The sequence below is a fragment of the Phacochoerus africanus genome, chromosome 6 (genome assembly GCF_016906955.1).
Source record: "Phacochoerus africanus isolate WHEZ1 chromosome 6, ROS_Pafr_v1, whole genome shotgun sequence".
NCBI classification, from domain to species: Eukaryota; Metazoa; Chordata; class Mammalia; order Artiodactyla; family Suidae; genus Phacochoerus; species Phacochoerus africanus.
The window spans coordinates 55012770-55084858 of record NC_062549.1 but is presented as its reverse complement, the minus strand read 5'-3'; the positions used below and the strand labels follow the sequence as shown (position 1 = coordinate 55084858).

At 38.2% G+C, this 72089-nt stretch overlaps 1 protein-coding gene across 1 annotated transcript; it reads right to left on the bottom strand.

Moving 5' to 3' along the window:
- Positions 1-15020: 15020 nt before the first annotated feature.
- SNX16 (sorting nexin 16) lies at positions 15021-49944 on the bottom strand. The gene is made up of 8 exons (XM_047783668.1): positions 49742-49944; positions 47533-48013; positions 42845-42931; positions 34418-34566; positions 27078-27147; positions 17849-17985; positions 16854-16973; positions 15021-16139 (listed from the first exon to the last, which is right to left on the bottom strand). The coding sequence occupies exons 2-8, from the start codon at positions 47911-47913 to the stop codon at positions 16046-16048; spliced, it is 1038 nt and encodes a 345-aa protein (XP_047639624.1). The 5' UTR covers positions 47914-48013; positions 49742-49944; the 3' UTR covers positions 15021-16045.
- Positions 49945-72089: the final 22145 nt, after the last annotated feature.

The following is a 72089-nucleotide window of genomic DNA, read 5'->3' as shown; positions in this document are numbered from 1 at the left end:
TGGAGCTCCAATTTGACCCCTAGCCTGGGAACTTCCATATGCTGCAGGTGTGGCCCTAAAAAGAAAAACAAAACAAAACAAAAAGGTAAAATGTGACTCATGACCCTTCTTCACCAACCTCTTTTGTCAACATAAACCTAAAAGGTAGAACTGGAATCTGGAACCTGGGACAGAATTGAGAACTCCCCCTCCAGTGACTGTGGACAAGTTAACACATATATAAAGGCTATGATCCATCATGGATGGATGGATGGATGGATGGATGGATGGATGGATGGATGGATCGCTGGCTGGCTGGCAGGATGGCTGGCTGGCTAACCAGGTTATACCCTGGTTTGGATATAGCGAAACCAATGAGGGGTTTGTGTGAAATGAAGCAGCACTGGATTGGGAGCCAGAGAGACTGCTTCCCATGATGTTCTTCCCCTCATTCACTGTGTTTGTGTAAACTTTCTAGCCTGAGGTTTCATCTGTAAGATGAGGGGTTTGGAGCAGAAGATTCAAAAGTCTCCTTCAGGTGCAAACCTTCTAGGATTCAAGTCTAGAAAAGTAAGATCTGTCTGCAAACTTCCAGCCTACAACTGCTGCAGGAGAGCTTTCCAAATTGCAGTTGCTTCTGGGGAAATGGCAGATTTGTTACCTACAGGATTTGTGCCTGAGATCAGTTTAAACCAGCTAATTTCTAAATTATTTCTAGTTATAATAGACCCTCTAAGTCCATATTACTTGAGAAGAGTTTATAGAGTATTAATTAACCAGGGGCTTAGAGGTCCAAACATCTTTTTATTTTTTTATGTATGTATGTATGTAGTTTTTCTTTTTAGGGCCATACCTGCAGCATAAAGTTCCCAGGCTAGGGGTCAAATTGGGGCTGCAGCTGCTGGCCTACACCACAACCACAGTAACGCCAAATTTGAGCTGTATTTGCGATCTATGCCACAACGCTGGATCCTTGACCCACTGAGTGAGGTAAGGGAGAGAACCCACATCCTCATGGGCACTAGTTGTGTTCTTAACTCACTGAGCCACAATGGGAACTCCAAATACCTTATTTTTAAGTGTTATTTCCAAGATTGGTCACAATCCATTCATATGCAACCAATACCTAGAGAGCCCCTGGTGTGCATATGCCAGCACTAAGACACAAGGAGAGACAGGCTGCTTAGAGTCTGTGTGGTGAGTGAGTACAGCCCAAAGCCCAGCATACTCTACCAGAGGAATGTGCAAGGTGCTATGGGTCCAATTTGCTGGGTATCTCTTGAGCTGCACTCCACAGGCTTGCAAGGTCTGCCCTTGCCCAGGTTCGAGACCACCAAAGAAAGAACCTGGAGTCAGCAACAGAGACATCAGTGGTTTAATGGGTGGGAAGACCTGTACATCTGAAGTTAGGTCCTGGAGTGACACCCCACCGTGTGAAGTGGAGAGCAGACAGGACAGGGTGGCAGTTTTCCCTGAAGTGGGGTAGGGGAAGGGGAGATCGCACCTTAGAGGGGAACCGATGTCAGGTTGGCTCATTGGTTGCCAGGGACACTAGCAGAGGGCACCCTCCTCCCCAACACTGCCCCTTTGATAAGCACCATTACTACCTGGGGCCTTGGGGCAAGTATGTAGGAAGGTCTGTCAAGTGAGTAGGGTATAGGTGAAGTAGGCACTGGTTAAGCAGGGGATGTACAAAGAGCAAGAGAACAGCCACCTTGAGTGGCCTGACCATATAGCATCCCAGTGGGAACGTGCCATGAAAGATGGCATGTCTGGGGTTGGGGCCTGGAGGAGTAGCTGGGTCTGGAAGAGCCTTGTTCTTTGCAGCAAATGTTAAGCACAGGCCCATCAGGCAGGTGGCCCATACTGTTTGCTGGTTGAATGCCCGGATGCATATAGATTACAAAGTGTTGGGTAACTGAGAGCCATGTCTACAGTGTTTTTGCGATATTTCTGTAAACAGAATTCATGGCCAGTATGGATTGTGTTTTTGTTGCCATCATTTTTGTCAGAAACTCTGTGGACATATGGGCAGGGATCTCAAATTTGTTTGAATTTAAGGAAATGCATTTATTTTTTTTTTACCCCTGAACTCAAGGCATGAGGACGATCCCAGGCTAGGGATCAAATCAGCGCCACAGCAGCAACATGAGCCATGGTAGTGGCAATACCAGATCCTTAACCTGCTGAGCCACCAGGGATCTCCAGAAAATTCTTATTTCCATACCTCAAAAGACAATTTTTTAAGAGTATGTCTCCTTCCACGTTAGCAGAAGCTTGTGGAAAAAAGAATGGAATAAAGTTACTCAAATAATATTTACTTTAGTACATTTTGAAGTTAAAATTCTCTATGGTAGTTCGGGCTGTGGTGCAATGGGATCAGTTGCATCTTGGGAGCGCTGGGACGCAGGTTCGATCCCGAGACTGGCACAGTGCATTCCTGCAGCTGCAGCTTCTGTAGCAAATGAGGCTCAGATTTGATCCCTGGCCTGGGAACTCCATATACTATGGAGCAGCCAAAAAATAAAACAAAAACAAAAAAACTCCCTATGTAATTGAATGAGGAACCAACGAAGGCATGAGGCATATTGTCTGTTAAGTCAATATGACCATTCTGTACCTTGAAACTAAATTTAGGAAGTGATTACCATACCAGTTTCTTATGCCTTGACAGCACACTAGATCAATATTATTCCTTGGACATATCTGAAAGGTGAGACTAGGCCAAGAAAAAAAATGTTTCTAAGAATAAGTTTGAGGGAATTTGATATCTGACCAAGAAATAGATGAACTTCTTTAACTTCCCTATTTCTTTCTCTTTTTTTTTCCTTTCAGGGCCACACCTGAGGCACATGGAAGTTCCCAGGGTAGGAGCTGAATCAGAGCCACAGCTGCCAGCCTACACTACAGCTCACAGCAACGCCAGATCCCTGACCCACTGAGCCAGGCCATGGATCGAACCTGAATCCTCACGGATACTAGCCAGATTCATTGCTGCTGTGCCACAATGGGAACTCCAATTTCCCTATTTCTTTTTGTCCTTAAGTAATAGGCCTATTTGCTTTATGCATTTACACTGGACTTTTCATTTCAACTTGCAGTGTTTATAGAGCAGTTTATAAGCATCACTAACGAAACAGGACTTAGTGGAAAGACTGCAGAAACAGGAAGTTGTGATTTCCCTAAGCTTTGGCTTTATTCTTCTATTGAAAGAAAAGGCAGAGGTAATGTGTGGGAAAGTTTTAGGGTATAAGTAGCACATTCAAGGAACTGGAAAAGACTAGGATGACTAGTAAATGAGAAGCAGCGAGATGGATAAACTGGAAGAGGTGAGCTCCAAGTGATTGTCAGCTCGGGTGCATTAAACATGTTTTTCCATGAAAATATCTATTCCAACAGAGACCCGACCATCACCAAATAAAACTAGGAAAGGCAGGAATATGGATGATTCAGCATTGCAGGTAGCTTTCTCTTCTCCTCTCAAGTCCGCAGACTGTGAATGAGTTGTGCCCTTGTTATAGCACAGCTTGGTGGGCAGTGGGTGAGCAGAAGTGTGCCTGGCACACAGCTTTACACGTACACAGAGAACAACACTCGCACCTGTGCAACCCCGAACCCCACCCCACCCAGTGCTGCCAGGGGCTACCGTGTTCTTTCCAGACCACAGGAGATGGGGGTCCATAGCTGTGCACTTGACACACCCTTTCACATGTACTCCTTTCATCAAACCAGATGGGGAACACTATCATTATCTCCATTTTATTTTAAAACATTTTTATATATTTTTTTGTCTTTTTAGGGCTGTACCCACGGCATATGGAGGTCCGCAGGCTAGGGGTCTAATTGGAGCTGTAGCTGCCAGCCTATGCCACAGCCACAGCAATGCAGGGATCCGAGCTGCATCTGCAGCCTACACCACAGCTCATGGTAACTCCGGATCCCTAACCCACTGAGCAAGGCCAGGGATTGAACCTGCAACCTCATGGTTCCTAGTCAGATTCGCACTGAGCCACGACGGGAACTCCTAAAGTATATTCTTAACTAGCATTGGATTAAGAGGTAAGTGGACTTGGTTAAGGTTCTGGGGCTCCAAGCACTTGGGAGAATTAGGAAGTATTTTGTAGCTATCAGATGTTCAGAAGAGTAAACCCAATAGGTTTTGACAAAATGTTTTTGAGGAAGGCATTGTAAATATATCCATGTAGGCTTGTTCAATCTTTATCGAGGAATTAATGCATGACCTAGTTAGAAAATGAATGACATTTAAAATAATTTTCTTAGAGTATAGTTGATTGACAATGTGGTATTAGTTTCCGGTCTACAGCAAAGTGAAGTAGTTGTACATATACATATATCCATTCTTTTTTCCATATAGGTTATTACAGAACATTGAGTAGATGTCCCTGTGCTATACAGTAGGTTCTTGTTAATTATGTGTGTTATATATAGTAGCGCGTATGTGTTAAACCCATTCTCCCAATTTATCCCCCCCCACGGTTTCCCCTTTGTTAACCATAAGTTTGATTTCAAAATCTATGAGTTCGTTTTTGTTTTATAAATGAGTTCTTTGGTATCATTTTTAAATTAAATTCCAGGTATAAGTGGTATCATAGGATATTTGTCCTTCTCTAATTTACTTCACTTAGTAGGATAATCTCTAAGTCCATCCTTGTTGCTGCAATAGCATTATTTCATTTTTTTAATGGCTGAGTAATATTCTATTGTATATATGTACTACATCTTCTTTTTTTTTTTTTTTTAATTTTCTAGGGCCGCACCCGTGGCATATGGAGGTTTCCAGGCTAGGAGTCGAATTGGAGCTGCAGCTGCCGGCCTATGCCAGAGCCACAGCAACACGGGATCTGAGCTGCATCTGCGACCTACACCACAGCTCATGGCAATGCCAGATCCTTAACCCACTGAGCAAGGCCAGGGATCAAACCTGCAACCTCATGGTTCCTAGTCGGATTCGTTAACCACTGAGCCACGATGGGAACTCCTGTACTACATTTTCTTTATTTATTCCTCTGTTGATGGACATTTAGGTTGCTTCTATGTCTTGGCTATTGTAAATAGAGATGCAATGAATACTGGGGTGCCTGTATCACATTTTCAACTTATTTATGACTTTCAGCACATTCAATAAAATCTTATTTTGAACATAAAGTTGTTCACATATTATAAAGCCAGTTTCTCTAAGACCCTACCAAATAAACTGTTGACTGAGTATCTGAAGACTAGAGGTCAGATACAGTGAATTTTCAGCCTCCCACAAGGAATGCCCTCCCTGCTTTTTTCTATCTCAGCTTTATCCACTGTGTTTGTCTGGTCGTCTTTCCTTCATTTCCAAGGCGTGAGCCCAAATGTTGTTGTAACTTTTCCTCTTTTATCAGGCATACTTTATTTTGTTCAACTGTGGGCAACCTCTTGCTTCTTCCTCTGTCTTCCAATTCCTGTCCATTTATCACAGAAATATCATCAATCCACTTTAAGCAAAAACACAGCCTTTATTTTGATTAATGAGCGGACAATTAGACCTGGTGACTGACAGTCTTTTGCCAAACTTGAAGGCATGAAGACACTAAAAAATAGAACTGATTGTCAAGTAATTGTGGCACAGCAAGGAATTCCCTTATATGGCTACAGGTGGGGTTTTGAGCTGACATGGCTCCACTCCAGGTAATGTATGGAAGGCAGGGAGGGAGCCAGTGGTTTCTTTGCCTCCGTGACCTCGTGCACTTATGCTCTATGTGTGCTGCATAAGCTACCAAACTGGAGGCTGGCCTCCATGAGGAACCAGTGAGAAATTGGAGAGCTATCTTATATCCTATGGCAAATCTGTTGCTCATCGGCCTATCTAGTTGAGGGGGTCCAGAGTTGTCATTTTTTTTTGTCTTTTTTTGTTGTTGTTGTTGTTGTTGTTGCTATTTCTTGGGCCGCTCCCGCGGCATATGGAGGTTCCCAGGCTAGGGGTGGAATCGGAGCTGTAGCCACCGGCCTACGCCAGAGCCACAGCAACGCGGGATCCGAGCCGCGTCTGCAACCTACACCACAGCTCACGGCAACGCCGGATCCTTAACCCACTGAGCAAGGGCAGGGACCGAACCCGCAACCTCATGGTTCCTAGTCGGATTTGTTAACCACTGCGCCACGATGGGAACTCCTGTCTTTTTTTTTTTTTTTTTTTTAGCAGACTACAAATCTGTGTCATCTCTTGTGTTTGGCTTGGCTCAATTTGAAATCTCCCATTAGGATCTTCCTTTCCCCTCTGTATTTTTAAAAATTATAGTTGATTTATAATGCTGTGTCAATTTCTGCTGTACAGCAAAATACATTCCTTTTCTTATATTATCTTCCCTCAAGTTCTATCCCAAGAGATTGGATACAGTTCTCTGTGCTATATAATGCAGGGCCTCACTGCTTATCTATCCTAAATGTAAGTTTGCATCTACTAATCTCAAACTTCCAGTCCATCCCACTCCTCCCTCCCTCCCCCTTGACAACCACGAGTCTCTTCTCTATGTCTGTGAGTCTGTTTGATTTGTCTGATAGGTTCATTTGTGCCATATTTTAGATTTCACATATAATCCCATTAGATTCTTTACAAAAATATCTACTTACCTTTCATCTCTAATTAAATTGCTTCTCTCAAGCCCTGTATGTCCACATAAATAGTTGTTATTAAATTATTCTTTTAATTACCAGTTCAAAACTATTATTTCCCATTACAGACACTGTACAGATTTTCATTATCTTATAGATTAAAAAGGCACTTGGCGTTCCCATTGTGGTGCAGTGGTTAACGAATCTGACCAGGAACCATGAGACTGCGGGTTTGATCCCTGGCATCGCTCAGTGGGTTAAGGATCTGGCGTTGCCGTGAGCTGTGGTGTAGGTTGCAGACGTGGCTTGGATCCCGCGTTGCTGAGGCTGTGGTGTAGGCTGGCGGCTACAGCTCCGATTGGACCCCTAGCCTGGGAACCTCCATATGCCACAGGAGCGGCCCTAGAAAAGGCAAAAAAAAAAAAAAAAGACAAAACAAACAAACAAATAAAAAGACATTTTAGAGATTTTCCTTGTGCAAAGGGTTAAGGATCTGGCATTGTCACTGTAGTGGCTTGGGTCACTCTCGTGGAGAGGGTTCAATCTCTGGTCCAGGAAATTTCACATGCTGTGAGTGCAGCCAAAAAAAAAAAAAAAAGCATTTTAAATTATTTGATAAACCCTTGTTTACCAAATGTATCTCTTAGAAATGTGGTTAGACCAAAACCCACTTGTGAACTGGATAGAGCCTATTCAAGCTTTCAAAATTTAAATATAGGGTAAATGATGAAATGATATGGTCAATCAATGACATTTGGTTTGTCCACCAATATCAGCTGAACAAAGGCTTTCCACTGCATTTCGGGTTTACAGGTGACTTCCTGAATGGCTGGTGATGATGGTATTCAGTGCAGGGGGCTGAATGTCACAGTCTGTTTAGCCACAAGTGCCCATTATGTGATAGAAGGAGCTTAAGATTTTCGCACTGCATTTAGGCCACAACAATGCTGTACTTGGGAAGGCACTATCTTTTACAGGAGACAGGCAGGTTTGAGGAATATGCCATGAGTCAAACACACAGTAGATGGTGGGGTAACACACAGCAATTTTTTAACATTACAAAGCAATACATGCTTATTGTAGAAAGGTGAGAGAATACAGACTCAAGAAAAAGAAATAAAATTCCTTCAGAATTCCCTTAAGTAGATAATCGTGGCTCTGGTTTTACCATATTTATTCTTTCTGTATACCAGTTCACAAATGTATACCTTTTTACTTATAAAAGTGAGCTCATACTGTCTTGAAATTTGCTTTTTTTCAATTAGTGGTAGTCATGAACATCTTTAAGTCTTTTTCTGGAACATCAGTTTATATGGTACAAAAGAGTCCACTTTCTTTATCTACCATAAAATATTTAATAAATTTCCTTAACACTGGAAAGTTTTGAGTGAAGTGTCTGTGATAAATGTGATGCATATTCTTTGAGCAAAATCTTTCAACATTACATATATTTTCTTGGTTTAAGTTCCTAGAAGTGTAATTGCTAGGTTGAGGGCTATGAATATTTTAAATAGTTTTGCTGTATACAGGAATATTCCAGGAATATTATACTTAAGTCAATTCACACTCCCACCAGCAATGCACAGGCTTCATTTTTCCATAATCTATACTGTAGTGAAAGTACCATTAAATATATGTATAATATTAATATGTAGTAAATATATTGTATATACAATATACTATACTATTTTGCTATATTAATATATACTATATACCATGTAGGGTTACTAGATAACTAGTGAAGTCATTTTTCATTTTATTGTATATTTGGATTTCTCCTTTTTCTTAAACTTTGCTTTAATGCTAAGTATTAAAATAAGCCCCAAACAAGATAAAACCTTGGGATATTGTGCTGTTATTACATCTCCTATAAAGGAAGAAGAAAAATATGATCTTCTCTGATGACAAAGTATTTAAGGAATGAAAAACAAATTAACTGGATGAGACACCTGGGCCCATGATGCTTGTCACCAGAGGACACATGGAGTCACCTGTTTCTGGTCCTCATTTTAGTGCTGCTAACATATGAGTCCCTGATAGGATTTAGACTAACATCTGATGGGTAAGGAATACGAAAGACAATTAATCCTAATTAACTTAAGTTCTAGACAGCAGATCTCTTTCCTGAATTTTGAATGACTATACCCAAGGGTCTGCTCGAGAGCTCCTCTTGGACTGTCTACAGTGTTTCTTTCTTTTTTTTTTTTCCCTGCTTTTTGTCTTTTTAGGGCTGCACCCTCGGTATATGGGCATATGGAGGTTTCCAGGCTAGGGGCTGAATCTGACTTGAAAGCACCAGAGCTGAAGCCACTGGCTATGCCACAGCCACAGCAACACAGGATCTGAGCCTTGTTTTTGACCTACACCACAGCTCACGGCAACGCTGGATCCTTAACCCACTGAGTGAGGCCAGGGATCGAACCTGCGTCCTCAAGGATACTAGTAGGGTTCGTTAACTGCTGAGCCACAATGGGAACTCGGTCTATAGTGTTTCAAATCCAGCATGTTCCAAACTGAGCCAACCCCCTGCCCTCCTAAATGCCTCCTCCCTCCATCATTCTCATCTTCGGTTGGTAGCACAAAAAGCCACACAGCTTATCCATCGTCAAGATTAAAATTTTTTTTCCAAATACCTCTATTTTCTCTAATATTTCCCTCATTTAGGTCTTTACAATCTTACTCAATAAATATTTTTGAGCACATACTATAGGTCATATCTTCTTTCTAAGTTTGATAGTAGCCGCGGCAGGCAGGGATTAGAGGCAACTAGACAAAACTTTGATTTTGGGGGAAAACACTGGGGAGGTGGGCATGTGAAACGGACAATAAGAGAGTAAGAAATCTGAAGGAGGAGTTCCTGTCGTGGTGCAGTGGTTAACGAATCTGACTAGGAGCCATGAGGTTGCGGGTTTGATCCCTGGCCTTGCTCAGTGGGTTAGGGATCCAGCGTTGCTGTGAGCTGTGGTGTAGGTTGCAGACACAGCTCGGATCCCGCGTTGCTGTGGCTCTGGTGTACGTTAGAGGCTACAGCTCCGATTCCACCCCTAGCCTGGGAACCTCCATATGCCGTGGGAGCGGCCCAAGAAATAGCAAAAAGCCAAAAAAAATAAATAAATAAAAGAAAAGAAATCTGAAGGAGTTCCGTGGTGGGCTTAGTGGTAACGAACCCGACTAGTATCTGTGAGGATGCGGGTTCAATCCCTGGCCTCGTTCAGTGGGTTGAGGATCTGGCATTGCCATGAACTGTAGTGTACATCACAGACACAGCTCAGATCCCACCTTGCTGTGGCTGTGGCTGTGGCCGGCAGCTTCTTCTCTGATTCGACCCCTAGCCTGGGAACTTCAGCATGCCATGGGTGAGGCACTAAAAAGACAAAAAAAAAAAAAAAAGTGAGATGATTGTTTTGAGGACATTTTCAGTTGCCTGCAGAGCTAACATTTAATCTAAAACTTGGAGAAGAGCCAGGCAGTTAGGATTCTGGATATAGCTTTCTAGACTGGGGATATGGAAAGGTTAGGTGGCAGGAGACTTCAACAGACTCAAAGCACATTAAGGTGGCCATGTGGGCTGGCATTGGGGAAAGGCACTGACAGAGTGAAATCAGGTCTGGAGGCCATAATAAAAAAGTTTGAATCTTATAATCCTAACCATGATGAGGAGAGGTCCCTGATGGCTTAGCCGTTAAGGATCCAGCATTTGTCGCTGCTGTGGCCCTGAAAATTTTGCATGCTATGAGTGCAGCAAAAAAAAAAAAAAAAAAAAAAAAAAAGATAAAGTTAGCAATACAGAATTGAAAAAAAAAAAAACCTAAAAATTGTGCTTCCTGCCAGATTCCTTCATGCATCTCTCATGTGTTCATTTTATAGAAACCAAGTCTAAGATTCAGAAAAATGCCTTAGCAAGAGAAAAATACAGAAACTCTCATTAGTGGACCATACCAAAGCCTTGAACTTGAACCTCTATTAGAACATTGGTAAATGAATATACACCTAATTATATCCAGTTAAAATAGTAACACGTTTAAGGTGTATGTTTAAGGTGTGGTGTGTGCACTGGATGACGGGAAAAAATTAGGGATAATGCTTGTTACTTGCATAGTCTGGAGCCGACTCTTCTGCTTGGGGTGCCTTCCCTTCCACTTTAAGCAGCAGCCATAACACGAAACTTCTACTACTTGTCAGTTTTTGTTCCCCTTTCTGGTCCCCTCATTTTCATAATTCATCTCGAATACCTCTATTACCACATTTCCTTCAAGGCCACACTACGTACAGATCATAAAAAAAGCATATTCACACTGAGCTCCTTGAAGGGATCATGTGCATTTTTATAACCCAGAGCTGATACACAGTAGATACTCAGTGTTTGTTGAATGAACGAATGAAAGAAGCAGCCATCTACTTTCACCTTTTGAACTTCGCAAAATCTTTGTAAACATTTAATGATGCCACATTCATTCTATAGTGTTATGAACTGAATGTTCCTGTCCCCTCTCCTCCCAATTCACAAGTTGAAGCCCTAAACTCCTGAGTGTGGCTAAATTTGGAAACAGAGCCTCTAGGGAAGTAATTAGATTAGATGAGGTCACAAGTGTGGCACCATAAGCCAGTAGGACTACTGTCCTTACGAGAGACACCAGAGAGCTAGCCCTCCACATTCACATGCACTGAGGCAAGGCCATGTGAGCAAGAAGGTGGCTTTCTGCGACCCCACCAAGTATTCACCAAACACCAACCCTGCCGGTGCCTTGATCTTAGCATCCAGCCTCCAGAACTGTGATAAAGTAAATTTGTTTAAGCCATGCAGTCTGTGGTATTGTGTTAGAGCAGCCCAACCAGACTAATACTTACGTGTAGAACAATAGATTTTCTCTTTCATATCTGATTTCTCCAAAGGAGACTCAGATGTAAAGTGACCTTTGACATATCTCAGAGATGCTTCTTTCCCCTTTTAAGAGATTTTTTTTCTCCTTTAATTTTTTTTTCCTTGCTAGCAATATGTACAACATCATCCCAGGAAAAAAAGCCTTTTTTTCCTCCTTAAGCTTACAACCTAAAACCCAAATTTAAGATAGCTTGTATCTTGGTACAATGAAAAAAATTACAATTTAGAGTGGTTTAACAAGTGACTGGAGTCTCTGGGCTTCCCTTACTCTTCCCTTACTCTTGTCACATCGAATGTTTACAGGATGGTTTTCATAATACCTCTGGATACCACCTGAGCTTAAAACAAGAGATATTGGGAGAGGCTGGATCAGTAGTACCTTCTTATAGGAAAAAAGCAAGAGATTTGCCAGAAGCTACCAGCAGACTTTCAGCTGTCCCACTGGCCATGAGTCACAGCCTCAAACCCAGCAGCAAGGGAAGCTGAGAAAACATTGTTTCTCCAGTACCTACTTTGGAAGTGGCAAAGGAGAAGAGAAATGCAAATATCTGTCCAGTTAGCCAATGAAGGGTGTTTGCTGTATGGGGAGCTGAAGACTAGATGGGCAGATCAGTTCATTCTAGAAGAGTTTTCTGATTATGAGCTTAATCACCCTGAGGTGGGTTTTCCACTTCACGCTGTAGCAAAGGACTTTTTAGGCATCGCCTGACTAATATTAATACCTTTTTGATTAGAATTAGCTCCGCTGCAAACATTTCATGAGGGCATCTGAAGTCTCTACTTAGTCTTACCTGTAACTAAAACTCAACCTTTCATCTGTTGAACTATAATGGCTATATGTTTTTTATTGTTGTTTGTTATGTGTGGAGATGATAATAGTGTTCTACTTTCCTGCCAATGATAAATATTAGAAGTGGCAAGCGAGGTCTTTCTAATTTGAGGCGATGGTTAAAAGCATAATTTGAGTTTATTAATATTGTGCTCTGGCCAAGAACCTACCCATAACTTACCACTAGACATCATTTCTAAATCTGATTCTGATATCAAGGGCTCTCTCTTAATTTGTAGAATTACTGGCATCACTTAGTTGTGCAATAACTGTGTTAGTATGGGCTATGCACGTTCTTACCTAATGCAGTCTAAAATATCATTCAAGAGACTTTATCAGAACAAAAAAATACTTCTAGGTGAAGAACTTAAATAGGCAAGAAATTGGAATTAAGAGAAAATAAGATAGAAAAATAAAGAAATATTTACTACACAAAAACATAATTCATAAACTTCTACATAATAGCTAGAGGTGAACTACAATTTGCTTAGAGCATCCCAGAAAAACAAAACAAAAAAGAGAGACAGTAATACAGTCTTTAGGATAAAAACAAATCAAATGTTTAGGATTAGCACAGGTTTTACTGGAACTGAGACCTGAGGATTTCCTCCCATGAATTCTCATAAAGGGTACACAATGAGATAGAGAAGGCATCAGTGTTAAACACACACATATATGTCACTTGTGATGGAACATGATGGAGGATAATGTGAGAAAAAGACTGTCTATATATATATGACTGGGTCACTGTGCTGTAGAGCTGAAATTTACAGAACATTGTAAATCAACTATAATTTAAAAAATGTATTGAAAATACAAGTTTTGATGACTGTTTTTGCTAGTGGAAGCCAATAGCATAGAAGTGCAAGGCAGTAAAACTAATCCTATGAAGCATCAAAATGGGGATCAAATATGTAGCTCTCTGAAAATCTCTCGGAAGACAAATTTTAGTTTCCATTCTTTACCAGTTGGGAACACAAACTTTTTTTTTTTTTTAGGACTGCACACGTGGAAGTTCCCAGGCTAGGGGTCCAATCAGAGCTGTAGCTATGATTAATATCATCCAAAACCTCTATTCTATAAGTAATAAAAGTCCATTTCAAAGCCAGACTAATTATTCTTAGACTTCAGGCCACTGTTCCTTTCTAATCTCATAGACCAATGGACGAGACTACAAGATTCACCTGATGACCCTGGTTTTCCAAATGAATGTGCTTTAAATGGCTAATCCAAATATAATAGATAGAACCCATTTAAAAATGCTAAATTTTATGGTTGTACTGCTTATACATGGATTTTGTTTTCAAAAGCTTAAATTAAAAGATTATTCACAAAATACTTTCTGTTTATGTTCAAATTCTTTATTAACATTAGGTACATTTGAAGTGCACTGCACCTATTTACAAAGACTTAAAATGATCAGAAATATAAAGTGTAAACTTAAAGAGAAAATCACAGACTCATTCCGTTCTGTGAAATGCAGCAGTTAACTATAATTAAATTTACAATAATTTTAAGGGATAGGAAGAGGAACTTAGAAACTGAAGGGGAAAAATGGTATTCAAGATCTGAACAACACAGCTATTGTTGTATTGAAAAAGTAATTTATTAAATGAATATAACACTGGGAATAAAATGCATTATAAAAGTAAAAAAAAGTAAATTCTAAATATAAATAATAGTAGTTTCCCTAATTAATAAGTTGTTCTTCACACAAAGTTTTAAATATAATCTTTTGATTTTTTCGGCCACCCCCTTGGGCATATGAAATTCCCAGGCCAGGGATCGAATTTGAGCTAGAGCTGCAACCTAGGCCACAGCGGTGGCAATGCTAGATCTTTAACCCACTTCACTGGGCCATGGATCAAACCTGTGCCTCAGCAGCAACTACAGCCACCACAGAGACAATACCAGATCCCTAACCCACTGTGCCACAGCAGGAACTCCTGAAAGGCCAGATTTGGAAACTGTATGGTTCACTTTAAAACAGACATACATGCAGCCCTATAATATCTGGCATTTAACAAAGATGATCTTGTTTTATTAGACTGAAAATGATATTAATTTAAATGATTGTTCTTTTAAAAACTTATTAAAGTCTAGAATAATATTTTGAAATGAACAAGTAGATCATTTTATTATATTCTTTCTGTCTGCCAGGATAGTAAACATATTTCTAATACAGTTTGTGGAAAATATTTTGAGATGTTGCATACCTGTGCATTTTGATGAAGACTTTTAAAACTGTTGGTACTTTGGTAAAAAGTATCTCCTTTTTAGATCAAAGCTTAACAAAAGCCATAGTATCTATTAGTTTATGTCAGTAGAATTTTAACCACCATATCTTAATATGTATATCAAGATACTAAATTTTTAGATAGTGAAGAAAAAAATGGAGATTGTCATTTCACTTCTCTAATAAGTTCCCTTCAGTTTTTAGAAAGCACATGTAGTTCAGTATATCAACTGTGATTTCAAAATGCTAGCATGATTACAATGTTATTCATAGCAATATGCAAAACAGTAGAAACACAAATTAAATGAATAACTTCATACTATAAAAATGAAACAAGGCACTTTCAACAACTATATGCAAAGCTAAAATAAACATTTTTTTTTCATAAAGCAGACACACAGGCCCTAAAGAGACCTCTGTAAAAAGTGAAATAGTGAAGGCACTACATCTTTTTCCTAACTCCACTTACTAAAGAAATTCACCAATTAAAGTTGGCACAAAAGAGTTTAATTATCATAAAGTGCATCATTTGGTTAAATATATTATGAAAACCAGCATCAATACATTATAGCATCATATTCACATATACAGAAACAAAACTGCAATGCCAGGAACTGACATAGGAACTCTGCAGGATATATGGCTTTTTCTCTTTTATTTTTTTTCATATAACTGCCTATTTGCTTAGAATCTATATTTTCAAAAGAGTATGCCTTGATTAGCAAAAAGAGGTAGTGTTCTGAAAAAGGCAAACCCGCTGATTCTATAAATAGAGATTCAAGATAAAGGTTATGTGGAAATTAAACAAGTACAACATATAATACACTGGTATACTTATTATAGTATTTTGACATTAAATCAATTAGCTTTTAAAATCAAGGCTATTTTATCTCATTAGCTATGTTATTATAGCTCTTTCAAAGAGTTTTCTTTGGTACTAGAAAGTTTTCTTCTTTTAAATAGTAACATTCCAAATAAGCAGCTTTTATTTAGAGATGATAAACATGTAAGTATTTAACACTCAATTCATCTTTACCAGTGATTTAAACCATTAATGAAAATGTATCATGTCAGAGACACAAAAAGTATACATCCAGCCCAGATAACAACATGCAATTTGCAATTTATGTCCACTTAGTCAATATAACTGGTGATTTAAACAGACTTGCACACATACACATACACAAACAAGTGTGTACATCCACATTTGTCTGGGGCAATATATAGGCAAAACACCAAAATAATTTATGCACAGTATTTAAGGATGTGGGCCTTGAAGACAGAACTCCAGATTTTTTTTAAGTGTATTAAACACAAAGATTGGCTAAAAGACAATTTAAAGCAACAGTGAATATATTTTTTACTCCAATAACTTAAAAAAAACTTATGTAAACTTTATACATGTGCAATCTTGCCGTTTTCTGTAAATGCTTCAGTCTTTTTTCTTTTTAAATATTTGCCACTCTACTCTAAATTTACAGAAACATAAAAAATGGAAGGAACCGCTTAAGATGCATTAGTCTTCCGCATTATATGCTACTTCTGCTACTTCTATGTCTGATACAGAATTATCAGGTTCACTAAAGCTTGAGCATTGCTTATTATCAGCTCTGCAAAAAAAAAGAGAAACACAATGAAGAGACTGGATGCATATTATTTCACTTCACTATTACCTTTACAATTTTTCACCTCATGTAAAGAAGACTTAAATATTTAATGGAAAAACATTCAGTGAAAAAATATTTCAGTAGGAAGTTAATATTTTAAAGTTGTCACTGCCAAATAACACCTTTAGAGATGTATTTTTAACTCAGGTCCATTTTTCAACAAAAATCTAGTTTGTAATGACTTTTGCCAACATAAAATTTGTTTTCATAATTACAGCTTAACCATTATCACTAAAGTATTAATGGTGCCCTTGGATTTATAAGTAATAAAAATTCTATGTGCTTTCAAATATACTGTCTTTTTCTCATTCTTATTAGATAGGCAGGGTGGCTGATTTTAGTCTTCTACTTTTGCATGGAAAAGACTGACATTGAGAGTGATTAGAGAATTTGTCAAAGTTACAAAATTAATGAATTAACTGAGTCACAGCCTAGTTAATTCAGGCATACTTTCAAAAGAAGAAATAAAATTTACAGCCTGCCTGTGAAAGACTGATTTTTAGGGACATCCTAGAATAGCTATAGTCTCCCTCTGTTTGCTCAGCAGATTCATGATAAAATGACACCAAGTTGATAAAAACTTACTCTGTAGAGTATTACGACTATTTCCTCCAATTATTTGGATAATTATGCTATAAAAAGGCAAATATTATATACCTAGATTCTTTGTCCAAGACATCCTGATCAACCTCAAGTGCAGGGGACTCCACCTTTAGGATCTGTCCACCTTCTATTCCTGACACGAGTAGTGATCCTTCAGGTTCTAGAGATAATGTCCTAAAAGTAAGGTACAGCAAGAGGTTATTTTCTATGAACAAAACAGGTATATTTATTTATTTATTGTTGTCAGTGCATGTAGCTTGAGCGGCCTTCGGTTATTCCTTTTTTTTTTTCTCTTTTGGACTTTTTGCTTTTTCTAAGGCTGCTTCCACAGCATATGGAGGTTCCCAAGCTAGGGGTCCAATCAGAGCTGTAGTCATACTCTTAATAAGCTGCTGACTCTGGGAGTCAACAGTAAAATCAGTACTTATCGATTTTAAAGGACTTTTTTTTTTTTCCTTTGATGGCCACACATGTGACATACGGAAGTTTGCAGGCCATGGGTTGACCTGGAGCTGCAGCTGCTGGTCTACACCACAACCATAGCAACATAGGATCTAAGCTGTGTCTGCAATCCATACCACACCTCACAGCAAAGCTGGAACTTAACCCACTGAACAAGGCCAGGGACTGAACCCCATTCTCATGGATACCAGCTGGATTTATTACTGATGAGCCACAAATGGGAACTCCTAAAAGGATTTTCAACATTAATTCAATACATGCTGATGTGAAGGCAGACTAGAAACTTCATGTAGGAAAAGTTGGCATAAATGCCTAGAAACAAAGGTACTATTTAAATAGGTTAAAATAAATAAAAATTATCTTGTTGAGCAGCTATAGGTCTACTTTTCCAGATGCTTTCTGGCCTTCAAATGTTCAGCCTCCTAAATAAGTAATCCAAAAACAATTTTTCCAATCTACAAGGAAGTATACCAAGAGTCTAAGACTTTGGTAATTGGAAATTTCCTAAATTATATCAACCTTAGGGCATTTAGCCCAGAGTATCAGGCTGAATTAGTGAGACTAAAGATGCAGGCATCACAACATACCTGATTCTGTTTTCTAGAGAGTCTATATGAAGTTGTTTCTCATTGAGCAGTTTCTTCAATGATTCTAGCTCCTTTTGTTTTTCAAGTAGTTCTTTTTGAAAACGGTAGTTTGTTTCTTCTAAAGTTTCACAGAAAGCCTTAAAAACAAACAAACAACAAATAAAAAACACATACAGCAAAGGGATAAAATTATTTATGCAGTATCTTTCGCAAGAGTACAACCGAAGAGGAGTTCCTGTCGTGGCTCAGCAGTTAACGAGACTGACTAGTATCCGTGAGGACATGGGTTTGATCCCTGGCCTCGATTAATGGGTCAGGATCTGGTGATGCCGTGACCTGTGGTGTCGGTCACAGACGCAGCTCAGATTTCCTCTTGCTGTGGCAGTGGTGTAGGCTGGCAGCTGGATCTCTGATTCGACCCCTAGCCTGGGAACCTCCATGTGCCTTGGGTATGGCCCTAAAAAAAAATAAAGAGTGTATATAACAGAAGAGTCAAAGAACAAAATAACCAAACTAATATGTATACAACCCAGATAATTTGTTCTCTACCTTCATCTTTTTAAGTCTTTGCCATCTTAGTCCCTACCTCCCAGGGGACTTACAAATACAAGTCTCTTTTTAAAAAAATTTCATTGAGTTGTAAGCCAGGGCACCTGAAATGAATATGTGATATCCCTCTGGTGTACAACTGGGAAAAAATGACTAAGAACCACTGTTTTAGTTTCTATTCTCCTTAGTCTGTTTTTGCCCAGTCCTAGATGATTACACTTAAAAACAAAAAACCAAAACTGTGGCTATTGATTTCATTTGTATTAGTTCAGGAGACATACCCTTTAATAACAACTTCTTTATCTGCGATAATGTTTCCCCTTGCTTCTCCTTTTTGTCATTCAAGGACATTATTTATACCCAGGAAACTAAACACTGCTGAAATAAAGATTAAAACAAAACCAAAAAAAAAAAAACCCCAACAAAATCATACTGTCATGAAAAATGATGTCATGAAAAAATATGGATCGCTTACTGTGATGAGCCGATCAATGCTTTTAATTGTCCCTAGTTATCTATATCATTCTGTCTTCTCTGCAACTATTTTAAACCTTCACCCATGGCAAATCCAACATGTTACTGCTGGCGATCTCAAGCCCAGCAGATGATCTTCATTTCTATACCAGAAAAGTCACTGACTCCCAGAATTCTAAATACATGTGTATCCTGTACTTGTCCTCAAGAATACGTGCCTCTTCAAGTGAAGCCCTGTCTCTGTTGGAAGCTTGCCCCGTCATATACACTCCCTTCCTGCCTCTCTCTCTTTGGTGTGTTTGTCTTGGCCACACCAGCAGCATGCGGAAGTTCCTGGGCCAGGGACTGAACTCCAGCCATGGCAGTGACAATGCTTAGTCCTTAGCCTCCAGGCCACCAGGGAACTCCACCACACACACACACACACACACACACACACACACACACTCTTTCTCTCTCTCTCTCTCTCTCTCTTAAATTTTCAACCATTTCCCCTCTTTTGGCCCTTAAGTTTACTTAACTTGATTAAAGTTTTAAGTAAACCCTAAAAATATCTCCATAAAAAAAAAAATACTCTCTCGATATAAGTCTCTCTAGCTACTAACTTCTCTTGCTCCTTTCAAAACGAAAAGGCCAAAAAGTTTCTTATTAGATTAAGAGTTTTACTCTTTTCTGTACTAATTATGCCCAAGCAATGCTAACAATGACCTCTGGTTGTCAAATCCAAAGTTCTGTTTTTCTCAGAGTTCCCTTTGTGTGCAGTGGAAATGAATCCAACTAGTAACCATGAGGTTGCGGGTTTGATCCCTGGCCTCAGTCAGTGGGTTAAGGATCTGGTGTTGCCATGAACTGCAGTGTAGGTCACAGACGTGGCTTGGATCCTGCGTTGCTGTGGCTGTGGTCGGCAGCTGTGGCTCAGACGAGATCCCTAGCTTGGGAACCTCCATATGCTGCAGGTGTGGCCCTAAAAGAGCAAAAAAAAAAAAAAAAATTTGTTTTTCTCAACTTCATAGTATATCACTACTGACTTAAACACTTATAAAAAATGTATTTTAAAAATGGAATCCTCTTTCATTGGCATCTGTAAAACTTTCTGGTTCCCCTTACTTTTCAATCGCTCCTAGTTTTCTCCCTGTTCTTCATGTGGGTATTCATCTGCGTTTTGTCTTTGATTATGTATTTTCTTGTTCTATATGCCATCCTTAGACAACTATTGTTATCACTTCAACTATAACCTATATTATACGCTATCAACTTCCGATTTTGTTTTCTGTTAATCTCTAGCCCAGGCCTTTCCTGAGGACATAGATGTCATTCATATGCCTAATGGTCCTCATCTTTAACTGGATGTATCAATGGTAAGTCAAAATGCATTCCCAAGGGAATATCTGCTCTATCACCTCATCATCAAGGCCACTAAGCAGGCATCTTAGATCACTGCGCCTCCCTACTTTCTATGACCTAGGTAACCCAGGCTTTTTCACTTTCCCCCTCTTCTCCCCCAATGTCTCCTTAATATCTCTGTGCTTTTGTGACTTACTGTCTCTATTCATTTCTACTGTCTTTGGTTCTTAACCAAATTACACCACCAGTAAACGAACTGGCTTAACTATGTTCACTTTGGCACTTCAAGCTGGCTTTCTTAAAAAGATCCGATCATATTACCTATGATTCAGTACTGCCTAAAGGACAAGGCCAAATATTTTACTTTGGAAAATAAGGTGCCTTATGATGTAATATATATGCCTTTCACTTCCATTTTGCACTTGTTCTACTATTTTTCCTTTTCTTCGGTCCTCCACATATTCCATGTTGCAATATGCTATATACTCCCATCTATAAAAACAAAAATATTGCACCTCCCTACTTTCTATGATCTAGGTAACCCAGGCTATAAATATTGTTTTTATAGATGGGAGTATATAGCATATACCATTCTGTGCTTGCTCTGTTACCCAACCACATAAGATGGACGTAATAAACATTCCCAAATTTAAAAACCTGGATATATTTACATTATGAAAAAAAAATGGACAGTTTTCAACTATCACACAAACAGAAACATAAGACCATAGAGAAAAACAAAAGAAATGAACCACAAATAACTTCCATTGATAAATAATATGGTTGACTAGATAAACTAAGGCCTCTAGCTATAAAATATTTAGTACAACCCCAACTTTTAAAACAGCCATGTGGGCAAGTAACAAAGCTAAATCTCAGGGGGCAAAAATGAAGAGAAATCAAAACAAGTGTCATCACATGGGCACTGGCACTGACAGAGTCAGGCCGCTCTGTGGTAACCTTGAATCTTGAACACTAAAATGGGCAAGAGATGAAGAGTAGTTAGGCACACTTCGGGGGCAAGTGGTAAGAAACGGGACACTCAGTATTGTCTGTCTCATCCTGGCCTCTGAGCTGGGAGAGAAAAAGTCTTTCCTGAAGAATCTATAATCAGGGGCTAATGCCTCAGGTGGATGTTGGGTCTGAATTTATACTATCACAATTTGTCAGAAGCATCCAAGCTGTGAAAAGAACATAAAAATTGGTCTAGTATTTTCTGCTGTGGTGCAATGGGATTGGTGGCATCTCTGAAGCACCAAGACACATGTTCAATCCTTGGCCTGGCATAGTAGATCAGTAGATTAAGGATCTGGTGTTGCCAGAGCTGCAACAGAGGTTGTAACTGTGGTTCAGATCCGATCCTTGGCTTGGGAACTCCACATACCGAGATGCAGAAAAAAAAAAAAAAAAAAGTCCAAGATCAATGATACTCAACATATCTCTGCAGAAGGACATAGTCTCAACCTCAGCTATATGGCACTCCTACAGACCAAGTTCTAATCAAAGTGAATATATAATCTAAAATTACAAAACACAATAGGAAATCATCCAACAAAAGAGTGGACAGACCCAATAAAGAGAAAGATGAAAATCTCATAAACTTAAAGATAACATAACTACTCAATAGAGACTATAATATATGAACATCTATAACAACTTGAAAATATTTTTAAAAAGCCACTATTAAAAAATATCACTTTTACTTGAGACAAACCAAATAGAGTATCAAAACATGAAAAATATAATCAGTAACATTAAAATCTTTTTTTTTTGGTCTTTTTAGAGCCACGTCCACAGCATATGGAGGTTCCCAGCCTAAGGGTCAAATCAGAGCCACGGCCTAAGTTAAATTGGAACTATAGCTGCCAGCCTACACCACAGCCACAGCAATGCCAGATCCGAGCTGCATCTGCAACCTACACCACAGCTCATGGCAACGCTGGATCCTTAACCCACTGAGCAAGACCAGGGATCGAACCTGTGTCCTCGTGGATACTAGTCGGGTTCTTAACCTGCAGGAATATTTCAGTGACATAATTCCAAGGATACATTTAACAAATACACAATGACAACAAGTGAATTCAGTATACCACTTTTGGCAATTAATGAATTAAATAGAAAAAAAAGCTTGTAAACATTTAGAAGATTTGAATAATAAAATTAACAAGCTTTAGCTGATAGCTAGATATTGAACCCTGAGCACAACAGTTAGGAAATAACAAAAAACTTTTTTCAAGTACACATGGAAAATTTAGAAAATTTATCAGGTATATGTAGATCTTAAGATTACAAAACACTGTCTCAACAATAACAACCAGTGTCATAGAGCATACATTCTCTGACAACTCAAATAGATGACAAAAGTCAATGTTAGAAAAAAATTAAAAAGCTTGAAAAACTTAAGAGAATTCTAAATTTAGGGGACAAAGAAGATAGTTTAAAGATTGTGTAAAATATGATTACAAAAATACTATTTATTAAGACTCTCCTCAGGCCTCCTTATTCTCAGAGATACAACATTATGGTTTTGTTTTTGTTTTTTTTTGCTTTTTAGGGTCAAACCTGCGGCATATGGAGGTTCCCAGGCTAGAGGGTCTAATCAGAGCTGCAGCTGTTGGCCTAAGCCACAGCCACAGCAACCCAGGATTTGAGCCGCTTATGCACCTACACCACAGCTCACGGCAATGCTGGATCCTTAACCAACTGAGTAAGGCCAGGGATTGAACTGGCATCTTCATGGATGTTAGATTCATTAACCACTGAGCCATGATGGGAACTCTCACAACACTATTGAAATTAGGCCAAATAATAACCAAACAATGGCCTCTAAATGTTCAAGTGAAATGAAGAGTTGCATGACTTACTTTAAATCAAAAGCTGGACATAATTAAGCTTAATGAGGCAGGAATGTCCAAGAGTCAAGACAGGCCAAAAGCTAGGCCTCTTGTGCTGGTTAGCCAAGTTGTGAATGCAAAGGGAAAGTTCTTGGAGGGAATGTGCAGTGCTAGTCCAGCCAGTACATGAATGATAAGAAAGCAAAAACAGCTTTATTGCTGACATGGAGAAAGTCTGAATGGTCGAGACAGAAGATCAAACTGACACAACACTCCCTTAACCAAAGCCTGATCCAAACAAAGGCCCTAACTTATCACTTCTGTGAAGGCTGAGAGAGGTGAGGAAGCTGCAGAAGAAAAGTCTGGAGCTAGGAGAGACTGGTTCATGAGGTTTAAGGGAAGAAGTCATCTCCATGACATAAAGGTGCAAGGTGAAGTAGCAAGTGCTGATGTAGAAGTTACAGCAAGTTAGGAGATAATTAATGAAGGTAGCTAACTGAAACAACAGACTTTCAATGTACATGAAACCACTCTATATTGGAGAAGATGCCATCTAGGACTTTCACAGCCAGAGAAATGTCAATGCCTGACTTCAAAGCTTCAAGGGACAGTCTGACTCTCTTGTTAGGGGCTAATACCCTAAGCTGGAGACCTTACGGGGAAGACAGTGCTAACATACCATTCCAAAAATCCGCTATTACACTCTTCAGAATTAGGCTACATCTAATCTGCCTGTTGTCTGTAAATGGAAGAACAAAGACAGATGAGAGTACATCTGTTTATAAGATGGTCTACCGAATATTTTAAGGCCACTGTTGAGACCTACTGCTAAGAAAAAAAAGATTCATTTCAAAATATTATTGCTCATTGACAATGTACCTGATCACCCAAGTACTCTGAGCGAGAGGGACAAGTTGTTTTCATGCTTGCTAACCAATGTCCATTCTGCTGCCCATGTATCAAAGAGTAATTTTGCCTTGCAGGTCTTATTATTTAAGAGTTACATTTCATAAGGCTATAGCTACCATTAATAGTTATTCCTCTAATGGATCTGGGCAAAGTCAACTGAAAATCTGGGAAGATTTACCAGTTTACCGTTCTAAGACGCCACTAAGAATATTCGTGATTCATGGAAAGAGGGCAAAATATCAATATTCATAAGATGTGGATGAAGTTGATTTCAACCTTTTTGGATGACTTTGAAGGCTTCAAGACTTCAGTGCAGGAAGTAACTGCAGATGTAGTAGCAAGAGAACTAGAATTAATTGTGAGCCTTAACATGGGACTGAATTATTGCAGTCCATGATAAAACTTAACGGCTGAGGAATTTCTTCTAATGGATCAGCAAAGAAAGTGGTTTCTTGTCTTTTTTTTTTTTTTTGTCTTTTTGCCTTTTCTAGGGCTGCTCCAGGCTAGGGGTCTAATTGGAGCTGTAGCCGCCGGGCCTATGCCAGAGCCACAGCAATGTGGGATCTGAGCCATGTCTGCAACCTACACCACAGCTCACAGCAACACTAGATCCTGAACCCACTGAGCAAGGTCAGAGATTGAACCCGCAACCTCATGGTTCTTAGTCGGATTCGTTAACCACTGCACCATGACGGGAACTCCAAAAGTGGTTTCTTGAGAAGGAATCTACTCCTAGTAAAGAAGCAAATAAAGTGGTTTCCTATATATATATATATATTTTTGTCTTTTCTAGAGCCATACCCATGGCATATGGAGGTTCTCAGGCTAGGGGTCCAATTGGAGCTGTAGCTGCTGGCCTACGCTACAGCCACGAGGGATCCAAGCTGTGTCTCCCACCTTCACCACAGCTCACAGCAACGCCAGATCCTTAACCCACTGGGCCGAAGCCAGGGATCGAACCAGCAACCTCATGGTTCCTAGTCAGATTCGTTAACCACTGAACCATGACAGGAACTCCCGGAAAGTGGTTTCTTAAGATGGAATCTACTCCTAGTGAAGAGGCTGTTAAGACTGCTGAAATGACACCAAAGGATTTAGAATATTACATGAAACTTAGTTGATAAAGCAGCAGCAAGGTTTGAGAGGACCGACTCCAGTTTTGAAAAATGTTCTACTGTGGGTAAAATGCTATCAAATAGCATTACATGCTACAGAGAAATGGTTAGTGAATGAAGAGTCAATCGATGTGGCAAACTTCATTGTTGACTCATTTTAAGAAATCACCACAGCCACCCTAACCTTCAGCAACCACCACCTTGATTGTTTAGCAGTCATCAACATTATTAAGGCAAGACCCTCCACCAGCAAAAAGATTAGGACTTGGTTAAAGACTTAGATGATGGTTAGCATGTTTAAGCAATAACATGTTTTTAAAGTATATACATTGCTTTTTTAGACATACTGCTATTGCATACTTGATAGACAACAGTATAAACATAATCTTTATATGAACTGGGAAACCAAAAAATTTGTGTGATTTGCTTTATTGCAATATTTGCTTTATCACAGCAGTCTGGAAATTGAACCTATAGTATCTTTGAGGTATGCCTGAGTCCTGAAGTAGACTATTTTAAGATGCATACTGTAATACCTACAGCAACTGCTCAAAAATAACTAAGAAAAAGTAAAAATTTCTACAGGGGAATCAAAATGGCATATGAAAAACATTAATTTTAAACAGTAGGCAGTAAAGGAGGAAAAGGATCAAAAGAGATAAGACAGAAAACAAACTCCAAGATGGCAGATATAAAAGGCAAAGAGGTCAGACTGAATAAAAGGCAAAGATCCAACTATATACTGTATACAAGAGACAGAGCTTAGATTGAAAAAACCCAGGCTGAAAGCACAAAGGTAGAAAAAGATATACAATGCAAATCATAGTGGTAAGAGAGCTGTAGTAAATAAGATTGCATGGTATTGGCATATGGATAGATAATGAGATCAATGAAAGAGAATCAAGAGTCCAGAAAAAGCCCCTTCTTTTCATATTCACTTGACTTTTGATAAAAGTGCCAACACAATTCAATACAGTGTACCAAAACAATTAGATATCTATAGAAACTTAAGATTTTTTCCTCACATCTCATAAAAATTAGCTCACGATGGATCATAGACCTAAATGTAAGAGCTAAAACTATGATTTTATTTATATGAAATATCCAGGAAACGCATATTTGCAGAAACTGAGAGCAGATCAGTAGTCGTCTGGGTCTGGGAGCATGGATTAACTATAAAATGGCTTGTAGAATTTTTTTTGAGGTGATGGGAATTTCCAAAACTGGCTTATGGCAATGGAGGAATAATTCCACAAGCTTACTAAAAGTTATTATGTTGTACATTTACAATGAAATAGCAAATAGCAAATTTTATAAATGAAAATGTTACTTCAATAAAACTTTTAAAAAAGCTATAGCATTCACTCTAACACAAAGAACTGACTCAGTTTAACTGAAAACATTACAAACAAACTTATGAATTAAATCTGTTCCATTTAAAAACTATTAAACACTTGAGGGAAAGACTTGCATAAAATCCTAGCTAATCTATTACCACCAAATATGTTTGTAAATCTAGTCAACTGCTTCAAGAAACAGGCCACTTTAACATGTCAATTAATGCAATTTGAGTAGCGTCAAGGTTGAGCTGAATTGATAACAAGACAATAACGGCTACCTCTGAAGATTAGTTTGATTTTATCTGTAGATTCTTTACTTTGATACTTCAATGGAAGAAAATTCAGAATACAAATAATGCTTTTAAATATAAAACAAACTTCCAAATAATTTTCTTTTTTTTCTGAAACAATTTGAAGACAATAAATGCAATACTGAATTTTAGAACTTCATTGACTAACATGTATGAATTTTTATTTTTTTCACTGAATTAGGCCCAAGTATTTCAATGAAAGAAAGCTTTGACCTCAAACATTAAAAGCTTCATGTGCAAAACTACCATGGGCTGAAATTATAATTTTGCTGTTGTTCCATTCAAGAAACAATGTAGTTATTGTATGGTATTATTTGTTCCTCTTTTCATGTGATATATAATACAGCACTTACCCTGCTTTCTTCTAGGCTATCAAATGGACCTGGTGGATCATCCAGACAAAGAAATTCTCTCACTGCAAGGCTTTCAAAGGAAAAAAAAAAAATTAGCTGGGGCACAAATAAATTTACAAAAGACAGCAGAAAGCAAAAGTTACTTTCAAGCTATGTTTTAAGCAAGTTGGTTCTGCTGATAAAGGAAAATAAGCAAGATGGTTTACGTGTTTTCACACAAGTAACAAAATACAAATATAAAATCTGTAGAAGATACAAAGATTTTAGATCTTATGAACATAGAGATTGTGAATCTATGTTACATAAAAACCGTATGAAATAGAAGTTCTGGTGGCTGTGTGGGTTTAGGATCTAACATTGACAGTGATGTGGCTTGGGTCGCTGCTGTTTGATCCCTAGCCCAGGAGCTTGTGTATGCATGGGTAGGCCAAAAATACATAAATAAAACACTGAACTTTGGCACCAGCCCTTATTGATTAATGGTAATATAATTTCAATCCTTGTATTTTAATGGATTAAGAAGAAAAATTTGCTAAATCAGGATATATGTGCAATAATTCTGAAAAGAGAACAGTAAAATATTTGCTGTGCTGATTGAATGATGTAATTATTTCATCAAAGAAATGGAAAGATATTCCACGATCTTGGGTTGGAAAAATTAATATTGCAAAAATAGCCATATTACCCAAAGCAATTTACAGATTCAATGCAATCCCTATTAAATTACCCATGACATTTTTCACAGAATTAGAACAAACAATCCACAAATTTATGTGGAACCATAAAAGACCCCAAATTGCCAAAGCAATCCTGAAGAACAAAAACCAAGTAGCAGGCATAACTCTCCCAAACTTCGGGCAATATTACAGAGCCACAGTAATCAAGACAGTGTGGTACTGGTACTGAAACAGATATACAGACCAACGGAACAGAACTGAGAACCCAGAAATAAAGCAGACACTTATGGTCAATTAATCTTCAACAAAGGAGGCAAGAATATAAAATGGGAAAAAGACAGTCTTTTCAGTAAATGGTGATGGGAAAACTGGGCAGCTGCATATAAATCAATGAAACTGGAACACACTCTCACACCATGCACAAAATATAAACTCAAAATGGCTTAAAGACTTAAATGTAAGACAGACACCATCAAACTCCTAGAAGAGAACAGACGCAAAACATTCTCTGACATCAAACTTACGAGTTTTTTTTCTTAGGTCAGTCTCCCAAGGGAACAAAAATAAAAGCAAAAATAAACCAACGAGACCTAATCAAACTGACAAGCTTTTGCACAGCAAAGGAAACCATAAAAAAAAACCCCAAAAAGACAACCTATGGAATGGGAGAAAATAGTTTCAAATGATGCAACTGACAAGGGCTTAATCTCTAAAATATGCAAACAACTTATAGAACTCAACAGCAAAAAACCCCAACAACCCTGTTGAAAAAATGGGCAAAAGACCTGAATAGACATTCCTCCAAAGAAGATATAGAGATGGCCAACAAGCACATGAAAAAATGTTCAACATCACTGATTATTAGAGAAATGCAAAAATCAAAACTGCTATGAGATACCACCTCATACTGGTCAGAATCGCCATCATTAGTAAGTCCACAAGTAGCTGGAGAGGGTATGGAGAAAAGGAACCCTCCTGCACTGTTGGTGGGACTGTAAATTGGTACAACCACTATAGAAAACAGTATGGAGGTACCTCAGAAAACTAAATACAGAACTACCATATGACTCAGCAATCCCACTCTTGGGCATATATCCAGACAAAACTTTCCTTGAAAAAGATACATGCACCCATATGTTCACTGCAGCACTATTCACAATAGCCAAAACATGGAAACTACCTAAATGTCCACTGACAGATGAATGGATTAAAAAGATGTGGTACATATACACGATGGAATACTACTCAGCCATAAAAAAGAATGAAATAATGCCATTTGCAGTGACATGGATGGAACTAGAGACTCTCATACTAAGTGAAATAACCCAGAAAGAGAAAGACAAATACCATATGAGATCACTTATAGCTGGAATCTAATATACAGCACAAATGAACCTTTCTACAGAAAAGAAACTTATGGACTTGGAGAACAGACTTATGGTTGCTGAGGGGTAGGGAGTAGAGGTGGACTAGGAATCTGGGGTTAACTGATGCAAACTATTGCCTTTGGAATGGATAAGCAATGAGATCCTGCTGTATAGCACTGGGAACTATATGTAGTCATTCATGATGAGGATAATGTGAGAAAAAGAATGTATATATGTATGTGTGACTGGGTCACTCTGCTGTACAGTAGAAAATTGACAGAACACTGTAAAACAAGTATAATGGAAAAAATAAAAAAATCATTTAAAAATGCATTTCGAAGTAACAGAAGCCAGAATAAAATAATAAATAGCAACATTTTAGCTATAAGAGATTATGCAATGAGACCTCCTTTCTCCATCCATCTTTACATATCTTTCATCTTGACAACCTGAGTTACATGCTATTTTTGGATACAGGACTGTGCCTATTCTCTTCTATGTTTTGATATAATATTCCCTCTCATTTGGAAAGTCCTTCTTTACTTTCTCTTTGTTGGTTCAAGTATCATTAATTTTTTAAACACCAGCTCAAATGTCACCCTCTAGGAAAGCTTCCTCTAATTCTCTCAGTCTAAAGTTCTCTCTACTTCTTCTGAAAGAGATCCAGCTCTATCCATCATTGTTTGTTGGGGGTGTGTCTTTCTCCTTTTCAGTTTTCTTAAATAAAGGATTGGCATCTAAGGCACTTTTGTGTAGCCATAATACCTCATATATAGTAGGACCTAAATGTTTATTCGACAAAAAACCCAGTAATAAATCTATTTATCATAAAATATCAACATTTTAATCTTTTTTCTTACTTTGTATTCTTTAACTGCATCTGAAAGAAATATTCTCTTAAAACATTTATACCAACAATTCTTAATATCCTTTCAAGTTATTTTCTTTCACTTCTGCTGTGTTAACAGAAAAGTTGTAATACTAAATAAGAGCTGCCAGTGGTGTAACGGCAAGCTCTTAGTCAACATGATAGTTAAGAAATTACTGTGTTGTGAGGGTCTAAGGAATCAAAAAGGAAAGTGAAAGAAATATATAATGAATTAATATCAAATAATTATTTGTTTGTATAAAGATAATAATTTTCTATGCTGCCATTCCAACTCTAATTAGGAAACTAATAGGCATACCAATAGGTACTACAAACTAATAGCTATTTTAAATAGTGATTCTTAAATAAATAGTTTCATGTTTTTATAAAGAAGTGCTGTTTTTTTCTCCTTTCCTCCCCTAGGGGAAATTCATAAATGGCTGTTGGGCACCTCAGACTTTCTAAGCATTTTCTAGTTATCTGTTCTGACTTGTTTTCATCCTTGTATTTATAATCTTAATCTAGCCTTCAAGGTTCATATCCTACTCCCTTCTTCTAATATTGCTTGACTCATTGCAAATAGGGCTGAACATCCTCTTCTCTGAATTCCTGCTACTTTTATAATCTGTATCATACCATGTAGCACTTTACAAATGCAAAGAATTCAAATCAGTTAAGTATTTCCTCAATTTCTTCAAAGAATTCAAATCAGTTAAGTATTCCCTTAATTTCTTTTATAATCTTCTTAGTATAACAAGGGGCAAATGCTTAAGATACAGATTAATAACCCTCTCCTCTATATTTTAAACATTAATTTATTAAGAAACTGCTTAAGGAGTTCCCACTGTGGCTAGGGAAAAGTAATCTGACTAGTATCCATGAGGACGTAGGTTCTATCCTTGGCCTCCCTCAGCGGGTTGGGGATCCAGCTTGCTGTGAGCTGTGGTATAGATCACAGATGCGACTCGGATCCCTGTTGCTGTGCCTGTATTATAGGCCAGCAGCTGCAGCTTCGATCTGACCCCCAGCCTGGGAACCTCTATATGCTGCAGGTGGGGCCTTAAAAAAAACCACCCCCCCCCAAAAAAAAAGGCCATCATGGAACATGATGGAGCATAATGTGAAGAAAAGAATGTATATAAATGTAAACTGGGTCATTTCACTGTACAGCAGAAACTGACAAAACATTGTGAATCAACTATAATACAAAAAGTTTTTTTTTTAAAGAAACTGCTTAAATTGTGAAGTAAAAGAACACTACTCAGCACCTACAAAAAAGATAGTGAGTACCCTAGAAAAACAAGATATACACACCTTATTTAGAGTTCTATCTGAGTCATTTTACTATATTCCTTAAACATCTGAGACATGATGAAAGTAAGTAGGGAAGTAAATGTGAGGCACACAAGAAGCTTTCATGCAAGGCTTTTAGAACATTTAATATTCTAAGAATGTCAAATGACACCTTTCCCCAACTTATTTGACAAAGAAATCTTTCTTTCCCTGAAACATTTATGAATTGAGCAAGACCACTGTCACTGTTTTAAGGGTTGCAGTTTTAGAAACAGGATCTTAAATGTTTAACGTACCGAGATTTATGATCACAATTTTAAAAAAGAGATACATCTCAACTAAGATACACTTTTCCTATTTAAAAAAATCAAGCCTGGTGGCCTAGCAGTTAAGGATTTGGCATTGTCACTGCGGTGACTCAGGTTCGATTCCTGACCTGGGAACTTCCATGTACTGTGCGCACAGCAAAAAAAAAAAAAAAAAAAAATCGTAAAGTCACAAGATGAATTCATCAACCTGGTTCACACTATCTGATATTTCATTGGATAAAAGGAGTATAGTAATTTATAGAATAAATTTAATTTTAATTTACCATATTTTCAATACAGAGACATAAATAAGGAATGAGAGAAAGGGGGTGGGGTGCATTGACTTCTTAGCTGTGAAAGTCTTCTTTTATGGGGTGGTATAAAATACGTTGTTCTCAAAGGATTTCTCTATGATTTTAGAGTTTGTTGGTTTTTCTTCCTGCTTTGTGTATTTGAATTAACATTAACTTTTTTTTTCTTTTTTCTTTGGAGAGATATAAAAAATATAGAAAAGTAGGAAGCATCTATGTTCCCACCACCTAGACTTGGACACAGAGTTGCTAAGTTTTGTCATGTTTGTTTCAAGACTATTGAAAAGTTCTGAAATAGTACACCAGGAAATACTAATAGTTCTGCCATTCATTCATTCAATAGGTACTTATAGGGCATGGATTCTGTTAGCCCACTGATTGGTAAGTAAAACAGCCACATAGCCTACTACATGGATGCACCTTACAGCCTGGTGGGAGAATAGTCAAACAATCACAGAAATAGTTACTAACTGAAATGCTGTGAAAGTAAAGTACGAACCAACCTTTCTCAGCTAGGATTCTACAAGAGGATTAAACCTTACTGACAATGATGTAAGTGACTTTTTTTCTAATTCTTAAGATTCATAATAGGTAGTATCATTCTATAAGTACAGGAAGGAATTTAATTCATTACATGCAATGGGTGTCTTGAAGTATTAGGAACTGACTTTCAGAACAAGCAGGGAAGATACTTTGAGAAAGACCTGACCTAGTTTTTGGTGGTGGTGGTAGGTGAGGGGTTGGTCAGGAGAGCCAGTTACCTGAGGAAGTGAAATCTGTGTTGAAACTTGAAGGACATATAGGAATTACCTAGGCTGGGGCTGGGGGAGCAAGGGAAGTAGTGTTGAAACGTTGTCTTTCCAGGGAACAGAATATTTGAAGGTCCTACAGGACAAAGAAGGAGGTGATTTTGAAAAATTAAAAGACCAATGTGGCTGATGTGCAGAGAATGGGGGCAGTGAATAATAACAAAACATGAAGTTGGAAAGACAGACAGGTAGTCAGGGACCAGAAAGATTGACCTAAACTGAATTACAAAAGATCACTGTGGCTCCAATGGGCTATAGAAATAAGAGTGGATGAGGAAGATGAATGGTAGGAAAGGAATAATTAAAGTGAGAGATAACTGCTTAGCCTAGAGTGGTGATGGCAGGCATGGAGAAAAGTACACAGATTCGAGTGGTATTTGAAATGTAAAGGCAGAGATGTATCAAGGATGACTTCTGGGTTTTGGGTAGGTGCTGCTTCTCAATATTAGGGGAAAAGTACACAGAGTAAGCTTAGAAGTTTGTTCTAGGTTTGAGGTCATGTTGAGATGTCTGAAGGACATGTCAAGGAGGCTACTGCAGATGTGAACCTGGAGTTGAAAGAGGGTGTGTCTAGTAGTTCCTTCATTAGAGGAAAGTGAGGGGGGATGGGCAGAGATCTCAAGCAGTCATTGAGCTTAGACTACACACAGGAAGAAGATGACGTATATGAATAGAACATGTGTTATGTGTATTTCAAGGTGATACACATAAAAAAAGACTAAGAAGAAAGGGTGGAAAAAGTGAGGGTGGTTTTCTTGTTTTTTATTCTTTTTTGTCTTTTTAGTGTCGCACCTGAGGGCATATGGAGGTTCCCTGGTTAGGGGTTGAATAGGAGCTGTAGCCGCTGGCCTTTGCCACAGCCACAGCAACGCGGGATCTGAGCCTCGTCTGCAACCTACACCACAGCTCATGGCAACACTGGATCCTAAACCCCCTGGGCGAGGCCAGGGATCAAACCTGCATCCTCATGGTTACTAGTCAGATTTGTTTCCGCTGAACCATGGTGGGAACTCCTTGTTTTCCATTCTTACGCCCCAAACTGCTAAAGATAGTTACAGACATATGTCTCTATATAATATGCTATATTGCTACATTGTAAATGCCCTCTGATTTTTTTCCAAAAAAAAAAATGATTCTAATTTATCTAATAACATAAATTCCAAAATTAGATACCCAGATGATATTAAATGACCTAACCATTTTCTTATAAATATATTCTGATACTTAAAAAAACCCCATAGAGATCCTTTTCCTGTTTTTAATGGTTTGTGGTATTTTCACTTTACTCTCTGTATAAATTAACCTGACTTTATAATTTTATCTTCTGCATTACTTTGGAGAACTATTACCCTCAAAATTATGTAGTGTCATATTACCAAAAATCTACCAATATGTGAACCCGTTTATTTAAATTGTTACTTAAAATACTAAAATCAAGTTTACAGCTGGGTGGGGGGAGTATATGGCATATTGAATTTTCAACTTTGCTGACTTTTTGGAAGTGTTAACATAAATCAAACACCAAATAGAGTCCTTACTAAAAAAAAGGCAAGAAAATTGCAGTTAGTGTTTTATTAGAGAGGATAAGTAATTATATTGCTACCCTATACTTTTGTGCTTGAATAAATATGGTCCCAAATTTATTCTTTAGTTTAAACCAGTTATTAGAATGCACTTATAATCTCTTAATTTCCATTTGTTACATACCAGTTAGCAATGTCCTTGTGAGCTACTAAATTTTGAAGAAATGCTTGTAATCCTAATTGTCTCTCTTCTAAAAAGTCGGCATTGTAATTATCTTTAAACCAGCGTTTTGGTGGAAGTGCTAATCGAAAGCCTGGAAACATCTCTTTTAACTGCAAAAGAAGAAAAAACACAATGTGCAACTCAATTTTATCAGTTCTACAAAATCGATCACGTTAACTACGTAAAACTATTCACAAAACAAGCTTACAATAAAAGAATTAAAATTCAGCTAAGCTTTTTACACCTTGATTGATTTACTTCTTGATTTCTACCAGGAGTATGCATAGGAGTACAGTTGTTCCACATCCTTGCTAACACTTGACATTGCCCATCTTTTTAATGTTAGCCATTCCACTGGGTGTGTAGCAGTATTTCACTGTGGCTTTAATTGCCTTAATCTGCATTTCTCTGTTGACAAATGGTATTAAAACCTTCTCCTGTGCTTGGATCTGCATATCTTCTTTGGTGAATTATCCATTCAAGTCTTCCAAACCCTCTGCTTAAAAAAAATTACGTTGTGGGAGTTCCCGTTGTGGCGCAGTGGTTAACGAATCTGACTAGGAACCATGAGGTTGCGGGTTCGATCCCTGCCCTTGCTCAGTGGGTTAACGATCCGGCGTTGCTGTGAGCTGTGGTGTAGGTTGCAGACGCGGCTTGGATCCCGCGTTTCTGTGGCTCTGGCGTAGGCCGGAAGCTACAGCTCCGATTCGACCCCTAGCCTGGGAACCTCCATATGCCCCGGAAGCGGCCCAAGAAATGGCAAAAAGACAAAAAAAAAAAATTACGTTGTCTTTTTATTAATTGCCAGAGTTCTTTATATATTCTAGATAAAAGGCTTTTGTCAAGTAAATGTATGACAAATACATTCTCAGACTGTGGTCTGACTTTTCATGTTAACAGTCTTAATCTAATTTTTTTTTTCTTTTATGATATGTTTTTTTAGATAATATTTAAGAAATCTGCTCACTCCAAGGGTACAAAAATTTTCTTCTGTTTTTTCTTTTTCTTGGATGTTTATAATTTTAGCTTTTACATTTTGGCTTATGATCCATTTTGAATATTTAGCTTAAATTTTACTTTCTTAGGGAAGACTTTTCCACCTCCTAAGCTAGGTTAGATTTCCCTTTATACACTCCGACCAAGTGACTATAACTGGGTAACAAGTTACCTCAAAACTCAGTGGTATAAAATAACCATTTATTAGGTCATGGACTCTGTGGGCTGGTAATTCATACAGGGCATGGCGAGGATGGATTATTTCTGTTCCATAATGAATTAGAACCTCAGCTGGAAGACTTAAGTTGGGAGCTGGGATTACCTGAAGTTCACTCCTACTTACTTATAGTGGATGAGGCTGGTTGTTGACTGAGACCTTAGTTGGAGCTGTCAGCAACAAGCCTAACATGGCTTTTCCATCTATCCTGGACTTTCTCATAGCATAGAGGCTGGATTTTAAAGGGGAGAATCCAATATAGTTAGGATGAAGCTGTGTACATCTTATGATCTAGCCTCATCACATAGCATCAGTTCCACTGTTCTCTACTGGTTAGTCACAAGCTCACCCAAGCTTAAAGGGGGGTGGGAAATAGTCTACCTCTTCAAGGTCAGTGGCAAGATTCTGGAAGAGCATATTGTATTGAGAATACTGCTGTGGGCATTTTTTTTTTTTTTTTGGTTAGGGCCACCCCGCAGCATATGGAGGTTCCCAGGCTAGGGATCCAATCGTAGCTGTAGCCACCCCCCTACGCCAGAGCCATAGCAACGAGGTATCCGAACTGTGTCTGAGACCTACACCACAACTCATGGCAACACCAGATCCTTAACCCACTGAGTGAGGCCAGGGATCGAACCTGTGTCCTCATGGATGCTAGTCAGGTTCAGTTTTGTTAACTGCTGAGCCACAATGGGAGCTCCTTGCTGTGGGCATTTTTAGAAAAGACAACCTGCCACACATGCCCAAATCATTATTTTTTAAATAACATTTATCATGATATAAATAATGCTTATTAAATTTTGGACTCTCTTACCAAACTTTGTGAGGGCTCAACTGTGGAACAAGCCCTTCTTTTCTGGGGATAATTAATGAGTATCTTATATTAATGACTGTGTCCCACTTCTGACATACTCGGATTTAATCAGTTGGGGAATAGCTGAGACACTATAATTTTAAAAAGCTTTCTAGGGAAGTCCAAAGTACAGCTAAGACTGAGGACCATTTTACAACACTGCAATGATTTTGTCTTATTTGGAGCTGCATCTTCAATGTCTAGCATAATGCCTGCTACACTACCAGCAGTCAACATCTATGTTCAATAAATGGATAAATGAAACCAAAGATTTTCACATTTTTATACTTAAATATAAGAAAAAATATCACAAGGTAAGAAAAAAGACTAGGAAAAATTCACAGGGTAAAGTGTTAAGTAAAAATATAAAATACAACATTCTGTCTCTATTTCTATACTGAAAACCCTGATTTGATTTCATGTTAGCTAGACAGTTTTGACCTTGGAGTTTTGTTGTTTAATATGTTGGCAATGAAAATAGTAAAAGCCATGAAGAGGAAATAGTCTTTTTGTTAATTTGAAGCTTTAAAATTTAAATGTCACATATATCTACATGCATGGTTAGAATTTTTTTCCTTTAAAAAATAATCCTCAGAAAAGAGAGAGTTGTTCCACAATTGTTTCCAAAGCCTTTATATTACAGGTGCTTTTTAATAACTTTATTTTGAGTAAAGAACAACTTGGAGTTATACATTAGCTTGAAATAACTTTAATAAATGCTAGTTTTTATATTTCACCAAATTATAACATTAGTAGATTTTCTAGGAAAATATCATAATGGGCATTTACTGTTTCTATAAACAAGCCTTTAAAAAAGTAATGCACATGTTCAGGGAATTAAGATGGAAAACTCAGCACACTCATCTAATTCTATTTTTCTGCAACTCCACTAAAACTACAGTAAAGAGAAAAAACATAACACAATATACTGCAAACTAACAAGTAGAGGGGAGAGCAGCAATTGACTTAGGAGAGCTAAGAAAACCCAAAGTGTACGGAAATCCACACCAAATTTATTATGGACAGAGACCTCAAATTGCTCATGAACTGGCAGCAGAAGGCAGGAGACTGGAAAACACTTGTCTAGAGTTTGATCAACCCATGAAAAATGACCTAAAGATCCCGATCTCAGAAGTTTTCCAATGGCCCACCTTCGACATTCTACAGTGAATTTTATTTTAATTTTTTATTTTAAGTGAGAATTTCAACAATTTTTAATTTTTACTTATTTATTTTACTTTTTAGGGCCACACCCGTGGCACATGGAGGTTCCCTGGCTAGGGGTCCAACTGGAGCTACAGCTGCCAGCCTACACCACAGCCACAGCAACGCTGGATCCAAGCTGTATCTGTCACCTACACCACAGCTCACGGCAACACCAGATCCTTAACCCATTGAGCGAGGCCAGGGATCGAACCTGCAACCTCATGGTTCCTAGTCGGATTTGTTTCCACTGTGCCACGACAAGAACTCCTACAGTGAATTTTAAAGCCAAATCAGCCTCACCCATGGAGTAAGAGATTCCAATCTGCTTTTAGTACCCAACTTTCAAACATGATGAGATAACCATTACTATACATCATTACTTATCATGGAAGACAAAGACAAACAGAAAAAAGTAACACAGACAACACAAGGAGAAAAAAAACCAGAAAATAAAAATAAAAACAATCAGTAATATACTCAATGAATTAAGATATTACATTCAAGAAATAAGAATGAAATGACAAAAAGGGATATTCAGAGAATAAAAAGATGCTCTTAGAAGGAAGAAAATCTCCAAAATAGCAAAAAAGAAAAAGAGAATGAAAAAGGGAGAAAAATATAAGGAATTAGAAAGGGAGAACTGAGAATGTAGGAGGGAAGAATTCATTAATTAAGCAATTGAAAAACATTTCTCTGCAACATGGATGGACACAGAGATTATTGTACTAAGTGAAGTAAGTCAGGGAAAGACAAATTTCATATATCATTTATATGTGGAATCTAATGAAAATGACACAAAACAACTTATTTATAAAACAGATACAAACTCACATTTCAAAATAAAAGCCATGGTTACCACAGAGGAAACCGTGGTTGGGGGTGGGGGGGGAGGGATAAATTAGGAGAATGGGAATAACATATACACACTACTGTATATAAAATAGATAATTAACAAGGAAGTCCTGGATAGCATAGGGAAATCTACACAATAGTCTATAATAACCTATATGGGAAAAGAGAATGGATATATGTATATGTATTCACTTTGCTATATACTTGAAACTAATACAACATTGTAAGTCAACTATATGCCAATCAAAAAAAACAAAAAAGCAAACATTTCTCTGAACGAAAGGACATGAGTTGCTCAGCGCGTCCAAGATAGCAGAAGAAAAGAAATGTACAAAAAGGCATTGTGAAATTTCAGATTAATTACAGAGAAGATTCAACAGACTTCCAAAGATGACAAAAACAGGTAACATAAATGATCAGGAGCAAGGAGAGCTTTGGACTTCTCAGTAGTGGCACTCAACACTAAAAGCAAGATGACAATAGTTTAATGTCTTCAAAATTCTGAAAAAGATTATTTCCAACCTAGAATTCTATATACCCAGCCCAAATTTCAAGCAAGTCTGAAGACAGAATGAGAATATTTTTAGACGGTGTGGTCTAATAGACATTACTATTTATGTAATTTTCACCAAGAAATTACTGGGGAATTAATTCTACTATGAGGAAAGAGTAATTCCAGAAAGAAGATATGAGATAAAGGAAAAAAGATCTAACAAAGGAGAAAAGTGAAAAAATTCTCAGAAAGACAGTGAAAGGCAATCTAAGGATGCTACTTATGAACTACATGCTGTCAATCAGTTCGGCACAGTACAGGACAGCGTGACCCAAGAGATAAGACATGTTGAGGATTACCGCTGAATTTTTTTTAATGGGAGGATTAGCCCAGATTTTCACCGTCCATTATGAGGACGGTGAGCTGATAATGGTTCTGCTCTCTCCCTATGCTTTGCTGCCTGGAACCAACTAAGAATAATCATTTTTTACCTCACAGCTTCAATCTACTCTTGCAAGTTGTAAATAGACAACAGTGAGCTTTTAAGCAGAATATAGAGAAAACCCCACTTTTCATTGCCATATTTCTGCAAACTATTTATTGCCAGCGTGCCCTACAAGGCTGCCAGATGTCTCAACTCTAAAAAGCCCTATGTGTACCAGATCTTGCTCATAATTTTGCCCTCTTTCTCACAAGAGGATCTTATAAACTTCTAGAGAAGCTGAAGCCAGATTATAAGCCAGGAGAATTAAAAAAAAAGAAAAGAAAAAAAAATAGCATCCTATAGAAAATTTCCTCTTTCTAAAGAGTGTTATTGTTAAGTAATTTTCATATTGTTAACTATTTTTTTCCCTTGCTACTATAGATAAGTGGAAAATTTAAGCTCCTTAAAATTAGAATCAGAGCTGCATAGTTTCTACTCAGTACTGAACTCCTGGCACAGCGCTGAACTCAAACTAGTTGTTTCACAAATAATTCATGATTAGTTTTATAAAATGAAAGATCCTATGATTTTACTTTATTTTTTAACTATTATAAAAACAATAACTACCATTTAAACTGTGGTTGCTGGTGTTTGACACACTTTTTTGATTCTTGCCAGTAAAATCGGGTGATGGGTAGAGCTCTGGTACCTAGAAGACTGACACAGACACATTAATTTTTAAGTGCCCAACTTAAAGTATGAAGGAGATATTTACTAGATTTAAATTAAACTACTAACAACTTTCTTCAAAAGTTTAAGCTTTTGTTAATCTTTTTTTTTACCTTCAGCTTTTATTTTTTTAATCTTTATTTTTTTATCTTCAGCTTGCTGAGGATAAGAAATATTTTGGCAATAAAGGTGAATCTGGAGGGATAAAGGGAAGTAAACACTAAATAATAGATGAGTCTTAAAAGGAAAAATAAGAAATCATAAAAAATTGAAACTGTTGAAATGAATAACAATTTCATAAGAAAGCTAAGAACTCCACTTACTATCTAGTAACTTCATGAATTACTTTGGTCTTCTCGTTTGTTTAATCATTTAAAAAATGAACAGAAGTAAAGAATTATAGTTTTTTAAATTGTCAATGTAATAAGAACTTAGGAGGAGTAAATAAAATTTATATATAATAGCAGTAATATATAAGAAATAATACTTTAAGTATTTTCACACACTGCAAAAAGTCATTTTAACAACACTTTGATTAAGCTGAGCACTTTATCTTTTACCTTTTCATTCAAACTGAGGTTTCTGAAATGGCAGAAACTTTTTGGGACTCAGGCAGATGTAAAGTCACATAAATGGAATTTCCCACTACCAAACATCTGAAGCACCTATCAACTTGAGAAGTTTTGAGTAGACCAGTAAGAAGAGTGGGGAAGGTGGCAGATAGAAGAGAATAGCACCAGTAAAATTTCTTCTACTAAACATCTGTCAAAATTAGGAAGGACTTTTTGGTCCAAGGTCATTTTATTTGGCCTCTCAGAAGCATCATACACCACTTGCTTCTTTTGAAAAGAAGTTTTTCTTTTGGTTTCTTAAATACCAAACACCCCCACCTACCCCACCTGATTTCCCTCCAGCTCTGTGAACACCTCAGTTACTGTTTGTCTACTGAATTCTTACTTCAATTCTTTTCTTTTTTTTCTTTTTTTTTGCTTTTTAGGGCCGCATCCGAGGCATATGGAAGTTCCCAGGCTAGGGGTGGAATCGGAGCTGTAGCTGCCGGCTTACACCACAGCCATAGCAACTCGGGATCTGAGCTGCATTTGTGACCTACACCACAGCTCACACTAAGGCCAGGGATTGAACCCACAACCTCATGGTTCCTACTCAGATTGTTTCCACTGCACCACAACGGGAACTCCCTTACTGCAATTCTTAATCAATTCCCTATTGTTGGAAATTTAGGTTGGTTCTCATTTTTAACTATTAAAAACGAAAAAAAACATGAACAAAGAAAGTAGTAAATAAAAAAGCGTAAGTATCTTTAGGGCTAAATCCGGACCATATCCAAAATTTCTTATATAGGATAAATCCCAGAAATGTGATTATAGTGTCAAAATTATGCATAGCTTTAGGGTGTTGTCTAGGAAGACTCATTATTTCCAACAATGGAAATTCAGTTTGACAGGTGAAAAATAGTTTCTTAATTTTTTTTTTCTTGGTGTATTTGTGATAGTAAATGTTTTCCAAATTTACTGGGCATTTATATTTCTTCTGTGGTTTACTTTGTTCATACTATTTGCTGAATTTTCTACTTTTGGGTTTATAAAAAAACCCCTTATTTTTAAGAGTTCTTAATCTACTTTGTTGTTATCCTTCATCTGTCTCACATGTGCAGTGGGAAGAATTCTAGGTGGCCCTGTGACCTTTGCCCTTGATGTTGCCTCTGTGATTTTGTTATGTTACACACAGCAAAAAGGATTTTGTAGATGCAATTAGGGTACTATTCAGTTGGTCTTAAGATAGGAAGATTATCTAGGTGAGCCTAATCTTATCACATGAGCCCTATAAAGGTAGAGCTTTCTTCCTAGCTGGTGCCAGAAGAGAAAGTCAGACATTCAGAGCATGAGAAGGGCTTGATCTATTCTTGCTGACTTTGAAGACCGAGGGTCATGTGCAAGGGCTGGAGAGCTGTCTCTATGAGCCAAGAACAACTTCTGGCTAACAACCAACAAGGAAACAGGGACCCTGGTCTCACAACCCAGAAACCGAACTCTGCCAACACCTGAATGAGACTGGAAGCTTATTCTTTCTCGGTGTCTCCAGATAAAAGGCCAGTCTATCCAACAGCTTGATTTTGACCTTGTTTGACCCTAAGCAGCAAACTTTGCTGAGCACTCCAAATCTCTAGACGATAAACAGATGTGTTTTAAGCCACACAGTTTGTGATAATTTCTTATATAGAAACAGAAAACTAATACAACATGCTAATTTTTTTGTTCATTTTTCTGCAGTCATACGATCTGGGGGTCTTATTATACACATACATCTTTTCAAACTTCCAAGATTATATAAATAATCACTTATATTTGTAACCAATTTCAAACTTTTCATGTTTTTACATTAAAAATGTTTTTGGTTCCAAAAAGAGAAAGTTATGTGTAGAGATGGGACTTTGGGTTATTAAAAGTTAAATGAAACAGTTAATTTTCTTAGAAAATAGAAAAAATTTTAGTTAAATAACAAAGGAGAAAAAAAACAGAAATATAACAGCAGAACTATCAGAAACAGATAATAATTCCAAATTGAAAAGTCAGTATTAGATTTACTAAAGTACTTACTTTATCATTAAGCCTAGAGAAGTCAGTGTACCGTCTAAAAACTACCCAACTTTCTTCTGGGGTCTTCTTTACTAGTATTTTATATACCTATGAAGAGAAAATGAGAGACAGAGGAGTTTATAAAAATATATTTACGTAAAAATATTTAAAATTCAAATCAAATAATTTGAAAACATTTACTTGACAATCCAGATCATAACAATTATATAAAATATCAGAAATTAATGTATAAATAATCAATGTAGGGCACCAAAAGATTTTTTTTTCTTAAGAAATATGACTGACAAATTTGAGATTTTTTTTTTTTTTTTGCTTTTTAGGGCCACATCTGTATGGGAGTTCCCAGGCTAGGCGTCAAATCGGAGCTACAAATGCCAGTCTGCAGCACAGCCACAGCAATGTGAGATCTGAGCCACGTCTGCAACCCACACTGCAGCTCACAGCAATGCTGGATCCCCTACCCACCAAGCGAGGCCACGGATCAAACCGGCATCCTCATGGATATTAGCTGGATTCGTTTCCACTGCATTACAACAGGAACTCCCTAAAATGCTTTTTTGGTACATACTAATAATAAATAAACTCATCAGCCTCCAAAATACATTTTATGCTAACATATTTTAAAATTAATAAAATGGGGTTTCCACTGTGGAAATGATCTGGCTTGTCTCTGTAGAGGTGCTAGTTTGATCCCCTGGTATAGGATGCAGTTCAGGCCTGGGAATTTCCATATGCCGTGGGTTGGCTGAAAAAAAAAAAGAAATAAAAGAACCAATCATGTTTGAAGAAACTATGAAAAACAGCCATTCTTGTCTTACAGAGTCAATTTAATTTTTAAACTCAGTAACTGCCAAGCAAAGTTTTCAAATAAATTAGATGATGTTTTACTACTCATATATGAAAATTTACTTATATAAAAGCTTACAATCCTATAATTATGCACAATTATCTATCAAATAGAAAAACCTGGTTGAAGCAAGTCAATATTTTAAAAAGCATGTAAGAAAAACTAGATTCTATTTTTCAAAAGCATAATTATAGAATTTATTATGAGAAAGTACTACTTATAACAAAATTTTAGAGAAACATCCCCCAGTAGTTTTTGGTACAGTATTTTGAACACGACACATAAGAAGTACTCAATAACTATCTACTGAATGAATGAAACTCTTTTAAAAAGAGTACTTTTTTTTTTCCTCTTGAAGTCTGCTGTGCAATATTGTAGCTCTAGGGCTACACACTTTAGGCAGAATTGCCTATAGAGCCCTGGAAATGTGAGTCCAAACTGGTATATACTATGAGTATAATATACACAGGACTTCGTGTGAAAAAGGTATAAAAATACTTCGGTAAAGTGATTATATATTGGCTATATGTTGATCATATTTTAAATATATTAGGTTTAACAAAATACATTACTACATATAATTTAACCAGTTTCTTTTTTTTATAACATGGCTACCAGGAATTTTAAATTACATTTCACATTATGATCCTATTGGATGATCTAGAGACAATTCATTATTTACGAACTGTAGATCATCTCTAAATTATAGACTTCTCTTTCAGCTTTGAAGGAAGAGAACTGGCAAGGGTTAAGGATGAATCCATGAGTTTTGAAGTAAAATCTAAGTAATTTATCTGTGTTAACATATAAAAGGTGAGGAAGAAGATTATCTGGATACCCTTTAAAGTCTCCAGAAAGTCTTGATGTAAAACAGTCACAAAGGGGATACAAAGGAAACATTCTTTTTAGGAGTTACTAATTCAGACAAAAGGGATAAAAGGACTTCAAAACTTTTGACTCTGAGTAACTGATCCATGAAAAAAGTTGACTTCACATGATAATTAGGTTTATCTACACATAATACATATTAATCTTATTTTCCTGTTTTAAAAAATGAGCCCTTGCCTTTACCTGTTACCTCAGTTCCTACATCTCTCCGCATTGCTTATTCTGCCGTCAGCTACAAGGGTCTTGGCAGTTGTGCCACTGTCTGGAAAGCTTTCTCTTTTTTTTTTCTCCGATATTCTCATGGCTCATTCTTAGTTGTTAACATCTTTTCTTTGAGGCCATAACTCACAACACTATTTAAACTGCAATTCCAGTTTTGAGAAATGGTATTTCCTTTCCCTCTTTTATTCTTCTCTATAGTACTTGTCACCATGTGACATACAGGCAGTTGAAAAAAAATTACCTATCATCCATCGTTCATTCATTCAGTTGTGTAGCTATATCAGTATTAGGACCTGGCACATAGTAGGTTAAATTAATAAGTAAATGATTATGACTAATTTCATATTTGTCATTGATTTCTTCCTCTGCATTGTCTCGAAAAAGTTCCTATTTATATACCACTGACTTAAATTTGCCTACAAATTTTTCCCACGTCACCTCCATGAATGCTCATTTCTTCATACAGAAGGTAGGTCAATGTAAGGACACGAGCCACCAATTTATTATAATTTCCAAAAATCACTTGCAAAAAAGTCAAGTCTCTGCAGATTTCCCATCATATCATCAAGTCTTCATTATTTTAATCTGAAGATTGTATCTTCATCAATTATTTTAAATTTTTTTTCCTGGTGGTCCTTCCATACTAACATAAATTTATAGCATGAAATGTTGAAATAAACATGAAATCATTACTTTAAGAAAATCCAAGAGAAAGAATAAACTATTTCAACTTATAAGTGACTTTAGCAAGGTCACTGGCTACATAAATATATAATACCATAAGAAACCAAAATATATAAACTAGCAATGAACAAATAGAAAACATTAAGATATCAAGAGATTTATTTCTCCAAAAGATATAAGGCCTCTGTCCTGAAAACTATAAAATATTATTAAAAGAAGTTAAAGATTTAAGTAAACAGATTAGGTACACAGAATAGAAACCTCAGTACTATAAAGTTGTCAGTTCTTCCTAGATTAGTCTATAGAATCAATACAATTCCAAGGCGAAGGGCCAAGACACTCATGAAGAGGAACAGAAAGCTAAGTATTTAAGCTACCAAACATCAAGACCATGGTTAGGCTTCGGTACTTAAGACTGTGGAATTGGTAAAGGAGGGAAAAATGGAACACAGAATCAGACCTATACATTTACAGTCATGTGATTTATGATATAGGCAACGGGGCAGATGCAGAGAAAAAAAGAGATGTCCTTTCAATAAAACCCTAATTACTTGATCCCATATGAAGAAAAAAATTGTGCCTTGACCCTTACTTCACACCATGGACAAAAATTAATTCCAGATCTAACTGTGAAAGGTCCAACCATAAAGCTTTTAGAAGAAAACCTAGGACAGCATATTCATAACTCGGGAGTAGGAAGATTTTAAAAAGTGCTAACTGCAGAAGAAAAATTTAATAAGTTGGATTATATTAAAACTAAGATCTCCTGGAGTTCCCGTCATGGCTCAATGGTTAACAAATCTGACTAGGAATCATGAGGTTGCAGGTTCGATTCCTGGCCTTGCTCAGTGGGTTAAGGATTCAGCGTTGCTGTGAGCTGTGGTGTAGGTCTCAGACATGGCTCAGATCCCATGCTGCCGTGGTGGCTGTGGTGTAGGCTGGTGGCTACAGCTCCGATTAGACCCCTGGGAATTTCCATATGTCGCGTTGCAGCCATAGAAAAGACAAAAAAAAAAAACAAACAAAAAAAGCTAAGATCTCTTGATTATAAATGCATCATTAAGGAAGTGAAAAGGCAAACCAGAGCGAGAGACATATTATGAACAGTCATAATACATATTCTCAGAAGAGGGCTTATGCCCAAAATGCGTAGAAAACTACAAATCAAAGTGGTACGACTTCCTAAAAGAAAAGTGAACAAAGGTTTTAAACAGATACTTCAGAAAAGAACATATCCAAATGGCCAAAAAAAAAAAAAATAAGGCTTTACATGCAAATTAAAACCACAATGTGATATTATCCTATGTAGTAGAATAGCTAAAATGAAAAAGACAGAAAATACCACATATTGGGAGGGTGTGGACTAACTCTCATATACACTGCTTAAAGGAGTATAAATTAGTACAGATCCTCTGGCACACTGGTCATCAGTATCTTTTAAAGCTGGGCAGATGATCCAGTAATTTTACTCCTAAGCGGCTATCAAACAGAAATGAGAATATGTGTTTACTGAGTGACAAGTACCAAAAGGTTCATAACAGTAGTATTTGTAAGAGTCCCAAACTGGAAATTACCCAAGTGTTCATCAATAGTGGACTAGGTAAATAAATTGTAGTATATTCACATAAAGGAATAACACCAGTAAGAAAAATGAGCTGCTTACAATTATATCCAGAACCAAGGATGAATCTTACAAACATAAGGCCGAAGAGACCATACTCAAGAGTATATACTCAGTAATTCCACTTATGTAAAGTACAGAAATAGGCAAAATTAAGTAGGCTATCAGGAGTATGAGTAATGATTGACAGCATGGGGGGGGAGCCTTTTAGGATGTCATAATGTTCTGCTCTTGATATGTGTGCTAATTTCATAGCTGTGTCTGGTTCGTGAAAATTTATTTAAGCAAAAATTCACTACAGTAGGACAATTTAAAGGGTAAAAACTGTTTGAACTTTAAGTTCAAGAAATTAAAGTATCAGGTAACAAGTTTAGAACTCAGGTTAATCAATCTTCCATCTTCTACTGATGTACAGTCAATACTCACAGTAAACTTAGCTCTTTCTTCCATCACCTCGTAACCCAGGATAGTAGGTGTAGAAGGTCTATCTTCCCAATTCACTGTTTCAGGATTTTGCTCTTCACTTTCTCTTTCTCTTGGTCTAGCAGAATACTCAATGGAAGAATCTGCACCTGTAAATTTAGTCCTAATGAGGGGACTGCTACAGACAGATGAAGTACTATCCATTTGATCAGGTACACTTGTCTGTTTCGAATTACCCATATTTGAGTCTTCTAATTGGCCTTTGGAAGAGTTTGAGCTTGTTGAGACACTTCCAAAAGAAGAACTTCTTTGGTTTCTGTTGGTTGCAAAACTGGAAGCAGAGTGCCCTATAGGCATAGGAACTGGGACATAAGGCGTTGCCATCTTCTTTTGGCTTTTGCAACAAACCTGTACCTTTCTGAGTCCAAACAATTAGAGAACAAGTAATATGCAATCCATTGTTTTCTTCTTAGGAATACACTATCTAAAAATGAGAACATATTGAAAGATTAGTCTTTAATCTGGAGGATTATCCAGAAAAAAACAAAATGTTCATGCCCATTTCTTTTAATTTTGTAACACTCTTATTACTTTATTTGGAATGAAAACACACCCCAGATGTCTTCCTTTAATCCCCAAATACCCTGTCTAAGAACTCTCGTTCGCAAGGTAAAGAGAGCAGAACTCCACACCCTTTTTCTTGACCCTCATATTATATGTTATCCTTTCCCCCTGCCTCTACTTTCTTTGCATTGGATCTCTATGTTCATCTCATCTATGTAAAAGAGCTGGAAAGAGGAAAAATAATAAAGATGTTTCTGAAGCTCTATTCTCTGCTTATGGTCCTGTCACTAAAGGGACAGTACAGTAAAGAGACAGCAGTACAAGGAGGAAAGGAGAAAGGGAAGTAAAGAAAGCGAGAAAAATTTATATTTCCTTCAGATTTAATTAGTGAAACTGAAAAATTTCCTAGAGTAATGACAGTGAACCAGAAGCTTAAATAACTTGTAAAAGGTAAATAATAACAGCCTTTAAAGAAACAGTTTATTAAACCCAGGATCAAATGGATTTGGAAAAAAAAAAAAAAACTTGGTCAAATGAAGTTCACCAAATAAACCGCAATGAACATTAAACTTATATCCAACAAGACTAAATGATGACAAGTTTAAATTTCCTACATAGTTTCTCGATTCTGCTATGCTGTAAACTGCAAGTACTTAGCAAATCGTCATACTTAGTAAGCTCTGTTGTCAAAAGGAGGAGTTTATCTTGTCTCAAAATAATTCATAACGATACGAAGGAAAAAAGTTTACCACTAAGCTGTTAAATAATAAACCAAGAAATGGCAATAACTACAGACCAGGGAAAAGGCACATAACAACGGGTCGCCTGTCCAACTGTATCAACGCAACTCTACTGGTGAAAAAGGTAGAAAACAAGCTGCTCAAACTCGGAGAGATGCTGAAAAAAAATTTCAACCCAGCACGTGGCTCTGGGCAACCTTCCCCACCATCAAAAAGAGTCGTGAAACCTGAGCTGCTGATTCACCACTCCTCGGTTCTGCCTGAGGGTCTCCCCCAAAAGAAGTAAAGTCTGCAAGCTCAACCCCCTAACCGGCTGTGGGTTGCCCTACCCTTGGCCACTCCAACACCTGAGGCCAAAGGGCTAGGGGTACTACTCAGGCCAACACAGTGCTGACCTTGCAAGGGAGTGAGCGCTACCCAAACGTTATGAAAAGGTACTGGGCTCATTACAAGTGTCCCCACTTTTGCTCTGCCATCGACACACTCTGAGGACAAACATCTCAGCCCTACTCCGGAGAACCTCGGACAGGTGAAGTGGCTGGAGCCTGAGGAACACGATGGGCGAGAGAAGTCGCTGGTGAAAGCAAAAGGGAGAAACCTGGGCTTAGCTCGACCCCAGGAGTGTCTGGTCGGTGTCTGAGCAAACCAAGGGTCTTGGGCTCGGTGGATGGCGAGATCCACTGCTTCGGAGCAACCTGGGGCCCCAAGACAGTCCCACCTCCGCCTCTCGGTGTGCTATCAGCACCTCCCAGATTCACAGCGGAGTCGGCGGTGGCCTGAGGTTGGCCTGGGGACTCCTGCCGCGCCTCTCCTCCCTTCTGGGGAGCCCGCCCGCCGCCCTCCAGCCACGGGGGCTCAGGTGTCACCCGCACGAGCGCCCAAGACAGCGCCCGCCGCCTGGTCCCTACCTCAGCCCTCTAGGCGATCCAGCTCAGGCGCGCTTCCCAATGACGGTTAAATCCGACCCCCCCTTTACTGCAGCTTTTTGTCTCCACCCACAACACCGAGACGCCTCACGTGACCGCCCCTGCTAGAAAACAGCTGCTCCCCGCCTCCGCCGGCCTTGGCCCTGGCTGCGGGGCCCATGATCCCCGCGAGGTGGAGGGCGGGGCTGGGCCTGGCCTCCTATCCAGGAAGTGACGTCAGGCAAAGGGTGCCCGCCTCCAGAGGTGGGCACCGGAGTTGTGGGACCAGCCCTCTCTGGAAACTACGTTGAACGTAGTTTTGTGGTAAGAATTTTACCATATTTTCTGTAACTTTATTTTATAAGTTAACTTTTGTGAAATGGAGGCTAAGAAACGTCATTTGCCCGATAGGTGAGGAGAAGACTACAACTCCCAGGAGGAATTACGGCCAGCATTGGCTGAGGCTCCTGCTTTGCATCATGGGACTTGTAGTCATCATCGGCTTGAGCTGGTTCTACTAGGTTACACATTGTTTCTTGGAATTAGCAGGGCTTTAATGGATGGCAGTTGATCCTGGGTGTGGGAAGATAGAATGCTGCATTACAACTTATTCTCCCTACATAATTCAGAACTCCTTGTTGGCAGAGAACTCCTGAAAATTTTCAGGGTGGTGGTGCTGGTTTCTTTGCTTGTTTGTTTTTTAAAATCATCTTGAGAGCAATTTTATCTCAAATAATGTAGTCTTGAATTTGTTAGACGTGCACATATAAAGACCTGAAGATTATAAGGAAATTCGTCTTTTATAGCCAAATATTAAAATTCAGATCAGCCTGCGAGCCTGTTTATTATTAGAATTGAGTGATTCAATATTCGTATACACAGTAAAATGATTATCACAATAGGTCTGTTGAACATCTGTCACCATACATAATTTGAATTCTTTTTCATGTGATGAGGACTTTCAAGATTTACTCTCCTAGCAACTTTCAAATATGTAATACAGTTTTATTAAATGTAGTCACTGTGCTGTACATTACATACCCATGACTTACTGATTTTATAACTGGAAGTTTGTAGCTTATAACCAGCTTTCGCTCATTTCACACAACCCCCATCTCTGGCAAAGCTAATCTGTAAAATCAACCAGAAATACTAGCAAGAGAAAAAAAGTGAAAAGCTCAGAATAAGAAATAATTGATTGATATAGCTGGACTTTGTGATTCATTGCATGTGATAGGTACTCAATACATAGCTGGTCAATTAATTAACTAGTTAATTAATCTGGAGGAAATAGACTGTAAAGGAGAGAAAAGTCATTACATGAAGGGGTTCACGGGCCTACTCAAAGAATTTGGATCTTACTCTCTAAACCAGGAATTAAAAGCGCAAATGGGAGTTCCCATCGTGGCGCAGTGGTTAACGAATCCGACTAGGAACCATGAGGCTGCGGGTTCGGTCCCTGCCCTTGCTCAGCGGGTTAACGATCCGGCGTTGCCATGAGCTGTGGTGTAGGTTGCAGACGCGGCTGGGATCCTGCGTTGCTGTGGCTCTGGCCTAGGCTGGTGGCTACAGCTCCTATTAGACCCCTAGCCTGAGAACCTCCATATGCCGCGGGAGCGGCCCAAGAAATAGCTAAAAAAAAAAAAAAAAGCGCAAATGTCTAGAAGGATATTGCAGGAAATGTGATTAAGTAAGATGGGCCAGGTATTTAAAAAAAAAGTTATTTTTTCTCTTGCTAGTATTTCTGGTTGATTTTACCTGAGATTCTCCTTTTCTCATCCTATTTTTGAAGCTCAGTTCTAGGTAGTCTGCTCCCCAAAGACTTGTCTGAATCCCTCTCCACCATGTTCTCACAGGCCCCTCTGCAAGCTTCTGCTGTGGCCTTGCTCCCATAGGATGTGGTTATCCCTATATGACTGCCTTCCTAGTTAGAACATGTGCTTCTTCTTTTAACTGAAGTATAATGGATTTACAGTGTTGTGTTAATTTCTGCTGTACAGCAGTGATTCAGTTTTTTATATACATGTATATATACTTTTCTATTATAGCTTATCGTAGGATGTCAAATACATTTTCCTGTGCTATACAGTGGGACCTTGTTGCTTGTCCATTCTATATGTAATAGTTTGCATCTGCTAATCCCAAACTCCCAGTCTGCCCCTCCTCCAGCTCTTCTCCCCCTTGCCAACCACAAGTCTTGTCCCCTATGTCTGTGAGTCTATTTCTGCTTTGTAGATCAGGTCATTGGAGTCCTGTTTTAGATTCCACTTATATTCATATAAGTGATATCACATGATATTTGTCTTTTTCTTTCTGGCTTACTTTCCTTAGTATGATAATCTCTAGTTCTATGTTGCTGCAAATGGCATTATTTAATTCTTTTTTATGGCTGAGTAGTCCTGCACTGTATATATGCACCACATCTTTTTCATCCATTCATCTCTTGGTGGACACTTAGATTGTTTCTGTGTAGAATATGTGCTCCTTAAGGTGGAAACTATGTCTTTTTCTTCTCTGGTGACTGGTAAAATCTTTGGCATATGTTGGGGCAAAACTGAATGGATAAATGAATAAAAATGGGTGACTAAAGTTTTCTTATCGGCTCAGCTTGGTGGTTTAATATAAACAAACGCACATATAGGCCAAACTGGAATTTGGTTTCAAAGACACATTAAAGGGAAACTTGCTCTATGTAACAAATAAAATGAAACAACTTTGCTTAAAGAGAAAAGATCCCTTCATCTGTTCAGAGTAATTTGTAAACAACTGGCCTAGTTATAGATGATTTCTAAGATCTAATGTTTTATGAGTTCATGTGTGTCATTTGAAACCTTAAGGAGATAACCAAACAAACATTACAGCCTGGTTAAAATCTAAAAAAAGGTGTTAGGCAGAGCAAAAATAAAATAAAACCGAAAAAAGCTAAACTATTGAAATTAAACAGACCAATGAATCAGGTATTATTGTACATTTAAGTCTTGGTCTTAATTAAATATGAGATATGCTGCAGCTCCTGGCATAAGATAGAGAAGGAATTTTGCTTTTTGAGGCCCCAATGCCAGGTTTCAACATCCCAGTATGTAAGATTCTTCCAAAAAAGAAAGTTTCCTGAGAAAAAAAATATAGCGTGGGAAGTAACAAGTCTCCGATGCATTAATACAAGGTTTCTCACTCATCTTCTTGGTCAAGTATCAACCACTTCAGGGTAGGCTTAAATCACCTGGATTAATTGTCATCTTCCAGCTATGTTTCATTTGTGGTATCTGACAATAATAGTTCTTCCTCCTAGGACTGTTGTAAAAAAAAAAATAATCTTGCTTGGTAAGTACTTAATACAGTGCCTGGCAGAGTAAACAATAGCTATTTTTATTATCTTGAGTCAAACAGGTAGCTCAACTACTTTACAAAGATAGGCAAAATTAATAATAATGTAGCTGTTTGTAGAATGAATGAATGAATGGTGGTTAACTGCAAACAAACTGCACTATTGGTTTTATGTACATTAACTTATTTAACCCTCAGAATAATCGCATGAGTCAGGTACTATTATTATAATTGATCCTTTACAGATTGAATCTCTAAGACACCAAATAACTTGTCCTTTATATATGAAAAGTTATTCTCTGAGAAGTTACGTTTGGAAAGGTTGGGACTCAAGCCCAGTTCTCTCTGTCTCTGATGCCCAGGCTCAGACTCTCCTCCACCATACCTTCTCTGTCATTGCAGAGAGCAGAGCCTAGACACATAAAATGCCACACTTGGCAAGACATTGATTGAAAATGGTCTTTGGACTTAGTTCCTAGAGCTCCTGGGCTCCTCAGTGCATGTAGCACTGGCCCAAATGATTTCATTTCCTTTATCTTTCTCTTTGACTATTAACCTGGCTCTAGTATAGTTTATGCATTGTAGTTTTGGCTCCTAAAATAATGTGTCTTGATAAATAGATGTTCTTCTGTGCCTCTTCTGTCCTCTGCTTCTCAATTGTTATTTTGATATGCTCTCTGATATTCATTCTGAAGTCTCCTTTCTTTCATCTACCTTGTTGAAGAACTGGATGGACCAGATGAACTGGGAAGGAATTAACCAGGTGGAGTATGTGTCTGGATGGGAAGCGAGGGGTGTAGTTGGGAAGAGGAGTATCTTAGGCAGAAAAAGTGTAGAGGATTTGTTATAGATACTGTTTAATAATGAGAGACAAAATTGTTTGAATTGAAATAAAGACTTATACACATGTAGTTTTAAGTTTTATGTGGTATCAAATAGCCTCAACTCTGAGGAGCCAGATCTTCCTATTCATTCAACAAATATTTGTTGCCTGCCTACCAAATGTTCCAGCTATTGTTCTAAGTGTGCAGGAATTTACCAGTAATAACAGGAGCAAAGCCACTCTTCATAGGGGGTCCGCATTCGGTAAATGTTTATGTGGGGACAGATAATAAATATAAGAGTAAGTTTTAAGAATTTAGCTAGGTTTATATGCTTTGAAGACAATAAAAGAGAAGAATATGATCAAAGTGGCTGGGACAAGGGGACATTTAGCAATTATCCACTGGAGCATGAAATCAGACCTCTCTGAGGATGTGTCTGATTGCTGAGATTTGAATGCCTAGAAGAAAACGACTTTGCTAATATAGGGTGGCAGAGCATTCTAGGAAAAATGCCTCACATGTTCTGTAGGAGGAAGAAGGAAACCAGTTAGCAAAAGTACTCCCTTTCCCTTTTCCTAAGAACTCTGATTCCAGGAAATAAGATAGATGCCAGATGTTTCTCTAATTGCATATGTGATCCTTATGTCTGAGGCATTAGATTTTAACATTAATATTCAAATCTTGGTAGCTTCAGCTTCCTGCTTCCTTTTAAGGAAATCTAGTCTCTTGTAAATTTTTCCTTTTCTACATTTCCCTAAACTCACCAAGAAATATCTTCTGTGCTCCAGGCAGTCTGTTTGGGTTATTGCTGCTTTTGCCACTGGCCGAGTCATGCTTGCCCTGACACCTCCACACTGGCCTTTTCAGTCACAGAAATGAGTCAAACTCTTACACCATGGATGCAGCCATTCAGTGTCACCTGAGTCAAACTCTTACACCACTGATGCAAGAGGAGATCTTGCAACAATCCTACCTGCCCTACTTAACTGGAGACCCACTAAGCATCAGTCTGCAGCCAACTGAAATAGAGAACTTCCTTTCACTTTTGCTTGACTCCTGAAGTGTTACCAGGATTGGCAAGCAAGCCCTTGAGTTTGTTCACTTAGTCCCCTTTCCCCAGGGAGCAGCATACCATGTGGGTGGCTGACTTGGCAGAAGCTCCTCTTATAATTCTGCAGTGGACCTTCTTGGATGCCAACTATTTGAGTGTCTTTCTGTGTTTAGAGAATTCCAGCCATCTGAATCTTGGTAAGAGGTCAGAGCCCTCTTCCTACTATAAATTCTAAATTGCCATATCATTGGTTTCTCAGTCTCCATTGCAGTTGGCTAGAGAACATGGCCTCAGTATTACTAATCATATGAATCCTTTCCTGTGCCTGCTGTGTTGGTTGTCTGAGTATAGGGACTAATGCTTAGTGGTAGCAACACCCTCATAAAACTCATTTTACAGTTTGGATGTAGGCTTTGTTCCTGGCTGCGTCGTCCCCAAGATTCCCAGAGGCCCTGTGAGCCTCATTGGGGCTACTTGCTGCATAGGCAGGTGAAGAGAAGGGTCAAGAGAAAGGCCAAGAAAGGGGAAGGATTTAATTCCTGTGCTTGAGGGGGAATACTTTCTTTTCTGCCTTTGGCTACGAACAAGGAAGCACAGAGTCTTGACCACCATTGGCCATCTTCTCGCAATTGCCAGAGACTTGGGATGAAGCCAGAGTAAAGTGGGGGTAAGCATCTTGATGGCATCATAGAGCCTTTGATTTTGCTGTGCCTAGAGTCTGCTCTGCTTCTGGACTTGAACTGACTTGAAATACTAGATTTCCTTATTGATAAGCAAGCTTAATTAGGGATTTCCTGTTGTTACTGCCTTTACTACAATATATACAAATAATAATGCCTGTACTGAGAACATAAAATGTTGCAGGCACTTTTTATTCAATCAACAACTACTCATTGAGCACCTACATACATTAACTCATTTAATTACTGTAACTACCCTGATGTTACAACAATGTAGTGTTATGTATGCACCTGGATGTACAGACTCATATATACATCGACATATGTATTGTTATAGATATGTGTATATATATATATATTTGCATAGATATAGACAAATGATGTGTATAAATATGGGTATAGGTGTAGATGTAGGTATACATAAAGATATGCAATTAGATGGTACATGAGATTTATTGCCTATGACAACTAAATCCCAAAGATGAGGATTCCAGTTGCTGAGTACTCCATGTCTTAAGGATGTAGTACACAGGTTGTTGGAGCCATATATTCTTTATTTTTAGCGCTGCACCCCTGGCATATGGAGGTTCCCAGGCTAGGGGTTGAATCAGAGCTGTAGCCATTGGCCTACACCACAGCTGCAGCAATGCGGGATCCGAGCTGTGTCTGCGACCTACAGCACAGCTCTTGGCAACACTGGATCCTTAACCCACTGAGTGAGGCCAGAGATCAAAGCTGCACCCTCATGACTACTAGTCAGATTCATTTCCTCTGAGCCATGATGGGAACTCCTGGAGCCAGAATTTCTTACAACTGCCAGTTTAGAGAATTATGGAAATGTGCCGTGAGCATCACCCAGGTAATATGTGAGGAGGCCTGAAGAGAGAGAATGGTGTGTCCTTCTGGAGAATTCAGTGTTTGTGAAGAGATGCCATTACTTTCCCATCACAACAGCTAACAGTTTAACCAATAATTTTTCATCCTTATAATCAGGTTGGCCCTCTCCTCAGCTTGGATATGCCCTGGACTATGCTTCTTTCATTCAGCTAACTTCACTTCTTTTTTTTCTTTTTATGGCCACACCTGCAGCATATGGAAATTCCTGGGCTAGAGGTCGAATTGGATCTGCAGCTGAGGCTTATGCCATAGCCATGGCAACACCAGATCTGAGCTGCATCTGTGACCTCCACTGAAGCTTGCAGCAATACTGAATCCTTAACCCACTGAGCGAGGCCAGGGATCAAACCCACATTCTCATGGACATTGTGTCGGGTTCTTTACCCGCTGAGCTACAATGAAAATCCTCATTTCACGTTTTATTTTTTGCTTTTTTAGGGCTGCACCTGCAGCATATATAGAGAAGTTCCCAGGCTAGAGGTTGAATTGGAGCTGCCACTGCTGGCCTATACCACAGCCACAGCAACACAGGATCCAAGCTGCATCTTTGACCTACACCATAGCTAATGGCAATGCCAGATCCTTAACCCACTGAGAGAAGCCAGGGATCAAACCTGCATCTTCATGAATACTAGTCAGGTTCTTAACCTGCTGAGCCATGACAGGCACTCCCTCATTTCATGTTTTAGTACCAGACTCTGAATCAGTTACTGTAACTTTGGGTATAAAGTAATATAAAGTATGACATATTTGCTGAAACATTAATAAGCAAATCTGTTGACAAAATTGCCTGCAAATCCAGAAGGAGTTTGGATTTTAAGCTTGGGTGAACTGATGACTTAATGGTTCTGTTCTCTTTCCTGTGGTGTTAGGCTAAAAAGCCTCATGATGTAGGACAGCTGCCAGTAGTGATGAAATAGGTATGTTTCCCTGTTAATTCATGTGGGAAAAAGAACTTCCATTTGAAGATTCCAAGCAAGTTCCTGAGATTCATCCTGGTTGGACTGTTTAAATCAGATGCTCAACACTGCACCAGTGACAGTGACCAGGGGAATAGAACATGTTTGCTGGTTTCAGTCAACCAGCCCTGAGGTAGCCAACTTTGAATGAGCTTTATGCAAAATCATGAGTTGTATGGGGAAGGAGTGTATGTCTGAATAACATTCTGGATGCTGTTAGGAAGGGGGGATGGAACATGGATGCTGGAAAACAATCAATAATGTTCTCTGCATGGGGAGGTAATGACATAATGAAAGGTGATCAATGATGGAGCTATACGTAAATCCTAAATAAAAGAGAGGCAGAAGAACTTGGGTGGTGTTCCAATTAATGGGTAAAGATGGACAGCTTTTAGAGGAAGATCAGATGGTTTTCAAGAATTCTTTCTCAGTAAGGATCAGTTTATACTTCCATTGGAACTTGTATTCATTTATGGAAAGTCAGGTTAGGTGGAGTCTAGTACAGATCGAGGACGTATATCTTCCTCTCTAGTGATCCACAGGGAGAGGCACCTGCTTCATTGTGGCTGCTGAGTGATGAGGAGCATTTGCCTGGCAGCCAATGGTCCAGCTGGAAAAATGGTAAAGTTAGCCCCCCACCTCCAGTTTTTCCTTTTCTATAAATGGAGAGAATGGAAGGAGCATACCACTTGGGCTTCTTTCCAAAAGCTGGTTGAGCATTTCTTCTAGAATATCCCAATAGCACTTTCATGTCATTAATTCTCAGTGTCTTCCTGCTCTTTACCTTGATGTCCCCTCCCCTCTCTGCTTTTTTTGGTGACAATATTTCTACCTCCCAGATCATCCAAAGCAGAAAACTGAAGAATTGACTGAGATTTCAATTTCTCCATTCCTTACCTGTCAGAAGCCATCTCTGACAATTGTTTTAAAAATACTTTTCAAAATTGTTTTCTCTTCATTTATCACTACAAACACCTTCCTTTGAATATCCCATATGTATTGCCTTGGAACAGTACAATTGGTTCTACATCAGTATCATTTTTTTTTTAAATTTCTTGATTCCTTCATCTTATTTTTTTTCCACTTTTAAATTTGTATTGAAGTATAGTTGATTTACAATGTTATGATAATTTCTGCTGAACCACAAAATGATTCAGTTGTACACAATCCATTCTCTTTCTGATTCTTTTCCCACATGGATTATCACAGAATATGGGGCAGAGTTCTCTGTGCTATGTAGCAAGTCTGCATTGCCCAATCATTCTGTATTCCTCAGTATACATATGCCCATTCTAAACCCCCAGTCCACTCCCCTCACCTGTCCCCTTTGGTAACTGTAAGTTTTTAAAAGTCTGTGAGTCTGTTTTTATTCTGCAAATAAATTTATTTGTAACCTTTTTTCAGAGTCCACCTATAAATGATATCATATCCACATCAGTTTCCTTAATATTAGACATTTATTCTCCACTTTTGTTACTAGTGTGAGGAGTCTGGAACACAGTTCTCCATGCATCATAATTCACTTGTTCAAAGTGCTTAATTATTACGAATCACTTATGAAATCAAATGCAAAATTCTTTACTGTGGCAACTGGCACTGAGGACTTTGTCATCTGCCTACACTCTAACCTCCTCATTCCTGATTTTTTCTTTCTGTCTTTTTAGTCCAGATACTGGATGATTCACTTGTCATAAATGTGAAATGTCTCCTTTCCTTGGTCCATGCTATTTCTTCTCTCTCCTTTGAAAGATTCTATTCATAAAGCTCACATTTTAAATCCTTCATGTGTTTTTTTCATAAGTTTCTCAAGCTTCATTGGCATTTCTTCCTCTGTACTCCTATTTGTCCTTTGTGTAAATTTTGGCCTTTACATGCTATGTTGAAATTGTTTCCATATTTCTCTCTCCAGTCATTTATTCAGTCAGCCCACATTTCCTGAGCACCTTGTGTGTGGGAAGTGTAATTCCAAGTACTGGCCATTTTAAAATAAATACATTATGCTTATCGACTTCAGTTAGCAGGTAAGTAGAGATAGGCATTTAAACCAATAAATATGAATGTGATGCTAGGATGAATGTCTCAACAGGGTGCCTGATCAGCATAAAGAAGAGAGAGGCAATTTTACTTGGAGGTGGAGATTGTGTCATGTTCAATGCTGGTCACTTTACATGTATCTCATTTATTCTTTTCACCAATAGCAGATGTTTATTAAACACTTACGGTTGTCGTACTCTGAACCAAGAGAGACAGTGGTAATAAAAACAGAATTAGAGTTCCCGTTGTGGCTCCATGGGCTAAGAACCCAACAGAGTGTCTGTGAGGATGCGGGTTCGTGCCCTGCCTCACTCACTGGGTTAAGAATCCAGAATTGCCACAAGCTGCCTTATAGGTCACCGATGCAGCTCGGATCCGGTGTTGTCATGACTGTGGTATAGGCCAACAGCTGAAGCTCTCACTCAATGCCTAGCCCAGGAACTTCCATGTGCCGCAGGTGCAGCCATAAAAAGAAAAACAAAAACTAAAACAGAAACGAAATTAGTTATTGCCCTCATGGCATTTTCAGTATAGTTTGACCAAACAGGCATTTATAATACATCACAGTAAGCACTATAATGGGTAAAGTAGAGGTGCTCCTACAAAGGAGGTGGGCTAACCCAGACTCCAGAGTGGGTAATCAGTGATGACTTTCTGGGGGAAATAACATCTGAGTTCAGACCTGATTATTAAAAGTTAGGCAGGTGAGGGGAATGGGGATTGGAAGTGGGGGAAGGGAGGCATTCCAGGCAGGACAGTATTTCCTAAGGTCTGGTGGTGAAAAACATCACGGTAGAATCAAGTGTATTAAGGGCAAAACATTAGGAATATATGAATGTATACAATTTTCCATACCCCCTTGACCTTAAAGAAGTCAATGTTGCTCTTTTGGTCTTTTGCATAATATAGTAATGGACTGATTTTTTAATTTTATTTATTTATTTTTCATTTTCAGGGCTTCACTTATGGCATATGGAAGTTCCCAGGCTAAGGGTAGAATCAGAACCACAGCTGCCAGCCTACACGACAGCCATGGCAACATGGGATCCCAGCCGCATCTGTGACCTATACTACAGCTTTTGGCAATACCAGATCCTTAACCCACTGAGCGAGCCCAGGGCTCATACTGGCATCCTTATGGATATTATTACAGGTTCTTAATGCACCAAGCTACAATGGGAACTCCAGTTTTTGTTTTTGTTTTTTTTAAATAAGTAAAGCCACTAAGAAGGTAGCTGAGAATGCCTTTCTCAGGAAGTTCCATGGTGCTTCCTTTCTGAAGACATGAGAGAAACCTAGGAGTCTAAACTGCTGGGTACTCCAACTGTCCTAGACCATCCTAGAATGGATTACCTTAGCTATTGGGCTGGGGTGGAAGACTGGGGACCAGGATTGGTACATGATGGGGGTGGGATAGTATGGAGGGAAGAGCCACATGGGGACAAAAATTCTGTCATCTGCTCAAAATGGAGACCCTTCAGGGGAAGGAAAGGTGAATAAAGGTAATGCTTAGGTAGCTTTCTGTAAAATTCTGTGTGAAACTCCTGTGTCCCTCTTGAAGAATGTCATAGTTAAAAACTACCCTTTCCTTCAAACTTTCAGACATAAGGCTCATGTTTCTGTGGCAAGAACACCACATAGAGACTGGACTGACTGGGGATTCTTTGCATTTCAGAAGGCAGTGCAAGGAAAGAAATAGAAAAAGTTCACAGAGTCAACACCTCAAAGTGTAGGGTCAGGGAAGGCACAGGATGAGGCAGAGGAGACAGAAGACCAGGTCACAGAAGACCTTGAAAGCAGGGCTGAGGAACGTAGAAAATCCCTATTAGGAATGGGCAATAGGAAGATAGGAAAAAGAACCTGTGGGACTTCAAGACTTCTCCAAGGAAATTAAATGCAAAAAGCCTCTGGCTGAGATAAGAATTACCAGACCCTTATCATCCCGTCTGTCTCACTGTCTTTGTTACAATGTTCCTAAGGACTTTCCCACCCCAGCAACTAGACCTACTCCTTCTTGCCCCCTACTAGGAAAAGTATGTGGCCCACTCCACCTCCTCCCTTTGATCAACCTGGCCTGCTCTTTCCTGCCCCTACTAGAAAAGGTATGTAGCCCATGCCTTACTCTGCCCTATAGGGGTGACATATGCTCCCAACCAGCAAGTGTATCCCAAACCCTATCTTTCCCCAACCAACCAGTAAGTGTATCAGAAGAACCCATTCTTCCCCCACCAGTCAGCAGTTCAACAGGTGTGTGGCAAGACCACTCCTCACACTCCTTTGTCTCTGGGCTATAAAAACAGACATGACCATGCGCTCAGAGTCTGTTCTCCCTGCTTATCAGGATGTCAGCCCACTATGTTAACAGTGTCTCTTGCCTCAATAAACTTGTCTTTTCTACATCTTGGTTTAAATCCAGAAAATTCTTTTTCCACCCACATGCATTGAGCACAACAGAACCCAGGATTAGATTTGCATTTCAGGCAGATTTCTCCATCTCTGGTGTCCAGAAGAAATAGACAAGTTTCAAGGTGTCAGCTAAAAAATATGCACGACCTTAAAGTTGAGAGTTTTGTTTGTTTGATGGACAAAACTGAGGACCTAAGCCTGGGAGGCAGCATCTCAAGGAACCTTGAGAAAACTACTCCAAGGAGGCCATGGGGGAGCTAGGATATATAGGAATTTTGCAACAAAGGATAGGTAATAGGAACAAAAGATTACAGCTAATAACAGAAAACTAGATATCTCAAGTTAAGGAATTTAGCGCTTTTCTTTGTATGGGAAAATGCAAGGTCTGGGCTCATTGGTATCATTCCTTTGATAGGCACCTCAGCTATCTGGGGCCAATATCCTGTATTTTCACATCCTGAGTTTTCTCATGGCTCACCATAGGGAATGGCTGCAGTCTGATGGTTGCTAAAAGGTAGATATTCTTTATTTCCTTCCCAAATTCCTTCAGGGCTCACCAGCTCACCCTTGGAGGTGGCTGCAATCACTGATGACTGTGACATCCTTTATTTAATGACATGGCAGACAATATTTTATTTCTCAGAGGTGATTTGCGAGGGTATATAGCAATCCTTGGAGGGCACGTATTATTACCTTGATTTTCCAAGTGCAAAAGCAGAGCTCACGGAGGTGTTTGGTAGTAAACAGAGAGGAAAAGGACTCTGGACCATCTGGCTCCAAAGTTCATGATATTTCTTAGTAGAGCATACTGTTCCTGTGTACTTGACTGTACTACTCCTTAAAAAAGCTGGGCCTTCTTATTGTGGGTTACAGTGCTTGTCCTGGTTATCTATTAATGAGTGGATAACCATGACAAAACTTAGTGGCTTAAAACTATAACATTTATTTTACTCAAGCCTCTGCAACAGGCGCAGGACTTGGGGAGACAACTCAATTCTCCTATACTCAGTGACACCTAGGGTGGCCTGAAGGCTGTGGTTGGAGTCACATGTGGGGTCCTTCTTAGGCATGCCTGCCAGCTAATACTGCTGCCTGAGTCAGTTGTTGGGGCTTTTGGCCGGAACACCTCCATATGGACTCTCTCTGTGTCCTGTTCCTTGTTTCCTCACAATGTGGTGTCTGGGTTCCAAGCTGAGAAAGAGTGGGCCATGCTGAAATTGTATTGCCTTTTTTTTTTTTTTTTTTTAAGGGCCATAGCAACACATTTGGAAGTTTCCAGGTTAGAGGTCTAACCAGAGCTGCAGCTGCTGGCCTATGCCACAGCCACAGCAATGCCAGATCTAAGCCGCATCTGCCACCTATACTGCAGCTTGTGGAAACACTAGATCCTTAACCCCACTGAGCCAGGGATGATACCCACATCCTCATAGATATTAGTAGGATTCTAAACCTGCTAATCAACAACAGGGACTCCTGTATTGCTTTTTTAAAACTAGCCTTGGAAGTCACTGCATTCTGCTTGTTTGGGATTCTTTACTAAAGCTAGCTCATATCTAAAGAACAGAGAATTAGACTTTTGATGGGAGGAGTGTCAAGATATTTGATGATTGTGATTTACATCAATTACAGTGCCTAATAATAATAGCCAATTCTTATCAAGCACTTAAATATAACAAGCACTCTTATACTTTTTACTTATATTGAATTATTTGATATGACAGTCTTGTATTATTATACCCATTTTGTGTGTGAGTAAATCTGGGTACAGTAAGTTAAGTATTTCACCTAAGAGGACACAGATAGTAAGGGGTTGAATTACTATTGCACCTAGACAATTTCCCTCCAGGGTCTGTGTTCTTAAATCACTCCACTGTGTTGTCTGTTGCAGAGTTTGGAATATAGTCTGGACCAATATATATTTGTTGAGTGAATGTTTTGTACTTTGCACTTCCCTCAAATGCTAGTAGAGACATTGCTTAAGTGAATGATTTCATATTCCTCTCTTTACCTGATATTGATAGGTGGGTAAACTCTTGTACAGGTGAAAAAGGTTCAATCATGGATTCCAAGGGAGTGATGAAATAACCTAATCAGGGTGCCTTCCTTTTAGGAGATGCCTTATGTATACAGTCTACTAAGGCTACTCAGGAGCCCGAGTATCTTTTAGATAGATACAGTAACCTTCTCTCTCTCTCACATACACACAGGCACACACAGTCACATATACATAATTACATACAAATCATTGAAAAAGCGTGTAATTGTATATATTACATTTTTTCTCTTTTTTCCAAAACTGGCTTTATAACAATAATACTCACTTTAAAAGAACATATAAGAGATAATATATTCTCTATGGATATTGCTTTTTCAGTGCTATGTACATGGTACAGTTAATTTAGAATCTAGAAAGAGCCACCTTGTGGTAAAATTTAGCATTTCACAGATCTATATTTTGAAGAAAAAATTATAAGAAGCTTTAAAAAGGAATCTACTGGAAAGCAAAATGAAAGGTACTGATATTATATGCAAGTCACTTAATATGGTTTCTGAGATATATAGTTTGATTTTAACTTAGCAGATGTTATCCAAAGGTATTTATTGAGAATTCAAAAAGCCTAGATTAATTCATTAGTGTACTATATACAACACTAATGGATTTATATTTAAAATGCACATTTCAAGGTTTCAGTTATTTTCAGTACACTCAGTTTTGGCTCTGATTTGGAGCTTAAAAATGAAATTTAAAATGTATATCCAATTATATTTTTTCTTAATATTTAATTATAATACAGCTTAAATTTTATTATCTATTTCAGTATATTTATATGATGTGAGTTCTAATCATGTTTCAGTAACCAAGAGTACTAATTTCTAATCATGTTTCAGTAACCAAGAGTACTAAATACCTTTGATTTCCTTTTTGGTTGATACCTTTGCAGTTTTTCCAAAATTTCTTTCTTATGCTCCAGCAATTCACTGAATTCTCCTTTCACTTAATGCTCATATTTTCATGTCTTTCATAAAACCTTAATCAGTTATTAAGTGTGGTAGTAAAGAGTTTGCAACTCTCAATGAGTACTCACAATGTATACTGAAATATGAATCACCACACCATTGTAGGGCATCCTTTCTCTTTCTCCTTCTCATTGGAACTTTGAAATTTGCTGCATGCTAAGAGGTAAATTCAGCATCTGCCTATCTGCCTCTCCGTTCTCCTGCCGCTTCTCATTTCCTCTATTCCTGTTCCCCAGATTTTATCTAACAATTTGGTTCCTGTCTGGTAGTGGTGGCATTGAGGTAGGTGGTGATGGTCTAAATATTGGCATGGAAACGTAGCAGGGAGATCTGCAATCTAAATATCATAGTCTAGAGGGAGAGGAGGAGGTGAGTTGGATTGAAAAGGCGAGAAAGGGAAAACACAGGGACATGCTGCTTCTCCTCACTAATAACCCCTGACCCTGGCTCCTGCTTTGCTAATTTTCAAGTATGTTTATCCCTCTCAAACCTCCAAGGATGTATGGCTCTTTGGGGGGCTCTTTTTGCTTATGTCTGTTTGCATTTCTGGATTGCCAGTTCTTCAACTCCAAATCTGGGGTATGTGAGGTTCAGTGCAAACATAGGTAACTCACTACCCTGTGGTTCCTTGGTTCTCCCCATCCCTAGCTGATTTGCCTTCTCTCCACTTTTTAGAGTCATCTTATTTTGTTTTATATATGGTGTCCAGGGTTTCTAGTCATCTTATTTTGTTTTATATATGGTGTACTTAATGGGAAAAATAGGGGGAGGAAGATCACTTTTTCTTCTTTAAGCAGAAATCTTTTTTACTTTCAAATTTACTTTTTATAAATTCCTTTTGTTACTGTGTGGAAAACAGATTCAGAAGGGAAGGGAATAAGTTACAATACAAGATGGCAGGGTAGGAAGACCCTGAGTTCACCTTCCCCATGGACACACTGAATCTGTACCTACAATGCAGATGTAATTACATTTAGAGCAATTCCTCCTGAGAAAGAACTAAAGAGAGATGGAACAGCTTCTGCACAACAAATAATAGAGGGACCACATATAGACAGGTAGGAGAGATGAGACCTGGTATCAATCGGAATCTCACTTCTGTTGTGGTGACCTCCAATAGGGAGGAACATCACTGAGTGCAGACTTACCTGCCCTGAGGTATAGCGGGAAAAGAATGATTTAAAGGGCACCTAGACTATACATAAAGGAAATCCATTTACTAACCCTAGAGCATCTGTCATACAAGCTGGAACTTGGAGGGACTTGCTGGAACGCTCTTGGGGGCCAGAGGCACTAGAGGACATCATTTTTTGCATTGTCCCTCCACCTTGATAGCATAGGCAGGAACATGGTTCAGGTGCTCTAGCTGGCCTGCCAAGGCCATTCCAATATGCCCTAGGCTTTTGGCCCACACCTCCAAGGGTGGCCCTAGCAAGGCATGCTGTGAGACCTCCCCCAGGTATGTGCCTGCTCCAGGCATGCTGGCAAGGTGGCCTTGATGTGGCACCTGTGGAACACCCTGGTCTTTACATGTTCCAACTCCAGCTTTTCTACCCGGACAACCCCTGGACTGTACCCTTAACTGGCCCCTGCTCCAGCTCAAGCCTACTGTACACACCTGACACATACAGTCTACATCAGGGACTCTCCTACACAAGGCCACACCTTCAAGATTGGGAGAGGTAGCTCTTTCACTTAATTCAGAGTAACAGAGAAAGTTGGAAAGAATGAGGAGACAGAAAATATGTTCCAATGAAGAATGAGATAAAACCTCAGGAAGAAATCCTAATGGAATAGAGATAAATAATTTGCCTGAAAAGGAATTCAAAGTTAAGTCATAAACTTGCTTCCTGAACTTTCAAGGAAGATGGAGAAACACAGTGAGAACTTCAAAAAAGATTTAGAAAATAAAAGAAAACCAGTTATATTTGAAAACCACAATAATTGAAACAAAACATATACCACAGAGAATCAACAGCATATTTTAAATAATAATGAAAAATAGATCAGTGATCTGAAAGATAGAATTGTGAAAAGCACACAATGAGAACACAAAGCACACAAAAAGAAAAATTACTTTAAAAAATTAGAATAGTTTAAGGGACCTCAGAGACAAACATCAAATGCACTAATATATAGGAATCTCAAAAGGAAAAGAGAAAAAAGAGGCAAAAAACTTATTTCGTGAAGTAATGGTTGACAACTTCCCTAACTTGGGGAAGGAGACAGATATCCAGGTTGAGGAAGCACAGAAAGTCCCAAACAAGATAAAACCAAAGAGATTCACATGAAGACTTACCATAATTAAAATAGCACCAGTTAAAAAGAAAATTTTAAAAGCAGTAAGAGAATAATAACTAGTCACGTAAAAAGGTACCCCCATAAGGCTATCAGTTAATTTTTCAGCAGAAACTTTGCAGGTTAGAAGGAGGTGAAATGATATATTTAAAGTTCTTGAAGGGGGGCAAAAAAAAACCTTACAATGATGATTACTCTACTTGCCAAGGTTATCATTCAGAATTGAAGGAAAAATAAAGAGTTTCCCAGACAAGCAAAAACTAAAGGGGTTCATCACCACTAAACTGGCCTTACAAGAAATTTTATTTATTTATTTATTTATTTATTTATTTATTTATTTATTTATTTATTTATTTATTGTCTTTTTGCCTTTTCTAGGGCCACTTCCATGGCATATGAAGGTTCCCAGAAAACAGTTAACAAAATGGCAATAAGCACATACCTATCAATAATCACTTTAAAAGTAAATGGACTAGGAGTTCCCTTCATGGCTCAGCAGTTAATGAACCCGGCTAGGATCCATGAGGATGTGGTTCGATCCCTGGCCTCTCTCAGTGGGTTAAGGATCTGGTGTTGCTGTGAGCTGTGGTGTAGGTTGCAGATGTAGCTCAGATCTGATGTTGCTATGGCTGTGGAGTAGGCCAGCATCTGTAGCTTCCATTCGACCCCTAGCCTGGGAACTTCCATATGCCCCAGGTGCAGTCCTAAAAAGCAAAAATAAAAAATAAAAAATAAAAGAAATATAAGTAAAAGGACTAAATGTTCTAATCAAAAGATATATGGTGGCCAAATGGACTGAAAAAATAAGACCCATTTGTATGCTACCTACAAGAGACTCAGTTCAGACCTAGAGGCACTAAAAGACTGAAAGTGAAGGAATGGGGAAAAAAAATATCCCATGCAGATGGAAATGAAGAGAAAGCTGGGGTAGTGATATTTATACTAGACAAAATAGACTTTAACACAATGACTGTAATAACAGCAACAAAAAGGAGGTCATTAAATAATGATAAAGGGGTCAATCCAGGAAGAAGATAAAACATTTCTAAATATTTCTACACCCAACATAGAAGCACTTAAATATAAAGTGAATATTAACAGATGTAAAGGAAGAAATTGACGATAATATGATAATGGTATGTGACTTTTATATCCCACTAACATCAATGGTTAGATCATCAGGCAATAAATCAGGAAGGATTTGCCTTAAACAACACATTAGATATCTAGATCTAATAGATATCTATAGAATGGTCCATTCAGAAACCTCAGAATACTGTCAAGTGTATGTGGAACATTCTCTGGGCTATATCACATGTTAGGCCTCAAAACAAGTCTCCTTAATTTTTTTTAAGTTGAATTATAGTTGTTTTACAATATTATATTAATTTTAGGTAAACAACATAGTGATTTAATATTTTTATAGATTATACTTTGTTTAAAGTTATTACAAAACGAGTATATTTTCCTGTGCTATATCCTTGTTGCTTATATATTTTATACATAGTAGTTTGTATCTCTTAATCCCATACCCCTATTTTACCCCACCCTCCTCCCTTCACCCCAGTGGCAACCACTAGTTTGTAGATTTTTTTTTTCCTTGATGTTTTGGTTTGTGTATATTTTTTCCTTTTAAAAAATTTTTTTTGACTTTTTTTTTTAGGGCCACACCCATGGCATATGGAGGTTCCCAAGTTAGGGGTCAAATCGGAGCTACATCACAGCCACAGCAACACAGGATCCGAGCCATGTCTGTGACCTACACTACAGCTCACAGCACCGCCGAATCCTTAACTCACTGAGTGAGGCCAGGGATTGAACCCACAACCTCATGGATCCTAGTTCAATTCATCATGCCACAAAGGGAACTCATAAAATTTTTTATTGTAGTTGGTTTACAATGTTCTGTCCATTTCTTCTGTACAGCACAGTAACCCAGTTTTATTATATATATATATCATATATATATCATATATATATTCTTTTTCCCACATTATCCTCCATCATATTCCATCACAAGTGATTGGATATAGTCCCTTTATTATACAGCAGGATCTCATTGCTTATCCACTCCAAATGCTATAGTTTGCATCTAGTAACCCCAAACACCAGTCCATCCCACTGCCCCCCCCCACCCTTAGGCAACCACAAATCTGTTCTCCATGTCCAGACTTTTCTTTGATAGGTTCATTTGTGCTGTATATTAGATGCCAGATATAAATGGTATCATATGGTATTTGTCTTTCTCTCTGGCATAGTTCCCTTAGTGTAAGAGTCTCTTGTTCCATCCATGTTGCTGCAAATGACAACATTTTGTTCTTTTTAATGGCTGAGTAGTATTCCATTATATGTACTACATCTTCTTAATCCATTCATCTGTTCATGGACATTTAGTTTGTTTCCATGTCTTGGCTGTTGTGAATACTGCTGCAGTAAACATAGGGGTACATGTATCTTTTTGAATGAAAGTTTTGTCCAGATATATGCCCAAGAGTGGGATTGCTGCATCACATGGTAGTTCTGTATTTAGTTTTCTGAGGTATGTCCATACTGTGCTCCATCGTGGTTGTACCAATTTACAATGTATTCATTGAGATTTCTCCTTTTTCATTTCTTATTTTGTTTATTTGTGTTGTTCTTTCTCTCTTCTTCTTGGTGAGTCTGGCCAGAGATTTTTCAATTTTGTTTATTCTTTCAAAGAACCATCTCTTGGTTTTAATGATTTTTTTCCTATTTTTTTGGGGGGGGGCACCACACCTGTGACATATGGAGGTTCCCAGGCTAGGGGTTGAATCAGAGCTGTAGCTGCTGGCCTAAGCCACAGCCACAGCAATGTGGAATCTAAGCCATGTCTGCAACCTACACCACAGCTCATGGCAATGCCAGATCCTTAATCCACTGAGCAAGGCCAGCGATGGAACCTATATCCTCTTAGATACTAGTCAGATTCATTTCTTTTGAGCCATAATGGGAACTCCATCTATTGATTTTTGAATCTCTATTTTATTAATTTCCTATATATTCTTTGTGATTTACTTCCTTCTGCTGACTTTAGGTTTTGTTTGTTCTTTTTTTTAAAAAATTCTTTTAGGTGGTATGTTAAGTTGTTGATTTGAGATTTTTCCTCTTTTTTGAGGAAGGACTATATCGCTATGAAATTCACCCCAAGAACTGCTTTTGTGGCATCCATAGATTTTGAATGATTGTGTTTTCATTGCCATTTATCTTGAGGTGTTTTTAAACTTCTCTTTTGATTTTAATTCCTCATTGACCCACTGGGGTTTTTTTTGTAGCATATTTTTTAGTCTCCATGCAGTCAATTTTTTCCTCATTTCTTTTCCTGTGGTTGATTTCTAGTTTCATGCCATTGTGGTCATAGAAGATGCTTGAAATAATTTCTGTATTCTTAAATTTTTTGAGGCTACTATTGTGCCCCAGTATGTGGTCAATCCTTGAGAATGTTCCACGTGCACTTGAAAAGAATGTATATCCTGGTTTTTTTGGAAGTGATGTCCTGAAAATATGATTAAGTCTAGCTGTTCTATTGTGTCATTTAGGATCTCTGTTGCCTAATTGATTTTCTGTCCAGAAGATCTGTCCATTGATGTCAGTGGGGTGTTAAAGTCTCCTACTATTATTGTATTCCCATCAATTTCTCCTTTTACATCTGTTGGTATTTGTTGTATGTATTTGGGTGTTTCTATATTAGAGGCTTATATATTGATGAGTATAATATCTTTTTGAAATAATCCTTTTGCCATTAAATAATATCCTTCTTTGTCTTTCTTTATGACCTTTTTTTAAAGTCTATTTTGTTTGATATGAGTATTGCAACTCTTGCTTTCCTGTCTTTTCCATTCACATGAAATATCTTTTTCCATCCCCTCACTTTCATTTTATATATGTCATTTGCCCTACATTAAGCCTCTTGTAGGTAGCATATTGTAGAGTCTTGTTTTTTTATCCTGTCTACCACTCATTAAAATATCTCATTAAAAGCTTTTTGCACAGCAAAGGAAACCATTGATAAAATGAGAAGACAAGCTACTGAATGGGAAAAAAATATTTGCAAATGACATGCCTTAGGAGTTAATAGCCAAAATACATAAACATCTCATACAATTCAATATGAAAAAAACCTGATTAAAAAAATGAGCAGAAGACCTGAGCAGACTTTTTCCAAAGAAGACATATAGATGGACAGTACACACATAAGAATTTGTTCAATATCACTATCATCAGGGAAATGCAAATAAAGTCCTCAATGAAATAATACCTCACACCTGTAGGAGACAGAATGACTATTATCAAAAAGACAAGAAATAACAAGCACTGGCAAGAATGTGGAGAAACGGGAACACTTGTGCATTTTTGGTAGAAATGTAAACTAGTTTAGCAGCTATGGAAAACAGTATGGAGCTTTTTCAAAAAATTGAAAATAAAACTACCATACGATCCAGTAATTACATGCCTGGTCATATATCAGAATTAAAAAAAAAACTAATTCAGAAAGATGCATACACTCCAAAGTTTATAGCAGCATTATTTACAATAGCCAAGATAGGGGTGCAACTTAATTGCCATCAACTGATGAATGGATAAAGAAATAAATTGCTATTAAGAATGTATCATTATATAAAGAGAATCATAGACTTTGCTCCATTTCCACTACAACTATATTCATGCATCATTCTTAATTCAAACAATTTTTAATACACACACACACACACACACACACACAAAATGGAATGTTATTCAGCCCACAAAAGAATGAAATACTGCCTTTTAAACAACATGAATGGACCTAGAATGTTATGCTGAGTGAAATAAGCCTGAGAGAGAAAGACAACTACCATATGA

Excerpts from the sequence above, each read along its gene's own strand:
- SNX16 (XM_047783668.1), bottom strand. The coding sequence starts at position 47,913 with ATGGCAACGCCTTATGTCCCAGTTCCTATGCCTATAGGGCACTCTGCT. Across the intron at positions 42,932-47,532 it reads AAGAAAGAGCTAAGTTTACT|GTATATAAAATACTAGTAAA; the intron begins GTGAGTATTGAC and ends TTCTCTTCATAG. Across the intron at positions 17,986-27,077 it reads ATAGCCTAGAAGAAAGCAGG|GCTTTCTGTGAAACTTTAGA; the intron begins GTAAGTGCTGTA and ends TTTGTTTTTAAG.